Genomic DNA, 72,089 nt, shown 5'->3' with positions numbered 1-72,089 from the left:
TTGGCAGGTAGCAGTTTGTGACGTAATTAATGGAGTGACATGTTTGGGCACTTGAAGGGGAACCTGGCCCATCCTGGTCTGCGGGCCGAAGTAGGGTCAGGTGGTTAGTGTGACTACTCAAGGCCCTCCTCCTTAGAGAATTAGGTCACAGAGGAGACGTGATTAGAGAAATAAGAAAGGGCATATAAGGGAAGTGATCCAGCGCAGATGTGGTCTGCTATCTTGAGTTGATAGTGGTACTTAACATCCACCCAAGTCCCTATCCTAAGACCTCCATTCTTAGAACTCCATAACTTTGGCTGATGAGTAGACTAGTGTGCTAGGCATAAGCTCTCTGAGAGCCTCCTTAGCTACTAATCTTAGTGTGGAGTGTTGTTAGGCTTCCACTTTCAAATGCGAGTCTTTGTAATAGGGCCTCCACTCTGCAAGGCTCCAGAACATGGTTGGCCTTGTTGAGGCTTCTGATTTTAGTAGCTCTGGTCTATAATGTTGCCCGAGTTGTTGAGCCTGCAAATAAGATGCTTTATAGCTCAGGCTCTGGCCTCAGGGATGAATTTCCTCTGAGTATTAACTTAACCAGTTATTAGGCACTCATCCCTCAGCATGGTGGCGTGTGTATTCTGTTCCCCATAGTGGCCCTAGGGGATGCAGCAGTATGTTACCCTTTTTCTAAAAGAAACGTCTAAGGTTATACGTGTAATGGAGGCACACACAAAAAAATAAGTATTTCCAACTTCAAACCAGGATAACTGAATCCACCAATTACAAACAAAAAATGTCAACATAAAGTAAAAGTGTCATGCAAAGGTGTAGTTGTGAAATTGTAATTAATATATTGTTAAATTATAAAAATAACAGTTTAGTATTCACTGTTTTGGACTCTCAGTTTCAGTGATCACAGTATTCAAAATCACTAGTTCAAAATGATAAATTCTTAGTTCTAAAAAAAATAAAACATCCAACAACAAAACTTAGGTGTAAGTATATGTAAATGTATGTTTTTTAGATGTTCGTGTCTCCAGTTTAGTGTGTGTGTGTGTGTGTGTGTGTGTGTGTGTGTGTGTGTGTGTGTGTGTAAACGCTGCCAGACTGCTGTGTAGGAACACTTGTGGGAATTTGAAGAGGAGGATGTGAGTTTAGATAGTACCTGAGTCATCGTCGCTTTAGGAATTAGCATGTGAAGAGAGGAGAGGTGAAACTGCAGCATATATTCCATCTTTGTCCAGTGAACGAGGAACACACTTTGGGTTCGGAAACCAGCATGAGATCCTGTAACACATTGCAGGTGGCATCGGCATCTGAGACGCGAGTCAGACCAAACCTGGCAAACAATCCATTCGTTTGTACCAGGGACAGACAATGCTCCATTCAACGACCATGTCCACGCCACGCTCTGCAGTCTGTATCAGAAAGAATCCATAGTGTGCAAGCAATTCCTTTCTTTGGCATTATTAAACCTTTCATACATCTGATTCAACAATGTGACTCACTCGGTGGCGGCGACGGTGACAGCAGCGATGTTAAGGTAGATAGCATGCACCATCGCGCCACATAAAAACTCACTCTTTTTACCACCTCTTTACCCCATTTACATTTCCTCTTTTATTCACAGATCTCCAACTACAATTCCACAATTTGTCACATTTCCTGCTCCCAGGGGAAAAACAACCACTTGGTTGTGAGTGCTGTATACAGTTTTCTCATCTTTTTCTTAAAAACCCAGGAATTCCTTCTCTTCATTCGAGGTTTCATTGAAAATTTCATGGAGTTTGTTCTTTACCGAGAACTTTTTAAGTCAGCATCTGCTGGGAAACAAGATTTTAGATTACATATATGGTGTGGGGAAATTGTGAGTTCGAGTCTCGGGCCTGCGGGAATTGTTGGTGGGGGTAATTAATGTACAGCGCAGTCTCCACCCTCTGTACCACGACTGAGATGCCCTTGAGCAAGCCACCGAACCCCCAACTGCTCCTTGGGCGCCGCACCATAAATGGCTGCCCACTGCTCTGGTGTGTGTGCTCTTTGCTGTGGTTAAATACAGAGCTCAAATTCTGAGTATGGTTCACCATACTTTACAGTATATCACGTCACATGAGCCATGCTGACATTTTCACCTGTGATTTCCAAGGCTATTTGATAATTAAGTGGTCCCAAACTGCTTGATTAACCGATACTGTCTTTTCTATTTTGGAGCCAGTTTTGCACTGAAACTATTTGTTGCACTGTATTGTTTCTCAACCACACACTGCCCAGTTCCTCATATGATTTATTGTAATTCCTCAGTTACTGTGTTTTTGCTTTTGTATAATAACCTTTTGCTTTCTTCTTCAGGTGAGTCAGATGGGTGATCACATCATAAATTGGATTCAGTGGTGAAACTTAGGTTTCCTGAAACTTGAACACTTTGTGCATTGGACCATTGGGGCTTCCTGCCAAGTTGGAGTTCCACGGGGGTCATTTCAATACTTTCTTGGATGGCAGAATTAACAGCGAAACAGAACTCAGGTAAGTCCTGATCCCATTTTTTATCTGATTTTCCTCAACATATGATGCGATCAAACATTTTAAAGTATGATTTATCCTCTGACATGTTTGTCTATGTTTCAAGTTTCAAGTTTCATTTATTTCAGGAATATATGGCCTCTCGGCCCATAGTTCCACAAATGTCATGACATGGCAGATAGTCTCTGTAATGAGGTTCTGTTCAATTTTAATAAGGAAGGAAGAAGACAGGGGTCGGCTTGCGCTGGGACTGTCGTTTATTCACAGGTTTTTAGAAGATAAACAAAAAGGTGTGCACGAGGCGCGTTCACGGTGCATATGCACAGACAACAAACACTAACTCAGAATACTCTCCGATCTCAGCAGCACACAGCGAAGTCCCAGCTCATCTCTCTCTTTCTCTCTCTGTCGCGCCCCGGCTTATATCCGGTCTCTCCACGCCAATTACTGTAATCAGACACATGTGTTTATCATTTGCACTTGACCTACTTACGCGCCGCTCTGCTCAGTCCTCTCTCTCCCGCTACCAACTCCGCAAAACCACGCCCCCTCACCACAGTCTCTTTTTCGTTCCTTGATATATATATACAGTGCTAATCGCCATGCATTCTCAGAATCATTAATACTTGAAACATCTTTGCAGACATCTCCTACATGGACAAGTTTACTAAAATATTTCTTGCGTAAATCTCTATACAAAGGACAAACATACAAAAAGTGCATCTCATCTTCGATCACAGAAATATTTGTTAAATTACAATAATGAAAGATTCTTTCTGCAACTGGTGTATTACTCCATCTACCCGTTTCTATAGCTAACTGATGGCTTGAACATCTTAACAAGAATAATGATCATACCAGTTGCCTATTATACACAGACGTAATGTAGCTCTCTATTATTAAGAAAGACTTGCATTGTGAGCATGTTTTAGTTTGTTACTTTCTAAAACTGATGCATACCATGCCTCATGTGCTTTTTCTTTCAATCTTTGATTTAGAACAGCTTTAAATGTTCTTATATCACCTACACTTTGAGCCTCCCAAGTAGCTGAAAAGCCATAAAAAATCAATAATACTCTAATATTCGTAACCCAAGGTTTTCTACCTACTTTATCTAATTCTAAAAGCATATTGTAGCATTTTCTTGGATAGCGATGATCAGGCATTGACACTAATTTTATCCAATACATAATACATCTTTTCATATAGCATGTCGACAATGCAAATCTTCCCAGGTCACCCAAAACCGCTACATGCACTTGTGCTGACACACAAACGTTTTTTTTACAAAAAGACACTTGAACATTCTCAATACATTCAACTGGTTCGAAGCCCCATATTTCACAACCATAATACAGTATAGGTGCAACCATGCGATCAAACAAAAACAGAGCTTGCGTGTAGCTATTTTTTTGCACCGTCTCCAGCTGTATTCATGTTGCGTCATGTTGATTGTTTCATGTGGGTGTTGCCGCTGATCGTCTGATCAGCGGCAGGTGCTTCTCATTCCAACTGCCTATTTAACGCCCTGTCTTTCGTCTCTTGTTTGTCAGATCATTGTTTGAGGTCCTCCGTGTTAGATGTCTGATTCTCGTGTTCCTGCCTTGCTTTGTCTCCTGTTTTGGTTCGCTCTGGAATGTTCCCTTCGCACGGATTATCGTCACCTCACTCAGATCTACCACCACCGTCATCTTTACCAGCGCACTCAACTCACCTACTCACCAGTCTTTGCTGCCATCGAGGTTCCTGCGTCACTCTCCAACCTTCCATCATCACATCATTTACAATAAACTCTTGCTTTTAAAAATTGCTTTTGCCTCCTGTCTCACTTACCTAGCATTACAGAACGATCTGACCATTATGGAGGCAGCAAGTAGTCAACATTCCACCCTCGAAGAGTTTCTCAGCGCCAGTGTTCGGAGGATGGACTCCCAGGAGAGGAGTCTTAACGGCACTGGTCGCGCAGTTCAAGCCTTGGTGACGCAGGTGTCTGAGCTCACTCAACAGTTCCAGCTACTACGAGCTCCCACTGCGCCCGCCCACACCACCTGTTCTCCCAGTACCATCGGAGACCCCCTCCCAGCTGGAACCACGTCTCCCGATCCCGGAGACTTACTCGGGTGAGCCCAACTTCTGTAGAGCATTTCTAACCCGCTGTGACATGCACTTTTCCCTACAGCCCAGAACCAAGGTGGCCTTCTGGTTGACGCTACTCTCTGGGAGGGTGGCATTATGGGGGACAGCGGTGTGGGAGAACCAGGATCCATGCTGCGCCTCGTTTCAAGCACTCTCCACCGAGATGAGACAGGTCTTTGATCGGGCCGTCACAGGACGAGAGGCGGCCAGGAGGCTGGCGGAGTTACGCCAGCACGAGAGATCCGTCTCGGACTATTCAATCAAGTTCTGGACCCTGGCGGTGAAGTGTCATTGGAATGAGTAGGCGCAGTGGGACATGTTCCTGCATGGGCTAGCTGACCGCGTCCAGAAGGAGATCTAAGCCCTGGATCTCCCCACGTCCCTCAACGGACTTATCGAGCTGGCCTTGCGGGTCGATGCACGTCTGACACTGATGGAGAGGAGGAGCTTACCCAGCACCATATCCAGGGGACCGGCAGACGTGCGATTCAGCGGCGGGGACGCGGCCAGCCCCTCCTACGATCACGAGCCCATGTAGGTAGGGCGAGCTCGGCTTTCCTGGGAGGAGAAGGAGAGGCGGAGGTCCTTTGGCCTGTGCCTCTACTGCTGGGGAGCCGGACATCAAGCCCACACCTGTCCGGTAAAAGGGCTACTATCGGGTGGAATCTCCGCCGAGAAGACCTCATCACCATCATCATCATCCTCTACGCTCCTCCCGGTAAGACTGAGGTGGTCAACACAGACCCACCACTGTCAAGCACTACTGGACTCAGGGGCAGAGGGTAATTTCATGGACAGCACATTGGCACACAAGCTCCACATTCCCTCTCAGACCCCTTCCGCACCACATCACTGTTCACGCCCTCAATGGACAGCAACTCCCTACCATCTCACACATCACTGAAGACATCACACTCATCACATCTGGCAATCACTCTGAGACTATTTCCTTTCACATCCTTGACTCTCCCCTGGCACCCATTGTCCTTGGGCACCCTTGGCTCCTCCTACATAACCCCAAAATAGACTGGTCCTCTAATTCCATGCTGTCCTGGTCTAAAAAGTGTCATGAGTCTTGTTAAGTGTCTGCCTGTCCGTCTGTGTCTATGTCTGTGTTACAGGAGGAGGCGGTGGATTTGTCTAACGTGCCCGCAGAGTACCTCCATCTGAAGGAAGTGTTCAGTAAGTCTCGTGCTGCTTCTCTTCCTCCGCATCGTCCCTACGACTGTGCCATAGACTGTCAGGTAAGTCTCTGCCTAAAGGCAAATTTTATTCACTGTTCTGGAAAGGGAGGCTATGGAGAAATATATTTCTTATCCTCTAGCTTCGAAGTTCATCCGCCCTTCCTCTTCTCCTGCGGGGACGGGACTTACGCAATAATTATCATTTGGTTCGTATCAGGGAGGGGGATGAATGGAAGACCGCTTTTAATACCCCCAGAGGGCACTTTGAATATTTGGTTATGCCCTTCTGGCTTTCCAACTCCCCAGGGGTGTTCCAGGCACTCGTCAACGACGTGCTGCGAGATATGATTGATCAGTTCATTTATGTCTACCTGGACGAAATATTGATTTTTTTCTTCTTCTTCACTCCAGGAACATGTGCAGCACGTCCGACGAATGCTTCAGAGGTTTCTAGAGAATGGGCTTTTTGTCAAGGCAGAGAAATGCAAGTTTCATGCACAGTCAATTCCATTTCTGGGGTATATCGTATCGTGTTTTATTTGCAACTTTAGCCAACTAGCCGCACCTCTGACCGCCTTGACCTCCGCCAAGACTGCATTCAGGTGGTCAGTCACAGCTGAGGCTGTGTTTGCCAAACTGAAGAGCCATTTCATTTCAGACCCTATTCTGATTACCCCTGACCCTACATGACAGTTTGTGGTGGAGGTAGATGGGTCGGAGGTGGGGGTAAGAGCAGTGTTATCAAAACGTTCTCCCTTAGACGACAAGGTCCATCCTTGCGCGTATTTTTCATATCGTTTATCTCCTGCCGAACAAAATTACGATATTGGTAACCGAGAATTGTTGGCAGTTAAGATGGCATTGGAGAAATGGCGACACTGGTTAGAAGGATCGGGGGTTGCTTTTATAGTATGGACTGACCACAAGAATTTAGAGTACATTAGCACCGCCAAAAGGTTGAACTACAGGCAGGCTCGATGGGCACTTTTTTTCAGACGTTTTGACTTTACTATCTCGTACCGCCTGGGTTCCAAAAATATCAAACCCGATTCTTTGTCACATATTTTTGACCATTCCGAACGCGCGTCCACTCCCGAGTGTATTTTACCTGAGACATTAGTGGTCCCTACTCTCACATGGGAGATCTAATCGAAGTTCAGAACGGCCTTAGAAGGGGTAATGCCTCCGCCCGGGTGCCCACCGAACCACTTATTTGTGCCGGAGGGATTAAGGTCCAACATTATCCAGTGGGGACATTGCTCTAATGTAGCTTGCCACCCAGGGCAACATGGTAGTTTTAACCGTGGTGGACTGGTTCTCCCGGCAGCCCACTTTATTCCCTTGCCCAAATTACCCTCAGCCAAGGAGACAGCGTTGACCATCGTAGACCACGTCTTTTGTTTACATGGCCTCCCGATAGACGTTGTTTCCGACAGGGGACCCCAATTTGTGTCAAAATTTTGGTGAGAATTCTGTAGACTACTGGGAGTGACTGTAAGTCTATCCTCAGGGTTTCACTCCCAGATCAATGGTCAAACCGAGAGATCCAACCAAGATTTGGAAAGGGTGTTGCGATGTCACCGCACTTGGACTAGAGCCCGCGAGACTCTACTCCAAGTGGGGGCGCGCACCAAGGCCAAAGCCAATCGCCACTGGTCTAGGCCTCCCGTATACGTCGTGGGTCAAAGAGTGTGGCTTTCTACCAAAAATATTCCTCTCCGTTGCGTATCTAATAAGTTGGCTCCCAAATGTATTGGCCCGTTTACTGTCACCAAGATCATTAGTCCGGTGGCAGTCCGGCTCAAACTCCCTCCTGCGTACAGGAGAATTCATCCTGCCATTCACGTATCCAAAATAAAGCCTGTATGTCATTCACCCATTAATCCTCCTACCCCAGGCCCCCCCCCATGATTGTTTCATGTGGGGGCTATTCATTCCAACTGCCTATTTAACGCCCTGTCTTTCGTCTCTTGTTTGTCAGATCATTGTTTGAGGTCCTCCGTGTTAGATGTCTGATTCTCGTGTTCCTGCCTTGCTTTGTCTCCTGTTTCGGTTCACTCTGGATTGTTCCCTTCGCACACGGATTATCGTCACCTCACTCAGATCTACCACCATCGTCATCTTTACCAGCGCACTCAACTCACCTACTCACCAGTCTTTGCTGCCATCAAGGTTCCTGCATCACTCTCTAACCTTCCATCATCACATCGTTTACAATAAACTCTGTTTACTTGCTTTTGCCTCCTGTCTCACTTACCTAGCGTTACATTTCTTGCCTTGGCTTGCTAAATGCTGACAAGTTTTCCACCATGACAATTTTGGCGTAAAGCACTTACCAAGATACTTGTAACAATTAACTACTTCGATCTGTTCTTCAGAAAAATACAATTTTTCCTTTTTGTTCAAATGTCCCCCCTTCTAAAGACCATAATTTTAGTTTTACTCAAGTTCACTCATACCATAAAACTTACAGAATTTTACCAACTGTTCAATCTGTCTCTGTAACCCTCCAATTGTATCTGCTACAGTGGCCATATCATCGGCATACAACAATGTTTGCACTTCTGTCATCATTTCAATCTGAATAACTTAATTTTTCTTTAGTGAGCCCTTCTGATGCAGACATTGTGTTCCATGTGCGCGCTCTGAGTACAGTTTATATCCCCGCCACTAGTAGCGCCACCGATGAGTGCTTGGAGAAACTACAAGCAATAGCGAGTGCCAATGGTGAAACCCTACAAGATGTTCTCTAACGAGCATTGATGAAGGTTAGTGGAGCGAAAACTCAAGCTGATGCGTCGCCTAGAATAGGACCTGGGCAAAAGCAAGGTCCCCCAGAGACAAGCCCCCTGACAAGTGCGACTAGCACTCCTTTGCGGTTGGAAGGATTCAAGCTACCCTCTGAACTAAGAATAGAGCCTGAAAACCCAGTCAAGGTGAACGTAGGCGCAGCGTCGCCTCACTTTTTAAATGATGCAGATGACAACTCTGCTGAGACAATATCAGTGAAGCTTCCCATGTCTGCTATGAACCCTTCAGGCATGCAGAGAATAGTGATGGAACACATTATGAGGACAAGTGATCCCGTGTCCCCACATAGTGCTTCATTCTGCCTGAAAACTTTCTCTGGGAGGAGCCTTCGTCCGAACAATGAGCCTGACTTCGACACATGGAGGGCAAGTGTTGACTACTTACTGAATGATCCATCCCTTCTTGAGTCGCACAAGACACGGAAAATTCTGGACTGCCTGTAACCACCTGCTTCAGACTTAATCAAGCATGTGAACCCGAATGCTCCATCGTCAGAGTGTCTTAGACTGCTGGAGTCCGTCTATGGGTCGGTGGAGGATGGAGACGAATTATTAGCCAAGTTTATAAGTACCCTGTAGAATCCTGGAGAAAGGGCGTCCGCTTACCTCCACAGATTGCATGTAATTCTGAGTGCTGCCATCAGACGGAGCGGAGTTGCAGAGAGTGAACGAGACCGTTGTCTGTTGAGGCAGTTCTGTCATGGCTGCTGGGACAATGCCCTAATAGCTGATCTGCAGCTTGAAAAGAGAAAAGCAGATCCACCTCCTTTTGCTGAATTAGCCATACTCATTCGTACAGCGGAAGTTAAGCAAACATCAAAAGAGGAGAGAATGAGGAAGCATCTGGGTATGAGTAAGCACCCATCAGTTCCCCTTAAACTGCGTACAGCAGCACACCAACAGTCTGCTTATTGCAGCACATCGGAAGAAGACACTGATTCCCCAGCTCTTGCTGCTCCCAAGCGGAAAGCCTCTAAGCAGAAGAGTAAAGTGCAACTCCCTGAAATGGCTGAAGTAGGCCTTCTGAAGAAAGAGATTGCAGCTCTCCAAAGCCAAGTTGCAGCCATTAAAACAGCTACTCATCAGGAAGTTAGAGAGTAAGCAGGGATGAGTGATCTTCAGGAACTAAAAGAACAGATAGCAGTGCTTAAAGTCCAAGTTGCTGCTTCTGGAGCGCAGAGATACCAGTCTAAAAGATCCCTCAGTCAGAGAGAGAACCTGAGTATACCTGGTGCCGGGGAAAAGCAGCAAAGACAAACATGCAAGACCAAAGCACACTGAGATTAGGACCAATCGGCCTCGACCACGGTATTGTTTCCGTTGTGGGGAAGACGGCCACCTAGCCATCAACTGTGAAAGCCCCCCAAATCCACCTAGAGTAGAAGAAAAGAGAAGGAAGCTGAGAGAAAGGCAGGCTGAGTGGGATCTCCAACAAGGACTTGCCACAGAGTCTTTAAATTAAAGTCAGTGTCTGTCACAGGGCTGACGGGACTGAGAAAAACGAACAATGCCCTAAGCATCGACGAGTGTTTGACAAACAGGCCGACACTAGAAGCTCCTTCAAGTTACCAGCTGGACTGGTAGGAACGAAATGCACTGCACAAATTAAAGTTGAAGGGAAGAAAGTGAGCTGTTTGTTGGACACAGGATCTCAGGTAACGACAATTCCCCTGTCTTTCTACGACAGGCACTTGTCGCAGCACCCCATGCAACCGTTGAACTACCTGTTAGAGGTCGAAGGTGCAAATGGACAGGCCGTTCCTTATGTAGGATATGTTGAATTGACTCTGAAATTTCCTCAGGAGTTCCTAGGGATTGAAGCTGAAGTTCCAACACTAGCCCTAGTGGTTCCAGATCTGACATATGCACCCCAAATCCTCATTGGCACCAACACATTGGACGTCCTTTAATGCTGTTCATGCAAAAGCGACCATGCCCCAAGTTAAGTCATATTACCATGGATATCGAGCTGTGATAATAGTCCTCAAAGCAAGATGACGAAAAGCTAGTGCAAGTGTCTTGGGCCAAGTAAAAGTGAAGGGAGCTACACCCGAAGTTGTAACAGCTGGAAGTACAATAGTTCTTAACGGCCATGTCAAAATCATTGGGCCACTGTCATTAGCACCGCCAAAAGGTTGAACTACAGGCAGGCTCGATGGGCACTTTTTTTCAGACGTTTTGACTTTACTATCTCGTACCGCCTGGGTTCCAAAAATATCAAACCCGATTCTTTGTCACATATTTTTGACCATTCCGAACGCGCGTCCACTCCCGAGTGTATTTTTCCTGAGACATTAGTGGTCCCTACTCTCACATGGGAGATCTAATCGAAGTTCAGAACGGCTTTAGAAGGGGTAATGCCTCCGCCCGGGTGCCCACCGAACCACTTATTTGTGCCGGAGGGATTAAGGTCGAACGTTATCCAGTGGGGACATTGCTCTAATGTAGCTTGCCACCCAGGGCAACATGGTAGTTTTAACCGTGGTGGACTGGTTCTCCCGGCAGCCCACTTTATTCCCTTGCCCAAATTACCCTCAGCCAAGGAGACAGCGTTGACCGTCGTAGACCACGTCTTTTGTTTACATGGCCTCCCGATAGACGTTGTTTCCGACAGGGGACCCCAATTTGTGTCAAAATTTTGGTGAGAATTCTGTAGACTACTGGGAGTGACTGTAAGTCTATCCTCAGGGTTTCACCCCCAGATCAATGGTCAAACCGAGAGAGCCAACCAAGATTTGGAAAGGGTGTTGCGATGTCACCGCACTTGGACTAGAGCCCGCGAGACTCTACTCCAAGTGGGGGCGCGCACCAAGGCCAAAGCCAATCGCCACTGGTCTAGGACTCCCATATACGTCGTGGGTCAAAGAGTGTGGCTTCCGTGTTAGATGTCTGATTCTCGTGTTCCTGCCTTGCTTTGTCTCCTCCCAGCCGGCATTTCAACGTTGATTCAACGTTGAAACAACGTCAGGTACCATGGTTGAATCAACTTTGAAAAACCTTTCGATTTTGCAAATTGGATCAACGTTGAATGGTTGAAAAACATCCAGCACATGACCAACTTTCAATGTTGAAATATGGTTGAAATAAGGTTTGACGTTGATGTACGGTTGAAATCACAACGCTGATTCACTGTTGAAATCCCGACGTTGAATAACCTTTCGATTTTGCAAATTGGATCAACGTTGAAATCACGGCGTGGATTCACCGTTGAAATCGCGACGCTGTTTCACCGTCTTACCTGCATTATGGGTAAATTAGGGTCGTGCTGCAGCCCTGGGATGAAAGCTGAATGAGGTGTTGATTTTGAAAAGTTAATCAGCGTTGATAACACGACGTTGTTTCCCCGTCGTACCTTGCACCGTTGTAAATACACCTAGATCCTAGTTGGCATTTAGATCAACAATGTACATGCAAGGCTAAAAATCTAATGACTGGCAGCAATGGCTTTACAAACAACTTCAATAAACGACCACATGCTCAAAATTGTCAAACAGCAGTTAAATTTTGGAAACATACTGAATAAAACAGATGAAAATAATCCCACACTTTATTATGCAGAGTATGCATGGAGGTAATGCTAAAAACATGTAGTAGAACAATCCAAATACAATAATATTTAAAGGTTTTTGTAAAATAATTCGGCACAAAAATGCATATTTTTTTCAGCACTGACAAGACAAACCCTTGTACCTTTATGACTGAAACCAGTGGATCTTTTATTTTGGTGGAAAACTACAGTTTCTGTCAAAAACATGTTTTAGTAATGGGTCTCATTTCAAGTTGTGCACATTTGTGCAGTGAAAATGTGTTGCACAGTACGAGCAGGGAACCTTCAACCAGTTGATTTCTAATGGGAACCCCCCCGGACTGTGTCTTCTTTACCGTGGGGAATGCAGAATGAGATTTCTACCGCAGGGCACTCTAAAATGTTAGAACCAGCAGCCTTAGTGTATACAGTGTGGTTGTGCTTCGGGTGATCCTTGAAAGTGTCCCAGCGCTAGGTCCTTTCTGACGCCGTCCCCTCCACTCTCTCCCACTTGTGCACTTTCTGTACCGTCCTGTATAAACATTTACATTTAATCATTTAACAGACGCTTTTATCCAAAGCCACTTACAAATGAGAATAACAGAAGCAGTCAGGTGTACAAGCGAACAACAACAGTATACAAGTGCCATGACAAGTCTCAGTTAGTCTAGTACAGAACGCATAGCCAGTTTTTTTTTTTTTTTTTTTTTTTTTATATGAAAGACAAGAAAAGAAGGAAAAGTGCTAGCATTAGTTGGTTAAGTTCCGGTGAAAAAGATGAGTCTTAAAATGTTTCTTGAAAATGAGTAAAGACTCAGCAGTTCGGATTGAGATTGGGAGGTGATTCCACCAGCTGGACACAGTCCAGGAAAAGGACCGTGAGAGTGATTTTGAACCTCTTTGGGATGGCACCACAAGGCGTCGTTCACTTGCAGAGGGCAAACTTCTGGAGGGAACATAAGATTTAACCAGTTTGTTTAGGTATGTCCACAATGTTTCACAATAACTTTGATATTGTGAAATATATTTAACTGAAAACTGAATGCAAAATAAATCACACAATATTTTCACTTTACAGTTCAGTAATAGTGAGGTTGGAAACTAAGTGGACAACACTATTCATTAAACACTTATTTAATGTATTCAGATGAAAATTTACAATATTAACAAATTATTCACAAGCAGTGTTTTCAGAACCCCCAGTTACACTGTTTTAATCAAAACACTAGTAATATAGTGTAGTAAAACAAATAAAATCTAATTCAGTAAATTTTTAATAAACTAAGTACAATCAAAACCTATCACAAAAGGTCAAAGCATCTCTAGCAGAAGTGACAGTGCAATGTAGCAGATGAACAATTTCTTACCAATGTTTCAAGAACAAGCTGGATCCTTGATGACTCTACAAGGGGAAAGAAGAAATGGTTTACTGAAAAGTTCTTAAAAAGCAGGATTTCATATTATACCATTTCTTTTCAAACTTTTTATACCAAGTACCACTTCAGAAAATATTTGTTATTAAATATTAAGTTGCACCATAATGACCAACATTACATTTCAGCAGCGTAGTAGACCAAACTATTCAGCTACAGCTCTACAGTTAAAAAATGAGGCAGTTTTATTCTAATAAGAATATTTATTGTTGTCAGACACTTTACCATGTTTGAACATTAACACTACAACTGTGCTTACATACACAGGTAAATAAAAAAAAGTTTAAATTAAAATGTAATTTTAAATGTAATTATGTAACAAAAGTTACAAAACTGTACTGTACCTTAACTCTAACATACTTAAATGTGCAAAAAAAAAAAAAAAACTTACTCAAAGATTAAGTTAAAATGTATTAACATTAATTAGTTTAATTTAGTGATTCACCTGCATAACAACTAGAGGGGGCCTGACACTTTGAGAACCATGGCTTTAAACAATCCTTTTATTTATTTATTCATTTTCATTAATTCATTAAAATTATATTATTTAAATACAGACATTTGCACTTATATGTTTCAGAAAACACTTTGAAACTATTATAAGCATACAAACATATATAACACACCTAATGCATGGGATTCATATCAGGAAAATATGGGAAAATCTCTAAACCATCTCTAAATCTCTCTTACCAGCAACACATTAGGTGAGCACCTAACTTGATCATCTGTGATAAAGCAATGCAAAAATAGACACACGGGTATTTATTCATCTGCAGATTACATGTCCTTTAAACTACCCATTTGTAAACTCTGGTAATACTTTACTATTTTCAAAAGATAATAAAGATAACATTAGCGATTTTCTTACCTCATTTTGCCAGGATGTTTTCAGGACCTCGCAGAACACCTGACCCTTCTTGTGTTCACAGTTTTTGTTCTCCATTGACATGTCACGACTCAAATTCGCAAATTAGCCGCCTCACTCACAGAAAGACGACAATAACGGTCATATTTTTAAATGTAGAAAGGCGCTAACCGATTCATTGTCCAGTTTCCTGAATGACAGCCAGATTAACCAATCATGATAGAAGTAATAAAATACAACTACCAATGGGAGTTGTTTCAGTGTGATAAAGCAGCGAAAAGTATATAGTTTTATTGTTGTTAATGATGATAATATTTAACATATACCTTTAGATTTTAGAATAGGTATCATGACTAAAATATTTTAAAATGCTATTAAAATAATTAATTAATTTAAATAATTTAATATAAATAATTTAAAAGCTTGTTAACCTTTAACTACCATTTAGCATTAAACATTTTTAACGTTGTTTCATTAAAACAACTGACCTTATTTCAGCCATATTTCAATGTTGAAAGTTGGTCATGTGCTGGAAGTTTTTCAACAGTTCATCTTTAAACGTTGAATCAACGTTGTTTCAACGTTGAAACCACAACTGACCTTATTTCAACCATATTTCAACATTGAAAGTTGGTCATGTGCTGGATGTTTTTCAACCATTCAGCTTTAAACGTTAAATCAACGTTGTTTCAACGTTGAAACCACAACTGACCTTATTTCAACCATATTTCAACATTGAAAGTTGGTCATGTGCTAGATGTTTTTCAACCATTCAGCTTTAAACGTTGAATCAACGTTGTTTCAACGTTGAAACCACAACTGACCTTATTTCAACCATATTTCAACGTTGAAGGTCGGTCATGTGCCGGCTGGGCTGTTTCGGTTCACTCTGGATTGTTCCCTTCGCAAACGGATTATCGTCACCTCACTCAGATCTACCACCATCGTCATCTTTACCAGCGCACTCAACTCACCTACTCACCAGTCTGTGCTGCCATCGAGGTTCCTGCATCACTCTCTAACCTTCCATCATCACATCGTTTACAATAAACTCTGTTTACTTGCTTTTGCCTCCTGTCTCACTTACCTAGCGTTACATTTCTTGCCTTGGCTTGCTAAATGCTGACGAGTTTTCCACCATGACAATTTTGGCATAAAGCACTTACCAAGATACTTGTAACAATTAACTACTTAGATCTGTTCTTCAGAAAAATACAATTTTTCCTTTTTGTTCAAATGTCCCCCCTTCTAAAGACCATAATTTTAGTTTTACTCAAGTTCACTCATACCATAAAACTTACAGAATTTTACCAACTGTTCAATCTGTCTCTGTAACCCTCCAATTGTATCTGCTACAGTGGCCATATCATCGGCAAACAACAATGTTTGCACTTCTGTCATCATTTCAATCTGAATAACTTAATTTTTCTTTAGCATTGTTAAGTATTCATTTAGAAAAAGGCTCACCGTGCAACCCTGTCTCACCCCAATGGTACAATAAAATATTCTGTTAAACCTTCATTTCCTTTCACACATGACTTAAGTTTGGAATACATACATTTTAATACATTAAATACTTTCCCACCAATACCATTCTTAATGAGAATAAAATTCAAAAGAGTATGTTGAACACTATTGAAAGTTTTAGAGAAATCAATAAATATACAATACATCTTTCCTTTTTGCTTTGTAATATATTTCTGAACCATTGACTGTAAAATAAAAATATTATCTATTGTGGAATAACCAGACCTGTACCCTGCTTGTTCTTTAAAGAGTATATTATTCATTTCTGCATAGTGCACTAACCTCGTATTCAGGATCTTTGTAAAAGAGTTAAGCAGTGAGATTCCTCTATAGTTCTCCACATCATTTTTATCACCATTCTTATATAGAGGACAAATCACAGCTTCACACCAGGACTCTGTGAAATCTCCTGTTCCTAATATTTTGTTATATAAAGAAAGCATTATGGGACATAGCGTATGTAGAGCTACTTTTATCATTTCAATTATAATACCATCAGGTCCAAGGGCTTTTCCATTACTCATTGACATAATAGCTTTAAAAACCTCATTATACATAATATTACTGTCCAAAATTTCATCTCGATTAAAAACTTCAGAAGAGAGAGTGTTTCGTCCTATCATTGATCGCGCTGCATTGATTGACACTCCAATGAGCCAATGGTAGCAGCACACCGAGATGGCACAGGTGACACTGCCACTCTAACCCCTCATGTACACTGAACACGTGTGCGGCGCATTACGGCTGCGACAAGGTTTTATTCCGTCCTCCACGCGGTGCCAACTCACACCGGGAGCATATCAGAAGCGGAGCGACTGGATGCGTGAGACCACGTGATTTGCCTGTCCGACGTGGTTTTCAAGATGCATAACTCCTGGTTATACAAATAACCAGATATATAAATAATGGTTATATAGGCTACTTTTCAAAATAATGTAGTAGGAATATAATTAGGAGGTTATTGTATTCACCTTCCACTCCTAAAACTTGTGCAATCAAACTCCTTGCCTTGTCCTTTTTGGAATTGTCCTTGTAAAAAGAATTTGTGGTGTCATATAACACTGTGTTATTCAACTTCCAGAATGAATCTCTCGTCGTCCATTTCTTGTCTCCTACCAAGGATATATTGCCAATATACATGCAATACGTTTGGGAGTCTGCACAGGGTGTTTTTATTTTGAAATTGACAGGGATTTTTGACTTTTATTTTGTATTTCCGGTGCGACTTGGACGCGCGTCCGTCAAAAATAGACTAGGCGCCCTTATTTAGCGAAGCGGCACGGAGAGCGGCCGGTGTAAACACAAGCATTGACTAGAATGGGCGCGATCAGCTCCGGTAGCCGTGACGCAGCCGAAATGCGCCGCACACGTGTTCAGTGTAAATGAGGGGTTAGGCCGGCGACACACTGGATGCGTGGCGCAAGCATCTCAGCCGCGTGGCGTGTCGGTTTTTAATTCGGCTCCCATGTTAACAGGTTAGAGCATACAGACCGCCTGCGTGAGATGCGCGGAAAATGCGTGCATGCTAGAAATAGAACAGACGCCTATTTTTGTACACAAATACATATGAATTCATGATATTTCGATATTTGAAAGTCTGTAGGTTGACATAAATTCAGATATAAATGTAATTTAAAAAATAAATAAATTATCGATTTTCAAATATTGCACCTGTCAAACATAATCTATTTCGGCGTCAATACTTTTGACGGTGTCCTTTATCAGTAGGCGTAGGTGTAGGTGTGTAAAAATTTTTTTATATTTTTGTCATGAAGACAAGAGCCTGGTCTGTCAACGGTCTCCCTCTACAGCAGCAGCACGCCAGCGCCGTGTCAGGCACGCTTCTGGTGTGTAAAGACACAGAATCCGCCACGCTTCTGGGACGCTTCTGGGACACTTCAGACACGCGGCGCTCACGCCACACAGCCAGTGTGTCACCGGCCTAAGAGACATCGAGAGAGAGCGCGAGTGAGTCAGACGAAGCATGTGCACCGAGTGATTCCCAGATACTCTGCATAAAAGATCGTTATTGATAGAGAAAATTTGCATGCAATCAAAAGATTACATCTCTGAGCGAGCTTTAAAGAGCTGACACCGAAGTGAGAAAAGAGTGAGGCCGCTAATAAAGGCCAAATGGCGAGCCACCCACGGAGACAATTTGCTTGTTGAACTTGATCTAGAATTCATCTGAACTGGTATGAGAATTATTTTCCTTTTAGTTTTTGGACAAACAGGACTGAGATTTAGTTTTTGCACTTTTTTTTCCCTTGAACATTGAATGGAGAGACATTTCGAACGATTCTAAAGAGTCAACAAGCCTTTTGATTGGAGTCATTCGATTCTGAACTGAACGATTCTAAAGAGTCAATAAGTCTTTTGATTTGAGTCATCTGATTGTGAACTGACATCAACTGAATCATATCCAGTGTATCTTAACTATTTGATCCCCTTGACTGAAAATACTGTTACATTCTGAAGGGAAAGAGTAAATCTGAATTATTGAGTAGTAATATTTTTTTTATTTTATTTTATTTTATTGGGTTATAAACAAACAGACTCTGTGGAGTTTTCCAATAAGTTTATTTTATTTCATTTTCACACAAAGTATATGTATAATTGTTCTCAATTGGGTTGATCTGTTTGAGTCAATGATCCAACTTCCTAAATTTAAAACAAAGGAGAATTGATTATATGTATTGTCATACATTGAATGTTGTGAAATTACAATATTGAGACTTATATACCAGTAAACAAAACTCTTGGTTTTCACCTACCTGCTGTGTTGCTCTCCTCTCTCCAGTAGCCGCACCTTACCTTCTGATCAGTTGGCCCATATCTAACCATACTGGACCCTATGCTAGTGTGACACATCAGACTTTACACGTGTTACACGCTACATTTTGGCAAGCCAGCCAGGAGTGAGGACGCTGCATCGACTGAGGTGAATAACAATCAATATAAGTAAGTACAGTGAATCCGACAGAAATGGATGTTGTGGAAGGCGTGAAGGCGTTAATGTGCGAAATGCAGTAATCGTTAGTGGCATAACACTGACTGAATCAGATCAAACGCTAGAATCGTGCCTCTTAAAATATGGCTCCATACGGCGTAATCTACTGATTGATGATCCACAATCTGAGTTTCATCGTAATGCAGTAGTGGAGTTCACGCACAGTTCAGCCATGTGTGATCTTGAGCCACAGCTGCCACTGACCTTAGTGAGCCCTTCTGATGCAGACATTGTGTTCCATGTGCGCGCTCTGAGTACAGTTTATACCCCCGCCACTAGTAGCGCCACCGATGAGTGCTTGGAGAAACTACAAGCAATAGCGAGTGCCAATGGTGAAACCCTACAAGATGTTCTCTAACGAGCATTGATGAAGGTTAGTGGAGCGAAAACTCAAGCTGATGCGTTGCCTAGAGTAGGACCTGGGCAAAAGCAAGGTCCCCCAGAGACAAGCCCCCTGACAAGTGCGACTAGCACTCCTTTGCGGTTGGAAGGATTCAAGCTACCCTCTGAACTAAGAATAGAGCCTGAAAACCCAGTCAAGGTGAACGTAGGCGCAGCGTCGCCTCACTTTTTAAATGATGCAGATGACAACTCTGCTGAGACAATATCAGTGAAGCTTCCCATGTCTGCTATGAACCCTTCAGGCATGCAGAGAATAGTGATGGAACACATTATGAGGACAAGTGATCCCGTGTCCCCACATAGTGCTTCATTCTGCCTGAAAACTTTCTCTGGGAGGAGCCTTCGTCCGAACAATGAGCCTGACTTCGACACATGGAGGGCAAGTGTTGACTACTTACTGAATGATCCATCCCTTTCTTGAGTCGCACAAGACACGGAAAATTCTGGACTGCCTGTAACCGCCTGCTTCAGACTTAATCAAGCATGTGAACCCGAATGCTCCATCGTCAGAGTGTCTTAGACTGCTGGAGTCCGTCTATGGGTCGGTGGAGGATGGAGACGAATTATTAGCCAAGTTTATAAGTACCCTGTAGAATCCTGGAGAAAGGGCGTCCGCTTACCTCCACAGATTGCATGTAATTCTGAGTGCTGCCATCAGACGGAGCGGAGTTGCAGAGAGTGAACGAGACCGTTGTCTGTTGAGGCAGTTCTGTCATGGCTGCTGGGACAATGCCCTAATAGCTGATCTGCAGCTTGAAAAGAGAAAAGCAGATCCACCTCCTTTTGCTGAATTAGCCATACTCATTCGTACAGCGGAAGATAAGCAAACATCAAAAGAGGAGAGAATGAGGAAGCATCTGGGTATGAGTAAGCACCCATCAGTTCCCCTTAAACTGCGTACAGCAGCACACCAACAGTCTGCTTATTGCAGCACATCGGAAGAAGACACTGATTCCCCAGCTCTTGCTGCTCCCAAGCGGAAAGCCTCTAAGCAGAAGAGTAAAGTGCAACTCCCTGAAATGGCTGAAGTAGGCCTTCTGAAGAAAGAGATTGCAGCTCTCCAAAGCCAAGTTGCAGCCATTAAAACAGCTACTCATCAGGAAGTTAGAGAGTAAGCAGGGATGAGTGATCTTCAGGAACTAAAAGAACAGATAGCAGTGCTTAAAGTCCAAGTTGCTGCTTCTGGAGCGCAGAGATACCAGTCTAAAAGATCCCTCAGTCAGAGAGAGAACCTGAGTATACCTGGTGCCGGGGAAAAGCAGCAAAGACAAACATGCAAGACCAAAGCACACTGAGATTAGGACCAATCGGCCTCGACCACGGTATTGTTTCCGTTGTGGGGAAGACGGCCACCTAGCCATCAACTGTGAAAGCCCCCCAAATCCACCTAGAGTAGAAGAAAAGAGAAGGAAGCTGAGAGAAAGGCAGGCTGAGTGGGATCTCCAACAAGGACTTGCCACAGAGTCTTTAAATTAAAGTCAGTGTCTGTCACAGGGCTGACGGGACTGAGAAAAACGAACAATGCCCTAAGCATCGACAAGTGTTTGACAAGCAGGCCGACACTAGAAGCTCCTTCGAGTTACCAGCTGGACTGGTAGGAACGAAATGCACTGCACAAATTAAAGTTGAAGGGAAGAAAGTGAGCTGTTTGTTGGACACAGGATCTCAGGTAACAACAATTGCCCTGTCTTTCTACGACAGGCACTTGTCGCAGCACCCCATGCAACCGTTGAACTACCTGTTAGAGGTCGAAGGTGCAAATGGACAGTCCGTTCCTTATGTAGGATATGTTGAATTGACTCTGAAATTTCCTCAGGAGTTCCTAGGGATTGAAGCTGAAGTTCCAACATTAGCCCTAGTGGTTCCAGATCTGACATATGCACCCCAAATCCTCATTGGCACCAACACATTGGACGTCCTTTAATGCTGTTCATGCAAAAGCGACCATGCCCCAAGTTAAGTCATATTACCATGGATATCGAGCTGTGATAATAGTCCTCAAAGTAAGATGACGAAAAGCTAGTGCAAGTGTCTTGGGCCAAGTAAAAGTGAAGGGAGCTACACCCGAAGTTGTAACAGCTGGAAGTACAACGGCAAGTTCTCAACGGCCATGTCAAAATCATTGGGCCACTGTCGGAGACTTGGGTGGCAGTGGAACCATCAGCATCAACTTTCTTGCCTGGCGGACTGCTAGTGGCTAATAGCCTGCACTCCTTACCTCCGAAGCGCAATGTCCAGATACCAGTAGTGCTGAAGAACGAGAGACAGACTGCTTTAATAATCCCTCCAAGAGCAGTACTGGCCGAAGTACATGCTGTCCAGCATGTGACCGAAGGTAGACACCACATGAGTATCCCTGGTTGCAACGCTGCAAATCTTTCACAAGATAAAGTTGTTACCGACTTCGGTGACTCTCCCTTATTGTTGGTTACTTTTAAGTGTAGATTTTTTTATCAAAAATTTGCCTGCCTCATGTAGACAATCTGTCAGGATTTTAGTTGCTATATTAGTTTTTTCTTCCACTGGTTTCACAAACTCAAATATAAAAGTATTATTAAATAGATAAGATAACCTTTGTACAAACTCCCTTTCACTATCTATTCCCCATTTAAATCTTATCCAGGGTTTTACATTACCATCTGTCTTCGTTTTTATTCTTGATTCAACGCTATTTATCCTCATAGTATACAGTAAAGGGAAGTGATCAGAAATATCCATGTTCAAGATCTCAAAATCTTTAACATGTGTAAAGAGTTCACTAGAGATAATAAAATAACCGATCACACTGCATCCTGCAGCTGATATAAATGTGAATTCTCCATCAATATCTTTACCAACTTTTCCGTTAACTAAATTAATATTTAAATTGCGGCATGTTTGTCTATGGGTGGTATGGTGTTGTCAACTTTTGACAGAATGTTCCATTCTGAACACAGTTCCTTGAAATGTGAAGACACAAACTGAGTTCCACAATCAGACAAAATTAAATCTGGCACATCCCAACGGGTAAGAATTTCCTTTTGCAGAGTCAGAGCAATGGTTTGTGCATTTGCATTTTGCATCGGGAACATTTCAACCCACTTTGTAAAATACTGTACACCGACTAGAAGATACTCATTGTGGTGTGGGCTGCTACTTGGGAATGGTCCTATGATGTCTACTCTTAATATTTCATTCAACCAGGTGGTAGTAATAGGTTGTAGTTTGGATCCCGGTTTTCTATTGTCATGCTTGTAAGTTCTACACTTCTTTCAACATTTCACATAATGTTCTACACCTGTCCAAATCTTGGGTCAGAAAACCACACTCTGCAGTAGTTGGTAAGTTTTAAAATTACCTCCATGTCCACTCAGAGGATAGGCATGGTAATGCCGGAGGGCTGTTGAAATAAGGCTTTTCGGCAAGTACATCCTGTACTGAATGTTATCCAGTTGGGTCTAAAGGTACAATTTGTCCTGAACAACCACATATTGTTATGTGGTATCTTGCTTATCTTCTGCATTTACTTTGAATATTTTTTCAATTTCAAGATCCTTATGTTGTTCTTCACACAGATCCACAGCAGTAATAAGTAAGTCAACTTAATTTTTCTGGCTTGTGAGCATGTTGCTTGCAGGTAAATTGGCCATTCTGGACAGGGCATCTGGGACTGCATTTAGTTTTCCTTTCCTGTATTCAATAATAAAATCACATTTTTGTAATTTCAACAAAAATTGAAGTTACTCGGGCATACCGGTGTTATGGTTACTTACCTCACACATTGCTTTCAAACTACCACATTCCAATTCACCATCATTCTTGTACCATGTGAAGCCAGCATTAGTGAAAAAGGGCAGAGACAGTGGAAGCTTTAGCAACATTCATCTTACAGCCAAGAGCCAAGATGATCTTTTGGAAAACAAAATATGAGACATTATGCTTACATTTACAAAAAAAAACCTTGCTTCCGGCTTTGCTACTGTTCGGACGTTCTAGCTTACTGCTCTGCGCTTTGCTTCTTATTTCTGTACTTTTCTCTAATTTTCATAAGATTTTTACTTCAACAGATCAGCACAGTGCTCAAACAACAGATTTTTGGTGCAAACGCTAAAACTAAAAACATTGTGACTGGAATAATACTACAAAAAGAAGACTTTGTCTCCCACTGTTAACAACTTACATTCCTGTGACGGGATAACAACTGCCTACATTCAAACAGAAGAGAGAGAAAATGCCTCCTGTTGGATCTACTTGTTGCATGAACTGCTGCAAACTTCTACAAAGGATTGTGATTCTTGAAACAAAGTTACTTTCTGGTCTTCCAAAACAGACTGAACACTCAGCAGACCGTAGTCATGGACTCATGGTGTCGCTCCTGCCTGTTGGTGTCGCTGTTGGACAGTGTTTTCTCTACTTCCTGTTGGCCTTCTGTAGCTAATCATAGCTCCGTGTAGCTGTTTTTATTTTATATTTTTTCTCTATAATCTTTCTTACTATCACTGTCTGTTTGTTTGTTTGTTTTTTAAGTTGTAAAATATAACTTAATTCACACCATATTTCTGATATTATCGATCAATCTTATCAGATTAACTTTGATCGTTCACTCTTCCGTGACTGCAGTACACCTGCAAAGCGTTAGCACTCGTTAGCTTGTCATTAGCATTTTCTTTTCTCCTCTCCTCTCTCACGCTGCAGTTTTTCACAAGTTCATCAAACAACCGCAGTAAGAATATTTCATCAAGCACGGTGAGTAATGGCTTCTCCTACTATCGTTATTTGCACATCTTGCCACATGTACTGTTTATCTATCTCTGTCGCTGATGAGGGATTTACATGTGATAAATGCAGGGAAATAGTTAGGCTGACAGAGAAGATTTCATAATTAGAGACACGCATCCAAACTTTAATTGAGGACAGTAAGAATGTTAGGGCTCTAGATACGGCTTTGGATGCGTCTAGCTCAGGGATTCCTGTACATTGTCCGGTTCCAGCAACAGAGCCCCTGCAGCAGGGCAACTGGGTGATGGTGAGGCAGCGTAGTCGTGGGTCAAAACACCGCTCTTCTGTTCCGATCAAAACATTAAACAGGTTCTCCCCACTCAGTGATGCACCCACTGAGAAACCTGATGAAAGTGCTCTAGTTATTGGTGATTCTATTGTACGGAACGTGAATATAGAGACACCAGCCACCATAGTCAAATGTTTACCGGGAGCCAGAGCGCCTGACATCTTGGCAAATTTAAAAGTGCTGGCTAATGCTTAACGTAAATACAGTAAGATTGTTATTCATGCCGGCGCTAATGATGTTCGACTTCGCCAGTCGGAGATCACTAAAAATAACTTTAAAGAGGTGTGTGAACTTGCAAGCACGATGTCAGACACTGTAATATGCTCTGGTCCCCTCCCTGCTTACCGTGGTGACGAGATGCATAGCAGATTGTCATCAATCAATGGCTGGATGTCTAAGTGGTGCCCACAGAATAACATATGTTTCATAGACAATTGGACGAGCTTTTGGGGCAGACCTGACCTGTTTAAAAGAGATGGTCTTCATCCCTCCTGGGGTGGCGCCACTCTTCTGTCTAGAAATATGGCACATAGTCTTAGTGTTTATACTTGACTAACTGGGGCCCAGGTCAGGAAGCAGACAGACTGGCTAAACCGACCGTCTGCTAGCTGCCTCCCGTCACAGAGGTCAGTTAATTCTCAGCACATAGAGACTCTTTCACCTAGATATCACACTATAGAGACGGTGTCTGTTCCCCGAACTAGAAAATACAAAAAACGTCCAAACCAAGTTAAGGTTAACAATTTAATTGAGGTTCAACAAATAAAAAACAAATGCAATATGGATAAACAAATGATAAAGATTGGCTTATTGAATATCAGATCCATTTCTACGAAAACACTCTTTGTAAATAATATGATAACTGATCATAATATAGATGTGCTCTGTTTGACAGAAACTTGGCTAAAACCGGATGATTACATTATTTTAAATGAGTCCACCCCCCAAGATTACTGTTATAAACATGAGCCGCATCTAAAAGGCAAAGGGGGAGGAGTTGCTTAAATTTATAACAACGTTTTCAGGATTTCCCAGAGGGCAGGCTTCAAGTATAACTCGTTTGAAGTAATGGTGCTTCATATAACATTATCCAGAGAAACCAATGTTAATGATAAATCCCCTGTTATGTTTGTACTGGCTACTGTATACAGGCCACCAGGGCACCATACAGACTTTATTAAAGAGTTTGGTGATTTTACATCCGAGTTAGTTCTGGCTGCAGATAAAGTTTTAATAGTTGGTGATTTTAATATCCATGTTGATAATGAAAAAGATGCATTGGGATCAGCATTTATAGACATTCTGAACTCTATTGGTGTTAGACAACATGTTTCAGGACCTACTCACTGCCGAAATCATACTCTAGATTTAATACTGTCACATGGAATTGATGTTGATAGTGTTGAAATTATTCAGCCAAGTGATGATATCTCAGATCATTATTTAGTTCTGTGTAAACTTCATATAGCCAAAATTGTAAATTCTACTTCTTGTTACAAGTATCAAAGAACCATCACTTCTACCACAAAAAAATGCTTTTTAAGTTATCTTCCTGATGTATCCAAATTCCTTAGCATATCCAAAACCTCAGAACAACTTGATGATGTAACAGAAACTATGGACTCTCTCTTTTCTAGTACTTTAAATACAGTTGCTCCTTTACGTTTAAGGAAGGTTAAGGAAAACAGTTTGACACCATGGTATAATGAGCATACTCGCACCCTAAAGAGAGCAGCCCGAAAAATGGAGCGCAGCTGGAGGAAAACAAAACTAGAGGTATTTCGTATTGCTTGGCGGGAAAGTAGCAGATCCTATAGAAAAGCATTAAAAACTGCTAGATCTGATTACTTTTCTTCTCTTTTAGAATAAAACAAAAATAACCCCAGGTATTTATTCAATACAGTGGCTAAATTAACGAAAAATAAAGCCTCAACAAGTGTTGACATTTCCCAACACCACAACAGTAATGACTTTATGAACTACTTTACTTCTAAAATCGATACTATTAGAGATCAAATTGCAACCATTCAGCCGTCAGCTACAGTATCACATCAGACAGTGCACTATAGACCCCCTGAGGAACAGTTCCACTCATTCTCTACTATAAGAGAGGAAGATTTGTATAAACTTGTTAAATCATCTAAACCAACAACATGTATGTTAGACCCTATACCATCTAAGCTCCTAAAAGAGGTGCTTCCAGAAGTCATAGGTCCTCTTCTGACTATTATTAATTCCTCATTGTCATTAGGATATGTCCCCAAAACCTTCAAACTGGCTGTTATTAAGCCTCTCATCAAAAAACCACAACTTGACCCCAGGGAACTTGTTAATCATAGACCAATCTCGAATCTCCCTTTTCTGTCCAAGATACTAGAAAAGGCGGTTTCCTCACAATTATATTCCTTCTTAGAGATAAATGGTATATGTGAGGATTTCCAGTCAGGATTTAGACCGTATCATAGTACTGAGACTGCTCTCCTTAGAGTTACAAATGATCTGCTCTTATCATCTGATCGTGGGTGTATCTCTCTATTAGTTTTATTGGATCTTAGTGCTGCGTTTGACACAATTCTCCACAACATTCTTTTGCATAGACTTGAACACTTTGTTGGCATCCGTGGAAGTGCATTAGCATGGTTTAAATCGTACTTATATGACCGCCATCAGTTCGTAGCAGTGAATGAAGATGTATCATATCGATCACAAGTGCAGTATGGAGTACCTCAAGGCTCAGTACTAGGGCCGCTACTCTTCACGCTTTATATGTTACCCTTGGGAGATATCATCAGGAAACATGGAGTTAGCTTTCACTGTTATGCTGATGATACTCAGCTCTATATTTCCTCGCAGCCCGGTGAAACACACCAATTTGGAAAACTAATGGAATGCATAGTCGATATAAAAAATTGGATGACAAGTAATTTCTTACTGCTAAATTCAGAAAAAAACAGAGGTGTTAATCATAGGGCCTAAAAACTCTGCTTGTAATAACCTTGAACACTGTCTAAGACTTGATGGTTGCTCTGTCAATTCTTCGTCATCAGTTAGGAACCTAGGTGTGCTACTTGATCGCAATCTTTCCTTAGAAAGCCATGTTTCTAGCATTTGTAAAACTGCATTTTTCCATCCGAAAAATATATCTAAATTACGGCCTATGCTCTCAATGTCAAATGCAGAAATGTTAATCCATGCATTTATGACTTCAAGGTTAGACTATTGTAATGCTTTATTGGGAGGTTGTTCTGCACGCTTGGTAAACAAACTACACCTAGTCCAAAATGCAGCAGCAAGAGTTCTTACTAGAACCAGGAAGTATGATCATATTAGCCCGGTCCTGTCCACACTGCACTGGCTCCCTATCAAACATCGTATAGATTTTAAAATATTGCTTATTACTTATAAAGCCCTGAATGGTTTAGCACCTCAGTATTTGAATGAGCTCCTTTTACATTATACTCCTCTACATCCGCTACGTTCTCAAAACTCAGGCAATTTGATAATACCTAGAATATCAAAATCAACTGCGGGCGGCAGATCCTTTTCCTATTTGGCACCTAAACTCTGGAATAACCTACCTAACATTGTTCGGGAGGCAGACACACTCTTGCAGTTTAAATCTAGATTAAAGACCCATCTCTTTAACCTGGCATACACATAACATACTAATATGCTTTTAATATCCAAATCCACAGACAGTGGCATTCAGCTCAGAGCGCAGCCGAGCCAAGGACTCTGATAGTGGGTGACTCTGTTATCAGAAACATCCGTAGCAGGTTTACAACAACATGCTGCCTTCCTCAAGCAATGGTCTCTGATGTGAACAAGGAACTTAAGAACATTCTGATGAAGCACAAGACTGCAAATTGAATCATCATCCATGTGGGGAAGAATGATATTTGAAAAGAGCAGTCAGAACTCCTTAAGAAGGACTTCAGTGAACTCTTTGAAACACTTCGAAAACTCAAAGTTCAGTCGTTTATCAGTGGACCACTCCCAGCAAGGGGAACAAAAATGTTTTCACGGATGCTTGGACTGAACACATGGCTACAAAGATCTTGCAGTATAAAAGGAGTGAATTTCATCTACAACTTCAATCTTTTCTGGGGCCATAGACAACTGTTTAAACCGGATGGCCCCCACCCAAACAAACTTGGTGCTAGAGTGCTTAAGGAAAATATCTACTTCTCCCTCCGTCATCCTTTAGCAGAGTGTGTCAATCCATTCAGCACACACACACCAGGTCCGAGACATTATGTGGTTGACATATCCCACAAGGACACTGATAACGCCTTACAGCCAAAACAAGCACAGCTCATGGACAGCTCTGGATTTTATATTTCTAAATTAAACATGGCTAGAAGACAGCTGCAGTACAACAGTCCTCAATGAAGCAGCCTCTCCTAACTTCACTTACATGAGTGTCTGCAGGACTGTTGGGAGAGGTTGTGGTGTAGCTGCTCTATTTAAAGATCTCTATCAATGCAAGCAAGTGTCATTTAGTCAGTACTTGTCTTTTGAATATCTAGGGATTGTGCTAAAAGGTGCTCCACGCATTCTGTTTATTATTATTTATAGGCCTCCAAAATACTCTTCAGCATTCGTTGAAGAGGTCACAGAAATGTTATCAATGATTTCCTCAGAGTTTGACTGTTTTGCAATTGCATGGATAATGCAGAAAACAAAACTACAAAAGAAATGATAAAGGTTCTAAACACTTTTGACTTGACTCAGCATGTGCATGGACCCAAACACAAAGGTGGACACACTCTAGACTTAATCATCAGTAGCGGTCTAAACATTTCATCCATTGTTACTTAGGACGTAGCACTATCTGATCACTTCTGTATTTTCTTTGATATCTAGATCTGTCTCTCTCAGAAGGAGATGCATAAATGAGAACACAAATGTACTATTTACGGAGGCTATATCTTTAACACCAAGCATTTCTGCAGACTCTGTTGATATTCTCCTTGATTCCTTCAACTCAAAAGTTAAGAATGTTATTGATGATATTGCTCCAATTAATAGAAAACAAACAGACAGAAATCAGTTTGGAGAAGATCAAAAGCAGTTCAGACCATGAAAAGACAATGCAGAAAAGCAGAGCGGATGTGGCGGAAGACAAAACTTGAAATTCATTATACTGTAGCAACTATAAAGACAGCCTTCATGCTTTTAATGTGAAACTAGCCACAGATAGACAGAATTTCTTCTCAAACCTTATAAACAGTAACTTAAATAACACTCGTGCTATTTTTGCCACTGTTGAGAGACTGACAAACCCCCCAAGTCAGATTCCTAGTGAAATGCTCTCAGACAGCAAATGCAATGAGTTTGCTTCCTTTTTTTCTGAGAAGATCATCAATATCAGGAAGGTGATTAGCACATCCTCAAGTAATGCAGAGGTCAGACAGATTCGGCCACAATATCAAAAAGATACTATGTCTATTTTTGAAACAATTGATAGCAAAATTCTGAAAGACATAGTGCAGCACCTAAAATCATCAACCTGCTGTCTTGACACACTTCCTACATCTTTTTTTCAAAAGTGTGCTTAACTGCTTAGAAACAGATCTTTTAGAAGTGGTGAACGCCTCACTTCTTTCTGGAACATTTCCAAACTCTCTAAAAACTGCAGTTGTTAAGCCCCTCCTGAAAAAGACCAATCTTGATAACACAATTTTGAGCAATTTCAGACCAATATCTAATCTTCCTTTTATAGGCAAAATCATAGAAAAAGTAGTTTTTAATCAGATGAACAAATACTTAAACTCAAATGGATACCTGGACAATTTTCAATCTGGTTTTTGACCGCATCACAGCACAGAGACAGCACTCATTAAGATAATAAATGATATTCGCTTAAATTGTGACTCTGGCAAAATATCAGTGCTTGTATTGCTAGATCTCAGTGCTGCGTTTGACACTGTCGATCATAACATACTACTAGAGAGACTGGGAAACTGGGTAGGGCTTTCTGGGATGGTACTTAAATGGTTCAGGTCATACTTAGAAGGGAGAGGCTATTATGTGAGTCCAGCAGAGCATAAGTCTAAGTGGACGTCCATGACATGTGGAGTCCCACAAGGCTCAATTCTTGCACCGCTCTTGTTTAGCCTGTATATGCTTCCACTGAGTCAAATAATGAGAAAGAACCAAATTGCCAGCCAAATCACAGCTATGCTGATGATACCCAGATTTATCTAGCCTTATCTCCAAATGACTACAGCCCCATTAACTCCCTCTGCCAATTTATTGATGAAATTAATAGTTGGATGTGCCAGAACTTTCTCCAGTTAAACAAGGAAAAAACTGAAGTCATTGCATTTGGAAACAAAGATGAAGTTCTCAAGGTGAATGCAAACCTTGACTCTAGGGGTCAAACAACTAAAAATCAAGTCAGGAATCTTGGTGTGATTCTGGAGAACAGACCTTTATTTCAGTAGCCTTGTCAAAGTAGTAACTAAATCAGCATACTATCATTTAAAAATCATTGCAAGAATTACATGTTTTGTTTCTAGCCATGACTTGGAGAAACTATTTCATGCCTTTATCACCAGCAGGGTGGACTATTGTAATGGGCTCCTCACTGGCCTTCCCAAAAAGACCATTAGACAGCTGCAGCTCATCCAGAACGCTGATTCCAGGATACTGACTAGAACCAGAAAATCTGAGCATATCACACCAGTCCTCAGGTCCTTACACTGGCTTCCAGTTACATTTAGGATTGATTTTAAAATACTTTTACTCGTATATAAGTCACTAAATGACCTAGGACTGAAATATATTGCAGATATGTTCACTGAATATAAACCTAACAGACCACTCAGATCACTAGGATCGAGTCAGTTAGAAATACCAAGGGTTCACACAAAACAAGGGGAGTCCGCCTTTAGTTACTATGCTGCCCGCAGTTGGAATCAGCTTCCAGAAGACATCAGATGTGCTAAAACACTAGTCACATTTCAATCTAGACTCAAAACCCATCTGTTTAGTTTATATATGTATACAGTGGGGCTCGAAAGTTTGGGCACCCCTTGCAGAATCTGTGAAAATATGAGTAATTTTCAAAAAATAAGAGAGATCATACTAAATGCATGTTATATTTTATTTAGTACTGTCCTGAGTAAGATATTGTGCATAAAAGATATTAACATTTAGTCCACAAGACAAAAAAAATGCTGAAATTATTATATAACCCTACTCAAAAGTTTGGGAACCCTTGGTTCTTAGTACTGTGTTCTGTTACCTGATGATCCACGACTGTCTTTCTGTTTTGTGATGGTTGTGCATGAGTCCCTTGTTTGTTCTGAACAGTTATCTTACTCAGGACAGTACTAAATAAAAAATAACATGCATTTAGTATGATCTCTCTTATTTTTTGAAAATCACTCATATTTTCACAGATTCTGCAAGGGGTACCCAAACTTTCGATCCCCACTGTGTATATATATATATATATATATTTCAAAGACATTTCCTTTGAAATTTAAATGTAACCACCGTGTCCTCAACACTTTTAATGCCTCTTTGGCACTGACATTGTATCTCCAGCAGCTACAGCAAGAGAACAGTAATGGCGGACCCCTGCTTATCACCCAGGGCTGTGTATTTGCTAATAAGGCAGAAAGCATCACATATGGGCGGGACTTTTACAGACTATGACGTCATAGTCTGGAATTGCTTGTGTGGAGAGATTTTTTAAAATTATAAAATGAGTGAGTAGATTTTTATCATTATAAACTGGTTGTTTTCACACACTGCATCCAAACAACTGTGTTCAAACACCTTATAAAAGTGTTTTTTGCATTCTATGGCACCTTAAATGGGTGGTACCATCAAACACATGGACTGAGGCGGAGATATCACACTCAGTAATGACAAACTTTTAAGCTATTTTTCAGGTTACTTTTGTTAGTTGGTTCCATTGTTTTGTGTTTGTGGGCTACTTGTAGGAACAGTGGCATTTCCACGTTGAAACAAATGTTGTTTTTCCTGGATTCGACTTGAAAGAACATTGTCCAACATTGATTTGCATTCAACTAAAAATAACATCCAAACCCAAAATTACTGAAAAGGCCAGTGCTTTGGAAGAAAGGAGAGCAATAGGTAGGTAAATTAATGATTATGGAGACAAATTCTTTGTTGTATCCGTCCAACATGAACTTCTGCTCCTTTCCTTTAGTCGATGTTGCTATAGTCGACATTTATTATCAAAAGTTATGTGGGCATTGTTCACAATTTTCTCAATCAAAGTTTTACGTCCATTGGGTCATAAGGTGACAACAGGTTCATAGACTGAGGCAAAGGTATCGCACTCAGTAAAGACAACTTCTTTGCTTGCTTGCTGCTTTTTTGCAGGATTCTTTTGTTGGTTGTTTCCTTTTTGTGTTTGTGGTCTACGTTTTGTAGGAACAGTGACATTTCCAAACAAAACAAATGTTGTTTTCCTGGATTGGATTTGAAAGAATATCGTCCATCAATGATGCTTATTTGCATGCCACTAAAAAATAAAATCCAAACCCAAAACTACTATTTAGGCCAGGGCTAAACATAGAAATTAAACATAGTCCGGTTGTTCCGTCTCTGTGATCAGATCAGCGAGTTTCTGTAAAGCCAGACTCACGTGTTCTTGCGGAGGAATTCAGATAGAATGAGAGAAACTCCCGCAGCGAATAGAATGGTTTAAGGTTTATGAAGAGAGCTTCTAGTTTGGAACACCACGCATCTTTAAAGGGGGGGTGAAATGCTCGTTTTCACTCAATATCCTGTTAATCTTGAGTACATATAGAGTAGTACTGCATCCTTCATAAATCCAAAAAGTCTTTAGTTTTATTATATTCATAAGAGAAAGATAGTCTGTACAAATTTTTCCTGGAAAAACACGACCGCCTGGAGGCGTGACGTGTGGGCGGAGCTAAAGAATCACGAGCGCGAATAGGCTTTTGCGTTGAGAGCATGTGGAAGCTGTGACATTACCGTGAGGAAAAACCCATCATCCAAAACAAACCATGGCTTACAGTCAGATTCAGCCGTTTATTTATGATCCAGAATAAGATCCCGAGGCTGAAACTGAACGAAAGCATCAGCAGCAACGACTCGCTCCGAGCGGGGCTCGAACCCGGGTCTCTGGCATGGGAGGGGACGCACTAACAAGGAGGCAGAGATATTTGAAGCAGTTTTACTCACCGCCTGCGGTTCCAACACACGATCGTGACCCTTTTTCCTTGGGATTGCATCATCCTTAAGAAATAAACGATACGCAAATCCGTCGTCAAACTGGGCCTTGTGAACAAGCATCTTCGAAATGCAGGGAACAAACAAAAACACTTGCACAACTCCGTTGATGCTCTGTAAAGATAAACTCCATCCACTGGTCCCTTAATGCTGTTTTTTTTTTGGTAATCTGTGCAGGGTTGTCTTGCCCTGGCAACCAAAAACACACTTCTTTTGCAGGGTCTAATTTTGGACATGATTCCTATAACAAGAATATGATAAATTTGACAAATAACTGATGGTCAGGACTATTTCAAGCAATCCGGCTTGATTACATAGATACTAGACATGAATATGTATCCTTAAGCTATCCCATAGTTATTAAAAGACATACACAATAAGTGATTATAACATGATAGTCAAATGTGTGGGTTACATATAAATGAATATGTGGTTAAGTGATGGACTGATATTCATTTAGAAGTCATTTTGGAGTTCATTTTGGATCTATGTATATGTACAAACGTCAGTTTCTTTGTCATTATCTGACAAAGATTTCTGTGGAGACCAGAGTTTCAAATGCCCCTTCCCCCCTTAGGAATTTCAGTCTGGTTCTAGGTGGGGGGAAGTCAATGGATCTTGTGTAGTACTCCCATGGGTTTACACGTGATGTCCGGCGTTGCCTATCAAATACGAACAACAAATTTGACAATCTCTTGTCCGAATTGAAATTGTCAATAATTGTTCTAGTGGTGTTAATGTTGAAAGCTGTTCTGTGAAAAAGTTGGTTGGTCATCTTGCTTGGGACTTCCTGAGGAATTCGGCTCGTGTTTTAAACACAGCCCTGATCGACTATTACATTTGTCTGGTTTGAGTCATTTCTGCTACAAAATGTATACCAACACTGAAGTGATGTTCTGGTATTTCAAGGTTTACCAAGCCACAAAGGCTAATAATGGCTCAATAAAAACAAAATAACGATAAAACAATAATGCAGATTATCTCTTGTAAGTTTTGTAAGAACAACTGAATCATGAATGGGGCAGTTTGCCGAGCCAAAGATAGATATATACTGTGAGATAATAGCACACAGGAGAGCTTACAGGGGTCATAAATCAGATTTTTTTTTTTTTTTTTTTTTTTAATTCACAGTTTTAGAAATTATATTATGAAATTTCAAATGAAGCATTAGTAGACTTGTGGCTTTAGCTTCATTATGTTTCTAAAATCGTATCCTATGTAAAAAATAATAATAATAATATATACATTTAAAAACATGTTATTGATATTTATATTTCTGTTTTCATGTTTGAGCTTATATATCTTAATTAACATAACAGTCTGAGTAATTCGGATTCTTGAACAGTAAACTTTGAAGTGTCAGTTTTGTGAACATATGCTGATTATGCGTATAGTCAGAAAGACTAATGAGCAGCAAACTTTTTATATTGGGGTATTCCATTTGTGTTTCCATGCTGAAAATGTGGGGGGTAACTCCCGAACACATAGTTTCCACGACTCTTGCTTTTGATAACTGTGCATGTCGTTTTGCCTGACTGAGCAGCGCTCAGCACCTGCCACCACTAAATTACATTATAGTTGTCCTATATTGTCTTTAATATACATAATGACTACAACTTAGACCACTAAATAAATAGACTGTTATTGTTATGTAAGTATGATGGTTTATATTATTTAGTGTACAGGTGGAAAAATGTCGTCACACCATCTCCTGACTACATTATTATTTGTAAAAAAGGGGCTTTATGGAGTGTGTGTATACATGGTTATGAAAGTTTATATTTAATTAATTTAGAGAAATTAACAAGTGTCTTAGCCCTCAATGGACTATTTGGCCAAACAGCTTATTCCAGCTTGAAATTGCTAAATATTATTGATAATGTAAAATACATCAACTTTGAAGCATATGCTGATTGCTGGACTAGCATTACTCAACATTACTTAATACCTTTAAGCAACACTTCATCAATGAAAGTAAAAACAACAACAACAACAACAACAAAAAAAAAACTTATAGTTAATATACTCATAGTCAGTGTTGGGCAAGCTACTTGGAAAATGTAGTGAGCTAAGCTACCAGTAAATGAAGCTTCACTACACTGAAGCTAGCCCCCTGGGAAATGTAGCAAGTTAAGCTACATTAACGGTAGCTTGCTACATCTAAGCTACTTTTAAAATTACATTTTTATGTTGAACACGTTTTATTAGTGAAGTCAATGCTATCTCAGTGCTTAAAACTGTCAGTCAAACAGATAGGCAGGTGTAATTGTTTAGTTTAATAAATTTTTTTTTGTGTTCCTTATCAATTTGGCAACAAAAACAATCAAAATACATGTAATTAACAATGTGCGCACAAGTAAGTGTATGCACTTGTTGCATGGGCATGCTTAATATACTGTAGGCCTTTGCAGAACAAAATGCAAGACATCCAAACAGTACAAAAAAAAAATGGCCAGGCTGGCCCTTATGAAACAAAAATATATTGCAGTATATTGGAAAATATCATGTAATATATTAGGCATATATATTTATATATATTTATTTTTTCCAATATATTGCAATATATTGAAAGCGGCAATCATTTGTATATTTTGCAATATATCATATAATATATGTGTCATCAATATATTATTAAATGTATTCAAATATATAAAATATTAGAAATAAAAAGGGAAAATAATATATTACAATATATCACAATATATTCATAAATATATTCTTCTTTTGTAAGGGGGACCCTGATAATTTTTACAAGCAGCATCTGAAATCATATTTTCTCTCTGTTATCTCAGTCAGTGTTGTGTACTTGTCGAGGTACGGCCACAGCGATTCACTCCTCGGGATTAACTGTTCTCCGACCTCATCCTATGCCATCATTTCATCAAATAACTTTTTGCGTGACTGGCCAAGGAGTGGTACCATCCGGAGCAGAAGGTGGCGGTAATGCATCATAAAGATGGTTGGTTGCTTTCCACCGGAAACAGGAAGAAGATGAAGTAGCGCTGTCGCGTCACTACTGATCCAGGATCAGCGATCTTAGCAGTTGTATTTCCCGATTTGAGCTTGAGCTTCAGAAATGCTTGCGAAAATTGAGTTTGTGTGGAAGCTACCGCACTACTTGGTAAAAAATGAGCTTCGCTACTGAAAAGCTATTTGATTCAGAAAGCAGCGAAGCTACGACCAAGCTACTTAAATGTAGTTAAACTAGTAGGAGGTCGTTCAGTGGACCTTTCTAACTAAACCGGGATTTACAGCTGTGGATGTGTTTATGACCCGTTATTACGACGGATCTGGTATGTACTGCATTTCCATTGTTAATGTTTTGATGTGTACTGCTTACACAGATGTAACAAATACAGTCTTTATAAGCTTTCCATTGAAAACAGGGATCTATCGTCGATGCTTGAGTCTTAGATCTTTGTAATGATATATAGTTTGTCAAGATTAAATTTGTCCCATTTCATTTAATCTATTCGTAAACACTGACACGTGCGAAATGAGGGGCATTGAGGACACCCGCGTTCTGGTGCATGTTTAATGATTATTTTTTTTAAAAACTTTTACAGAAATGTATTTTGATTTTATATTCTTCAAATTTATTTTGTCCTAACTCTTCCTTCTCAGTCACATACCTGACAGAATGGCTCATTATGCAGCTCATTATGCAGGCCTTTGTCTTCTCAGCTGTGAATTACAGCATTATGCATGATAGTTAACGCCTTCTCGCATAGACCCTATCTACTCAAACAGTGTCTTGGAAAATTATAATCAATATAATGTTTTCTGTAGGCGGCATAGGCATATTCATTCCCAAAGTGTCCTCCGATGCAGCTCGAGTTCCTGAAGAGGAACGTCTCAGGTTACGCATGTAACCATGGTTCCATACTTCCGGCATCCCTCCTGGTCGCAATGTCACCCCGCCCTTGATGTCTCACCCATTCATTGGACTGATTACACATGTGGTTCAGATTCGGTCATGCTGAAGGGTGTTCCCAAAGCATCCTCCGATGCAGTGTCTCATAACCTTATGGAATTATGTTTACATGCAAGACGATTTTCACTAACCATGCATAAACATTGCTTTCTTAAAACACAATAATTTACATACATGCTGCTCACATATTATGGTAGCCCAGTTTGTGCTGATTACACTAGCCGCATTTCCACTGTCAGACCAGTGCGAGCCAGGGTTTTAAAACGGACCGGGCGGGGCTAATAGAATAGCGCAGCATTTCCACAGTCAGGGCCTGATGCACCGCTGCGCTTCACTAAAACACGCCCTTTACACGCCTCTCAGAAACAACGTCATGCAACCCCATCATTTCACCAACAAAGATAAGTTATCAGAAAACTAATAAATAAGTCACTGGAACTAGAGTGATCACAAAACGAACAAGATAAAAGTGGCCGTTTGTTAGCATGCTTTGTTAAATATTTAAATTCAAAAGCATTGATGATTTACTATAGAATAAATCAAGTCACCTTTATTTATATAGGACTTTAAACAAAATACATTGCGTCAAAGCAACTGAACAACATTCATTAGGAAAACAGTGTGTCAATAATGCAAAATGATAGTTAAAGGCAGTTCATCATTGAGTTCAGTGATGTCATCTCTGTTCAGTTAAACAGTGTCTGTGCATTTATTTGCAATCAAGTGTAGATGAAGTGACCCCAACTAAGCAAGCCAGAGGCGACAGCGGCAAGAAACCGAAACTCCATCGTTGACAGAATGGAGAAAAAAAACCTTGGGAGAAACCAGGCTCAGTTGGGGGGCCAGTTCTCCTCTGACCAGACGAAACCAGTAGTTCAATTCCAGGCTGCAGCAAAGTCAGATTGTGCAGAAGACTCATCAGTTTCATGTTGTCTTGTCCTGGTGTTCCTCTGAGACAAGGTCTTTACAGGGGATCTGTATCTGGGGCTCTAGTTGTCCTGGTCTCCGCTGTCTTTCAGGGATGTAGAGGTCCTTTCTAGGTGCTGATCCACCATCTGGTCTGGATACTGGTACTGGATCCGGGTGACTGCAGTGACCCTCTGATCTGGAAACAGACTGGATCTGGTGGCTACGGTGACCTCGGAATAAGAGAGAAACCGACTAATAGTAGCATAGATGCCATTCTTCTAATGATGTAGCAAGTACATAGGGTGTTATTGGAAGTGTTCCCGGTTCCGGTTTACCTAATTAATACAGCATAAAAATCCTTTAACGGATTTGGATATTAACCCCTTACTAGTAACCCCCCTTTTTTGGCATGGAGACAGAAATGACATACCCAAAATAAAAAGGTTTCTGCTCATGATTCTTTCTGACTAGATACATATTCAACATATGTTCACAAAGCTGACACTTTAAAGTTTACTGTTCAGGAATCAGAATCACTCAGACTGTTATGATAATAGAGATATATAAGCTCAAACATAAAAACAAAAATAAAAATATAAAAAACATATGTTTTAAATGTATTTAAAAAAATGTTGATGTAGGAAATGAGTTTGAAAACACAGTGTAGCTAAGGCCACAAGTCTTCCAAGACTTCATAAAAAATTTCATAATCGAATCTGTAAAACTGTGAATTTTATGAAATATTTTCTAAGGCCATGTCATGTGTGTTTTTAGAGAAGGCTAATCAGATTGATTTATGGCCCTTGTCATCTCTGTAAGATCTCACATGTAAACTTTCCTGTGCTCTTTGTGTATGTTTCACTGTTGAAAACTGCCCGAATCATGATTGTATTGTTCTCACCAAACGGTTCTTTCACACCTCCGCCAAGTATGACACATTATCCGCATTATTCTTTTATCATTATTCTTTTGTTTTTATTCCACCTTTATTAGCCTTGATTGTGGTTTTTCAGGCTTTACAAAGCAACAAAGCAGCGATCTCACTTCAGTCTCTCTTTGCATTTAGCCCTTATTTATCAAAAGTCTTACTATAAAAATACAACAAAACATTTTCTTACGACCTTACGTGAATTATTGAGACAAAAATGCATTATGAAGAAGAAAAGCACCTGCTATTAGTAGCATTGGTGCTAACGTTAGCATCAAGCTACATCTGACAATTTATGAAATTATTAGTACACTTTTACTCAAAACTCACTTTAAACCCAGATCGAGTGTTTATAATAACTTCCTTTAGCGATCAGGGGTGGAATTTGGTCGTTTACTGTTGTAAAAATATGTTATTAGTAGCCTTTTTCATCGCTGCACAAGTTAGCATTTCCGATGTACATTTTCGATTTTTTTTATAAAAACGCCCCAGATCTCAAGAAATTCTCATACCAAGCTTTACTATCGTAATCGCGGGTTTATTATTCGGATATTTTGTGTGTACAGAGGTGTTTCAGTGTTGTTTTGGCCAGATAACTACCAGGAAGTGTGCAGGAAGCATGTGACACGATGTGGCGGTGTCCATATATGACACTGTAAGATTGACACTTGCAAGGCCCAATCAGAGTCTGAGTCACACACCGCACGAGCTGTGACTACTGCACGCACACAGAGATCGCTGGGAGAGGCTGTTTATCATCTGATCGCGTAAATCCGTGGAAAATGAATAGAAATGACGATTCTGTCTGAAGAAATATGAAGTAAACATCAGTAAATATATCCATATATCTCCGCAGATATGCATCTTTCTAAAAATCCTTATTGACGCTGTTCAGTGAGTCTATGTGAACACAAATAAACCGCTTTTGACATGATTGAATATGAGTGAGTTGTGAATTTCTATTCAAAATGTGGCATAATACGGATTTATTATTTTGCACTCCTGACATAAATCACTAAATATCTGTCACTGCAACAATGTTTTATCAAAATATTGGTCAAATATCGAAGCTAGAGTCTTTAAACTTTCCATTGATGCACAGTTTGTCCAGATGAAGTAAGACAGTGATGTTTAATGTGCTGTGAAAGTGAAACAATAATAAACTGGGGCCGTCAGCGATGTTTGCACGCAAAGGGGTTAAAAGCATATTAGTATGTTATGTGTAAGCCAAGTTAAAGAGATGGGTCTTTAATCTAAATTTAAACTGCAAGAGTGTGTCTGCCTCCCGAACAATGTTAGGTAGGTTATTCCAGGGTTTTGGCACAAAATAGTAAAAGGATCTGCCGCCCGCAGTTGATTTTGATATTCTAGGTATTATCAAATTGCCTGAGTTTTGAGAACGTAGCGGACGTAGAGGATTATAATGTAAAAGAAGCTCATTCAAATACTGAGGTGCTAAAACATTCAGGGCTTTATAAGTAATAAGCAATATTTTAAAATCTATACGATGTTTGATAGGGAGCCAGTTTTCATTTCTGAATTTGACATTGAGAGCATAGGTCGTAATTTAGATGCAGTTTTACAAATTCTAGAAATGTGGCTTTCTAAGAAAAGATTGTGATCAAATAGCACACCTAGGTTCCTAACTTATAACGAAGAATTGACAGAGCAACCATCAAGTCTTAGACAGTGTTCAAGGTTATTACAAGCAGAGATTTTAGGTCCTATAATTAACACCTCTGTTTTTTTTCAGAATTTAGCAGTAAGGAATTACTCATCATCCAGTTTTTTATATCGACTATGCATTCCCTTAGTTTTTCAAATTGGTGTGTTTCACCGGGCCGCGAAGAAATATAAAGCTGAGTATCATCAGCATAACAGTGAAAGGTAACACCATGTTTCCTGATGATATCTCCCAAGGGTAATATATAAAGCGCGAAGAGTAGCGGCCCTAGTAATGAGCCTTGAGGTACTCCATACTGCACTTGTGATCTTCATTCACTGCTAAAAACTGATGGCAGTCATATAAGTACGATTTAAACCATGCTAATGCACTTCCATTAATGCCAACAAAGTGTTCAAGTCTATGCAAAAGAATGTTGTGGTCAATTGTGTCAAACGCAGCACTAAGATCCAATAAAACTAATAGAGAGATACACCCACGATCAAATGATAAGAGCAGATAATTTGTAACTCTAAGGAGATCAGACTCAGTACTATGATACGGTCTAAATCTTGACTGGAAATCCTCACATATACCATTTTTCTCTAAGAAGGAATATAATTGTTTGGATATCACCTTTTCTAGTATCTTGGACAGAAAACAGAAATTCAAGATTGGTCTATAATTAACTAGTTCTTTGGGGTCAAGTTTTGGTTTTTTGATGAGAGGCTTAATAACAGCCAGTTTGAAGGCTTTGGTGACATGTCCTAATGACAATGAGGAATTAATAATAGTCAGAAGAGGATCTATGAATTGTGGAATCACCTCTTTTAGAAGTTTAGATGGTATAGGGTCTAACATACATGTTGTTGGTTTAGATGACTTAACAAGTTTATACAATTCTTCCTCTCCTATAGTAGAGAATGAGTTGAACTGTTCCTCAGGGGGTCTATAGTGCACTGTCTGATGCGATACTGTAGCTGACGGCTGAATGATTGCAATTTTATCTCTAATAGTATCGATTTTAGAAGTAAAGTAGTTCATAAAGTCATTACTGCTGTGGTGTTGGGAAATGTCAACACTTTTTAAGGCTTTATTTTTCGTTAATTTAGCCACTGTATTGAATAAATACCTGGGGTTATGTTTGTTTTATTCTAAAAGAGAAGAAAAGTAATCGGATCTAGCAGTTTTTAATGCTTTTCTGTAGGATAGCTTACTTTCCCGCCAAGCAAAACTAAATACCTCTAGTTTTGTTTTCCTCCAGCTGCGCTCCATTTTTCGGGCTGCTCTCTTTAGGATGCGAGTATGCTCATTATACCATGGTGTCAAACTGTTTTCCTTAACCTTCCTTAAGCGTAAAGGAGCAATTGTAAAAGTGCTAGAAAAGAGAGAGTCCATAGTTTCTGTTACATAATCAAGTTGTTCTGAGGTTTTGGATATGCTAAGTAATTTGGATACATCAGGAAGATAACTTAAAAAGCAGTCTTTTGTGGTAGAAGTGATGGTTCTTCCATACTTGTAACAAGAAGTACAATTTACAATTTTGGCTATATGAAGTTTGCACAAAACTAAATAATTATTTGAGATATCATCACTTGATACATTGATCATAATGAATTAATTTAATGAACTGGTAGAGCAACGCACCAACAAGCAAGCAAGCGCAAGGTTGGGGGTTCGATTCCCCGGGAACACATGATATGTAAAAATTGATAGCTTGAATGCACTGTAAGCCGCTTTGGATAAAAGCGCCTGCTAAATACATGAATTTAATTATGTATTTAGTACATGTATCTAGTGGGCTCACTTCCCCTTAGGCACCTCACAGTAGGCACTATTCAGGCACTAATTCGGGATGTAATATACAAAATGACAATGCAATATGTAAAATGGCAATGCATTTCTGTATTTAAATTTACATTTGCCAATACATTTGTGCAACATTTGGTGCAAAATGAAAATGAAAATTAAATTACAGAATTTTCATTTGCCATTTCCTACACCAGTTTTAATATGTAAAATTCATATTAATTTTAACGCTTTATAAGTTGCAAAATTAAAATGAAAATGTATTTCAGAAATGATTAGATATGTCTAACATGTTCAAGTAAAAACTGGGGCAAAATGATAATTCAGATGCTATTTTTCTTAAATGCATTAACACTCACAGTCAAGACACTTAGGATTGCATTTTCATTCAGTGTCCCGCAATGAATATAGCAAAATTCAAAGTGCACATTGAAAATGCATTCCGAGCCGATTACGTGTCCCCGCCCTCGCGCCACGTCAATCACGGCGTGAACAAGGCGTGAGTCTCTTGACCTTGCTTTCATCTGATTGGCCGAATCGCTCCACCTTCAGCTCAGTCTTTTAATTCTTTCAGGCAGAATAAGAGTCAGTGCGTGTGAAGCACTGTAATGTCTGAAACCACTGTTAATTAGCATAATATTTGAATCAGATATAGCTGGGCACATAATTCGTGCTGCTGAGACCTGCAAATTATTTCTAGGTTGTAGTATTGTATGAATATTGTCCCACGGATAAATACAGTGCAAATAGTTCTCTCTCTTTGGATAAAAGTGAAGTGGAAATAAAAATCAATAATAGACTGAACAGTTCCATGTCTGTAACATTTACCACTCTCATCTTTTAAGTCATAAGGCACTAGGTATGTGTGTGACATTAATAAATAATTGTAAAAAATAATATAGTTACATTTCTGAAATAAAAATAGTAAAATTAGCTCTGTGCTGCTCAGTGCTCCTGTAGCCTACCCCAGAGCGCCCTCTCGCGGCTGTAGACGGTAATGTTTTCTCTTGGTTCTGAATAAATGCGACTTATAGTCCAGTGCGATTTATACATGTTTTTTCCTCGTCATGACGTATTTTTGGACTGATGCAACTTATACCGAAAAATATAGGAAACATTATTATTATTATTTATTATGAGTGTAATTGACACAGACTAGAACTTTAATGTTTCACCAAATTCAGCTCAGATCTTCAGACTCGTCTGACTTGTGTTGCTGTATAACTGGCCAGACTTACCTTCCCAAAAAATCCTATTTAATTTTATTTCATAAATTTAACTATATTTATTTCCACTCCACTGTTGTCCAAAGAGACAGTGGGACAATATTCATACAATACTACAACCTAGAAATAATTTGCAGGTCTCAGCAGCACAAATTATGTGCCCAGCTATATCTGATTCAAATATTATGCTAATTAACAGTGGTTTCAGACATTACAGTGCTTCACTCGCATTGACTCTTATTCTGCCTGAAAGAATTAAAAGACTGAGCTGAAGGTGGAGCGATTCAGCCAATCAGATGAAAGCAGCGTTTCAGCTCCACCCACAAGTGCGAATGAAATATTGAAGCCATAAACCGAAATCATCAAAACATACACAGACCAACTGTCTTGTCTATGTTCTCTCACTTGAATCCTCTTCTTGAGATTTGAGTCTCTTGACCTTCTGCAAGACCCACCTTGTTCACGCCGTGATTGACGTGGCGCGAGCACGGGGACACGTGATCTGTTCGGAATGCATTTTCAATGTGCACATTGAATTTTGCTACATTCATTGCGGGACACTGAATGAAAATTCAATCTAAGTGTCTTGACTGTGAATGTTAATGCATTTAAGAAAAATAGCATTTAAATGATCATTTTGCCACAGTTTTTGCTTGAACATGTTAGACATATCTAATCATTTCTGTAATACATTTTCATTTTAATTTTGCAACTTATAAAGCGTTAAAATTAGTATTCATTTTAAATATTAAAACTGGTGTATGAAATGGCAAATGAAACTTATGTAATTTAATTTTCATTTTCATTTTGCACCAAACATTGCACAAATGTATTGGAAAATGTACATTTAAATACAGAAATGCATTGCCATTTTACATGTTGCATTGTCAGTTTGCATATTACATCCCAAATTGAATAATGCTACCCATATGCTTCCATAGACATTTGATTTTTCAAGCGGTCATATTTACCATGTTTACTCTGGTAATGCTAATGTTTAGCATGGACAGTCTTTTGCATAATTTATACATATTTCTGCCTTGTATGGTGATTATAATTCACATCAGATCAAGTTATTGCAAAGACTCCTGCTGACTGAAAATGAGCTCAACTTATTTAAAAAAAGGTGTTTATTGCTGGTGTTATAGCTGTTAGCTTTCTGAAATGATCCGCAACGCAGACTCTCTATTTTTATAAAAGCTCCCGAACAAAAATCATTAGGCTATTATATTTTGATAATAGGCTACGGTACGTGGAGCTAAACTCTCAGACAAGACGACAGATACAATAATAAATACCCAATTGTGATAGTAAGAAGCTGACATCTGATTTCTTCAAGTGGTCATATTTACCATGTTTACTATGGTAACCTTAATGTTTAGCGGGCATAGTCTTTTGCATCGCTTATAAATATTTCTGCCTCGTTTAGTGATTATAATCCACATCGGATCACATTATTTCAAACACTTGCTGCTGACTAACTGTGAGTTTTGAGCTCAATTTATTTTAAAAAGTCTTTAATACTGGTGTTAAAGCTGTTATCTTTCTGAAATGATCTGCAGTACAGACGCTCTCCAGACGCAGAAAAACTCTGCCTTTGTTCATAACCACTCCTCTAGCCCCAGCTAAAAACCCAAGGTTTTTTTGCCAAAAAACACTGGCCGTTGGCCCCAAGGAAGCCTCAGCGAGGCACGATCAAGCCCCGGAAGTGACAGTGGAAACGCGACTGGCCCTGGCACACACTAGCACGCCCGGCTTAACTTCGACAGTGGAAACATGGCTAGTGTTATTAGACTTAAGCCATTTACATGTTTCTAAGCTACTGAAAAAATAGACTTTTCCCATAGTGTCTTCGCAATGCAGAACTCTCTGGGAACCATGTATTTTTTTCTTTGCTTTCGAGTCAGCAACTGGAACATTTTCACAAATGCCTTGCTGTAAATAGTCTTACAGCACTGTATTTCTGTGTAAAATGTTGCATTATCTTAAGAAATTTTATGCATTTTCAAACATTTTCTTAGCCACCCTGAAGTTGTTTGGTAGTTCTGATTTATTTGGTGTCCAGGGTAACTCAACCTGATAACGTTCATTCTTAAAAGTTACTGTCTGGTTAGAATGTTTTACAGTTTCTATTTCTTCTGGACTTTCAGCTGTCTTGTTCAGAATGCCCAAAGACTCTACTTCCCAAAAGGCACTCAACTTTTTTGCATGCATGTTGTGTCTGTTACACTAGACATGGGAATTGGTCCTTGTTCAGCCTATCCAAAAAATACTTTCATATAGTCTCTCAACTCTTTCTGATACATCGTGTCAGTATTAGTCTTTTCCTATTAACACCAAAAGCCCATAATCATTAGTGTTCTCAGAGAACAAAATCTTCTAATTGCAGACCCTTAGCTTCAATGTTCTCTCAGAAGTAGTTACAGGACACTCAGCTCGGAAAGTGTGACAATTCAGCTTCTCTCTACATAACACTGATAATTCTAGTGTTTTCCCTATTTTCTTGCACAAAGCTTCATTGACTGCTTCCATCCAACAAGCAAAATAATAATTTTCCACCTACCTTACTTATGCAACTTTCTGAAGCAGTGCAGTTTGCCCATCAGACCTTGGTTTCACATTGGTGGACACCGATGTCACTACAGCTTCAGAGCTGGTGTTACCATCTTCCAACACTGTCTTTCTTAACATTAGATTTGTTCACAGATGGAAAATTATTCTTACATCCACACATAGCACAGGAAATTCCTTTTACCCTATAGAACTTTGGTATATGTTTAGGTCCTAAACAAGCAAAACATATTCCCAATATTTTCAGATTGTCTTTTCGAGCAGACACTGAATATTCAGAGCAACCACAATTTTCCCTGACAAGCAAGCCCGGGGGGGGAGAGCCCACTGTTCATACTTCACACATCCACAGGTGGGGTGGGTCAGGGTCCTTTGCAGAGGATCACTGCAGACACACACCATGTGGACCCACAGACCCCAGCAAACTGGCCAGAGACATTACAACTGCCGACCTAAATACTGCAAAAGTCCACAATGCTTGCCTACTTGCAAAACAGGGACTTTTATGCATGAACTCTGCCAATGTGACCACACAAAACAGACTATCTGCTCATGATCTTCTCCAGCCTTGAGGCACACAACATCCTGTACCAACAGACTGAAACTGTCAAAGCGGATTACAAAAACTACAACTACGAGTCTACTACAACAATGAGTCTACGGCAGATGACAGAACAGGCAACAAGGGAGGAAGGTCTCAACTCCAGTACCTTCCCTCCACCCAAAGTCCACAGTACATTGGCCTACAGAGAACACATTGCTGCCTCCATAGAGACTGGTAAAATCCTGCCTATCTCTGCACTGTACCAGAACTGTCTCTTGAGAGTACATGAGCCAGCATGAAAAGATCATAAGGATATTAAAGGAACTGATTCTTAGAGTGGCCTCACCAGCAGGACAAACAGGATCAGACCAGCAGACTCCTTTTAACACTCTGGAGTCGATCCCTGCAAATACGCATTATGAGGCATATTCTCATGATAACCCCGAAAATAACTTAAATTACACTTTCAGTTTTGATCGTACACAGAAGAGCAATACATCCATCAAATCTTTAAAGGGTCTGCTTTTATTTGTTTCCACACATAACAAAAAAAAATAAATAAAGAAAATAAAGAAAACAAACAAGGTGCACTGTCTGCAGCCTCGGTGTGCTGTGATTGTTATTTTACTGTTTGCTTCGCTCTGAGAGGAATAAGACATAATTCACCCCAAGAAGATGCGCTGAGGATTACCTCAGGATTTCAGAAAAAAGACTGAAGCGCTTTATTCAGCTGGGATCATAAACATGAGTAAGTTTTTTTTTATTTATATACTTGTACTAGTTTTCACATAACGAGTGAACATTTTACTAGTTAGATTTTCTCCAAACTATAATTCCTGACTAAATGTATAATCAAGTGAAATATTATGGACAGAGGTGGGTAGTAACGAGTTACATTTACTTCGTTACATTTACTTGAGTAATTTTTCGGGGTAACTAATACTTTTCGGAGTATATTTAAAGATGGGTACTTTATACTCTTACTTCAGTAAATTTTTTGGGAAAAATCTGTACTTTTACTTCGTTACTGTGGGCGACGCCCCTCTCGTTACTTTATCTTAATGCAATAAATGTTAGAAATGCTTCAGTTTATTCCAAACACGCCGTCTACTTTTCTCTGGACAATGAGCGATGCCCATTCGCGAATGATTCATTCTTCTGAGTCAATTCTGTTCAAAGGCTTGATCAAACCAACTGGCAAACGAGTGAATTGGTGTTTGTGTAGTAACTGCCGCTCCACCTGAACCAGTGTTGCCAAGTCTGCGATTGTTTTTCATGTCAGCGGTTTGAAGCAACCCCAATACCAATAACGTGATATTTAGCCCCTAAAATTTGAATTTTACCAGGGGCAACCTTCCAAAAAAATTATATTTTATCCCAGAGAAGCAATTTTTATCGGGGAACCTCCCGGATAAAGTGAGGCGGACAGAAATGTTATATTTGTATACACACACACACACACACACACATAACAATATAATATAAAACATTACAATAGAACATTTCTGTAATCTATAGCCTACCAGTTAACAGTTTTTGAACAGTAAGATTTTTAATGTTTTTAAAGAAGTCTCTTCTGTTCACCAAGCCTGCTTTAATTTTTGATCCAAAGTACAGGAAAAGTTTTAAAAGTTTTTACTATTTAAACTTTAAACTATTTTACTTATTTTCTATTTGAATATATTTTAAAATGTAATTTATTCCTGTGATCAAAGGTGAATGTTCAGCTTCATTACTCCAGTCTAGTGTCACATCCTTAAGAAATCAAATCATTCTAATATCCTGATTTGCTGATTATCAATATTTAAAACATGAGTTAAAAAAAATCAGCATTATTTGATGAATAGAAGGATCTAAAGATCAGCATTTATGTGAAATAAAAAGCCTTTGCAACATTATACAGTATTTCATTTAAAAATAATGGAAAATAAATTATAGAAATGAATCCTTTTATTTAGAAGACTTTAAAATCTCAATAAATAACATTTTGAAATATATTCAAATAGAAAACAGTTTTATTTTAAATAGTCTAGTAAAAATATTTCTGTTTACTGTTTTACTGTACTTTGGATCAAATAAATTCAGGCTTGGTGAACAGAAGAGTCTTGACTGGCAGTGGATACTATAGGCAACTTTCATTATTCTCTAATTTCTAGCTTTTAATTTGCTTAGAAATCTATAACTGCTTGACAATAACAAATAATAATGATTTGATTTGATAATGATTTTTTTTAAATATACTACAAACCCTTATTTATCACATAATAAGGCAGAATATTTTCTATACTGTAATACATTTATGTCAATTAGCACTGTTTTGTTGATATACTGCATTTATCACCTGCTGGACACATATATTGTCGCAATCGTATATTAATGTCTTCTTGTTTCCAAAAGTTTCAGTTCTTCTGTCAAAACAACTGTTTTAATACAGCGATAGCTGGATGCTGTTGCCCATATTAGGAGTTCCCTGATATGACTTTCTGTGCCAGAGCGCGCTCCGGCTTCTAGGATGAATGAAACTCACACTGCAGGAGTGTTTAGCGCTTCTGGGTCCGAATAAAATATCAGGCCATGTGCAGACTATCCTGTCTTTTTGAGTTTAAATCTATATTTATTCACACCAGCTCTTGAAAACCTCTATGCGACAATTTTCCATGATATTAAAAGTAGGGGGGACACGTCCCCCACGTAATCTACGCCCCTGAAGCCGCACCAAGTGCTTAGTAAAGCAATGAATCTGGTGGCCACTTATGGCTCGCGACATTTACGATTTTGTCACTTCGAGACCCTGGTCCCACATCTCTCTAGATTTTGTTACCGCTTTCCCGCCCTCTAATGGCATGACGATCGTTTTGACCATAGTCGACCGATTATCGAAGGCAGCCCATTTCTTTCGGCTAGCCTCCCAGTAGACATGGTTTCTGACAGTGGATCCAAATTTGCATCCAAATTTTGAAGGGAGTTTTGTAAATTATTGGAAGCGATGGTTAGTCTGTCCTTGGGTTATCATCCGCAGAGCAACGGTCAGTCTGAGCGGGCCAACCAAGATTTAGAGAGAACTTTGCTATGTTTAGTCTCCAAAAATCCTTCTTCTTGGAGACAACAACTCTCTATTGTAGAGTACGCTCATAACTTGCTACCAGTGTCAGCCACGGGCCTCTCCCCGTTTGAGTGTAGTATAGGTTACCTATTTTTCCTAGTCTGGATTCTGCCCACGCTTTTGTCCAGAGGTGTCAACTCATGTGGACCAGAGCCCGCGAGACTCTACTCCAGGTGAGGGTGTGCACCAAGGCCAAGGCCGATCGCAACCGGTCTAAGCCTCCCATATACGTTGTGGGTCAAAAAGTGTGGCTTTCTACCAACAACATTCCACTCCATTCCGTTTCTAATAAGTAAGCTCACAAATTTATTGACCCATTTCCTTTCACAAAGATTATTAGTCCGGGGAAAGTCCGCCTCAAACTAAACAGGTAACCAGGAAACTACATGTTGGAAAACAAGGTGAGACTTGGAACTCTGGTGACAATGAAGTAAACCCAACTTTTATGTCACCTCTAACTCTTGGATAGAAACCATGATAAAGCTCAGAAACAGAACTTAGCTTTTAAGGCTGCTTTAAGAGCTGCTGGATCACATCGACCCTTTGCTGAACTTGAGACAGCCGAAACCCAATGCTGAAGTTCAAAACCCCTGCCACTTTAGCCAAACAGTTCACCCATACAGACTGTCAGGTCACCAAGTTCACAAGAAAATCTCATAGCCAGCCATAATAATATGGCCTTGAGCCTCACACTCTTCAAAGCCTGCATCAAGTACACACCAGACCTGCCTTCACAAGCAAGTACATGAGCTTCCCTATTAGGTCTTGTTGTCAACCATAGTGACTGCCAAGGAAACCTACATTTTAACCTGAAGTAAAATAACCAAAGCTCAACCTGCTACTTCCTGTTTCTCAAAGACGTCGCAACCCCCAGGAGAAGCCCTGTCAAGTTTGAGAACTTTCAACCAAGAACCTACCGGACATTTACTCTTATGAATATATAAGACTGCAGTCCCAGCACATACAAAAAAGGGTTGCTGTTCAGCTCAACAGACAGTGTGGCCAAACCCTCAACCACACACCTTCAAGGGGTTGGAGGGAACCAAGACACACTTTGAGCAACACACCCTTTTCTGAAGAGACATCTGCTAATGCTAAAGCTGCTCTTCACAAGAGACAATGATGCATAGCTAATGCTAACTACGTGGACTGACTCCGTGCCATGCCTGATTTACCCTCATCCCAAGGAGTTTTATCTGACAGCTGGATTTACCAACTTCTACCTTAGTGCTGGTCTACACCAACAATATGGCCAGAACTAAAGGGAGTGGCCACTTCAACAGAACACTGCTCCCACCAGAGCAAACTACTACTCAGATGACCTAAAGCGTCTGATCTGCACTTGTGATGTGCCTCCAAACTATAATGGCCTTAAACAGCCGACGCATCCGTACAAAGGACCAATGCCCCAAAGGCACATGGTCAATAGCCCTTTAAGGACGCAACATTGAGGCACGGTGTGCTCAGAGCAGGTGTTTTGTTGGTTAACAGCAAACCTCTCCCACAGCAAAACTGCAACCTGGACTTCCAGTCATCAAAGTCAAGTCAAGTCAAGTCACCCTTATTTATATAGTGCTTTAAACAAAATACTTTTTTTGCGTCAAAGCAACTGAACAACATTCATTAGGAAAACAGTGTATCAATAATACAAAATGATAGTTAAAGGCAGTTCATCATTGAATTCAGTGGTCATCTCTTTTCAGTTTAAATAGTGTCTGTGCATTTATTTGCAATCAAGTCAACGATATCGCTGTAGATGAAGTGACCCCAACTAAGCAAGCCAGAGGCGACAGCGGCAAGGAACCAAAAATCCATCGGTGACAGAATGGAAAAAAAAACCTTGGGAGAAGCCAGGCTCAGTTGGGGGGCCAGTTCTCCTTTGACCAGACAAAACCAGTAGTTCAATTCCAGGCTGCAGCAAAGTCAGATTGTGCAGAAGAATCATCTGTTTCCTGTGGTCTTGTCCTGGTGGTCCTCTGAGACAAGGTCTTTACAGGGGATCTGTATCTGGGGCTCTAGTTGTCCTGGTCTCCGCTGTCTTTCAGGGCTGTAGAGGTCCTTTCTAGGTGCTGATCCACCATCTGGTCTGGATACGTACTGGATCCAGGTGACTGCAGCGACCCTCTGATCTGGATACAGACTGGATCTGGAGGCTACGGTGACCTCAGAATAACAGATAAACAGACTAATACTAGTGTAGATGCCATTCTTCTACTAATGTAGCAACTACATTGGGTGATGTTGGAAGTGTTCCTGGATTTAGTTTACCTAAGTAATGCATCCTAAAAATCCTTTAACAGATTTGGATATTAGAAGCATATTAGTGTGTTATGTGTAAGCCAGGTTAAAGAGATGGGTCTTTAATCTAGATGTAAACTGCAAGAGTGTGTCTGCCTCTCGAACAATGTTAGGTAGGTTATTCCAGCATTTAGGTGCAAAATAAGAAAAGGATCTGCAACCTCAGTTGATTTTGATATTCTAGGTATCATCAAATTGCCCTGAGTTTTGAGAACGCAGTGGACGTGGAAGAATATAATATAATAAGAGCTCATTCAAATACTGAGGTTTATATGTATTAAGCAAGATTTTAAAATCTATTCTATGTATGATAAGTAGCCAGTGCAGTATTGACAGAACCGGGCTAATATGTTAATATTTCCTAGTTCTAGTAAGAACTCTATCTGCTGCATTTTGGACTAACTGGAGTTTGTTTATATTAAGCGTGCAGAACAACCACCTAATAAAGCATTACAATAATCTTACCTTGATTTCATAAACACATGGTTTAATATTTCTGCATTTGACATTGAGTCCATAGGCCATAATTCAGATATATTTTTGAGATGGAAAAATTTAGTTTTACAAATGCTAGAAACATGGCTTTCTAAGGAAAGATTGCTATCAAATAGCATACCTAGGTTCCTAAATAATGACAAAGAATTGACAGAGCAGCTATCAAGTCTTAGACAGCATTCTAGGTTATTACATGAGTTTTTAGGTCCTATAATTAACACCTCTGTTTCATTCAGAATTTAGCAGTAAGAAATTACTAGTCATCCAGTTATTTTATATTGACTATGCATTCCATTAGTTTTACAAATTGGTATGTTTTGCCAGGCTGCAAAGAAATATAGAGCTGAGTATCAGCATAACAGTAAAAGCCCTAGTACTGAGCCTTGAGGTACACCAAACTGTCTCAGTACTATGATAGGGTCTAAATCCTTACTGGAAATTCTCACAGATACCATTTTAACTAAGAAGGAATATAATTGTGAGGATACTACCTTTACTAGTATCTTGGAAAGAAAGGGAGATTCAAGATCTGTCTATAATTAAATAGTTCTTTTGGGGTCAAGTTGTGTTTTTTTGATGAGAGGTTTACAGTAATAACAGCCAGTTTGAAGGTTTTGGGGACATATCCTAATGACAATGAGTATATGAGGACACCTCTTTTATGAGCTTAGATTGAATAAGGTCTAACATACATGTTGATTTAGATGATTTAACAAGATTATACAGTTTTTCCTCAACTATAGTTGAGAATGAGTGGAACTGTTCCTCATGGGATCTATAGTGCACTGTAGTCTGATGTGATTTTGTAGCTGATGGCTGCATGGTTACAATTTTATCTCTAATAGTAGCGATCTTAGAAGTAAAGTAGTTCATAAAGTTATTACTGCTGTGATGTTGGGAGTTGTTGATGCTTCGTTTTCCGTTAATTTAGTCACTGTATTGAATAAATACCTGGGGTTATGTTTGTTTTCTTCTAAAAGAGACAAAAATAATCAGATATAGCAGTTTTTAATGCTTTTCTGTAGGATGCTACTTTCCCACCAAGCAATACGAAATACCTCTAGTCTTGTTTTCCTTCATCTGTGCTCCATTTTCCGGGCTGCTCTCTTTAGGGTGTGAGTGTGCTCATTATACCATGGTGTCAGATTGTTTTCCTTAACCTTCCTTAAAGGAGCAACTGTATTTAAAATGCTAGAAAAGAGAGAGTCCATGGTTTCTATTTTATTATCAAGTTGTTCTGAGGTTTTGAATATGCTAAGGAATTGGGGATACACCAGGAATATTACTTACAAAACATTATTTTGTGGTAGAAGTGATGGTTCTACAATACTTGTAACAAGTAGAATTTACAGTTTTAGCTATATGAAGTTTCCACAAAACTAAATAATGACCTGAAATATCATCGCTTGGTTGCATATTTGTAACACCATCAACATAAATTCCATGTGACAGTATTAAATCTAGAGTATGAATTTCGACAATGAGTAGGTCCTGAGACCTGTTTTCTAACCCCAATAGAGTTCAGAATGTCTATAAATGCTGATCCCAATGCATCTTTTTTCATTATCAACATGTATATTTAAATCACCAACAATTAAAACTTTATTTGCAGCCAGCACTAACTCAGATGGAAAATTAGCAAACTCTTTAATAAAGTCTGTATGGTGCCCTGGTGGCCTGTATACAGTAGCCAGTACAAATATCACAGGGGATTTATCATTAACATTTTTTCTAATGTTATATGAAGCACCATTACTTCAAACGAGTTATACTTGAAGCCTGCCCTCTGTGAAATCCTGAAAACATTGTTATAAATTGAATCAACACCCCCCCCCCCCCCTCCCTACCTTTTGGATGTGGCTAATGTTTATAACAGTAATCTTTGGGGGGTAGACTTATTTAAAATAATGTAGTCATCAGGTTTAAGCCAAGTTTCTGTCAAACAGAACACATCTAGATCATGATCAGTGAGCATATTATTCACAAAAATAGCTTTCGTAGAAAGGGACCTGATACTCAGTAAGACAAGCTTTATCATTTGTTTATCCATATTGCACCTCAATTAAATTGTTACTCTTGAATTGGTTTGGATTTTTTTTTTAGTATTTCTAGTTTGGGGAACAGACACAGTCTCTATAGTGTGATATCTCGGTGAAAGAGTCTCTATGTGCTGGGAATTAACTGACTTCTGTAACATGATGTGGCTAGCAGACAGTCAGTTTAGCCTCTCTGTCTGCTTCCTGACTTGGGCCCCAGCTAGTCATGTACAAACTCTAAGACTTTGTGCAATATTTCTAGAGAGAGGAGCAGCACCACCCCAGGAGGGATGAAGACCATCTCTTTTCAACAGGTCAGGTCTGCCCAAAAGCTTGTCCAATTGTCAGTGAAACCTATGTTATTCTGCTGGCATTACTTCCAGACACTGAGTGATGACAATCTGCTATGCATCTCATCACCACAGTAAGCAGGGAGGGGACTAGAGCATATTACAGTGTCTGACATCGAGCTTGCAAGTTCACACATCTCTTTAATGTTATTTTTAGTGATCTCCAAATGGTGAAGTCGAACATCATTAGCGCAGGTATGAATAGCAATTCAATTCAATTCAATTCAAGTTTATTTGTATAGCGCTTTTTACAATACGAATCGTTACAAAGCAACTTTACAGAAAATTATGTTTCTACAATATTTAGTAGTAGCTTATGGTGGTGACTGTCAGTTTGTGCACGTTTGACAGGATTTTTAGAGAAAAAATAGAATAATACAAGACGTAGTCAGCTAGACAATGAACATTATTAATATTATTAATTAATAATTGTTATATGATGCAGTCACACTTGTAGCAATATTTGCTAGTTCTGTTTGTTGATTCAGGGTTAGCATCATCTGAGGTCCTCTGAGGGTCAGCGTCATCTCTTCTCAGGTGTTCTGGATCCAAACTGGAGCTTGTGTAAATCCTAGTAACCACGGGATGTAAAACATAGAAACAAAATAGAGACATCATTAGCATAGCTGCTGATCCAAAAAACTAAAATTAGCTTAACCCAAGCTAATGAATAAAAATGCACATTTGATCAAATGCTACTACACTCACAATTTAAGAGATACATTATTCAGATGCTTGGCGAAAGAGATGCGTTTTTAATCTACATTTAAACAGAGAGAGTGTGTCTGAACCCCGAACATTATGAGGAAGGCTATTCCAGAGTTTGGGAGCCAAATGTGAAAAAGCTCTACCTCCTTTAGTGGACTTTGCTATCCTAGGAACTACCAAAAGTCCAGCGTTTTGTGACCTTAGGGTGCGTGATGGGTTGTTAATAGGTAGCCAGTGCAGAGTCTGTAAAATTGGGGTAATATGATCATATTTTCTTGACCTGGTAAGGACTCTAGCTGCTGCATTTTGGACTACCTGTAGCTTGTTTATTGACGAAGCAGGACAACCACCTAGAAGTGCATTACAATAGTCCAGTCTAGAGGTCATGAATGCATGAACTAGCTTTTCTGCATCAGAAACAGATAACATGTTTCGTAGCTTGGCAATGTTTTTAAGATGGAAGAATGCAGTTTTTGTAACATTGGAAATATGATTTTCAAAAGACAAATTGCTGTCTAATATGACACTCACATTTCCGACTGTAGAGGAAGTAACATTACATCCGTCTAGTTGCAAATTGTAATCTACAGGATTCTGTGTAGTGCTTTTTGGTCCAATAATTAATATCTCTGTCTTATCCGAATTTAATTGGAGAAAATAATTTGTCATCCAATCTTTTACATTTTTAACACATTCTGTTAGCTTAGATAATTGAGAAGTTTCATGTGGTCTTGTTGAGATATATAGCTGAGTATTATCAGCATAACAGTGAAAGCTAATTCCGTATTTTCTAATAATATTACCAAGGGGCAACATGTATGTTGAAAATAGAAGGGGACCTAGGACGGATCCTTGTGGCACTCCATATTTTACTGATGATAAATTAGATGACACCCCATTTAAGTAAACAAAATGGTAGCGATCGGACAGGTAGAATCTAAACCATCTTAGAGCCTGCCCTTGAATACCTGTATAGTTTTGTAATCTATCTATGAGTATGTCATGATCTATGGTGTCGAACGCAGGACTAAGATCAAGTAAGACTAGAAATGAGATGCAGCCTTGATCTGACGCAAGGAGCAGGTCATTTGTAATTTTAACAAGTGCAGTTTCTGTGCTATGGTGGGGCCTGAAACCTGACTGAAATTCTTCATACAGATCATTTTTATGCAGGAAGGTGCTCAATTGAGCAGACACAACTTTTTCTAAAAATTTTGACATAAATAGAAGATTTGAAATAGGCCTATAATTTGCCAGTACACTAGGATCTAGTTTTGGTTTCTTAATAAGAGGCTTGATAACCGCCAGCTTGAATGGTTTTGGGACGTGACCTAAAGATAACGACGAGTTAATGATCTTGAGAAGCGGTTCTTCGGCTACAGGTAACAACTCTTTCAATAATTTAGTGGGTACAGGATCTAATAAACATGTTGTTGGTTTAAATACAGTGATACGTTTATTTAGCTCTTCCTGTCCTATGGTTGTAAAGCACTGCAGTTTATCTTTGGGTGCGATGGATGAAACTGAAGTGTTAGACGCTGCAGAATCTACATTCGCTATTGTATTTCTAATGTTATCTATTTTATCAGTGAAGAAATTCATAAAGTCATTACTATTTAACGTTGGTGGAATATTTGAATCAGATGGCGTCTGGTAATTTGTTAATTTAGCCACTGTGCTAAATAAAAACCTTGGATTGTTTTGGTTATTTTCTATGAGTTTGTGTATATGCTCTGCCCTAGCAGTTTTTAGAGCCTGTCTATAGCTGGACATACTGTTTTTCCATGCAATTCTAAAAACTTCCAAGTTAGTTTTTCTCCATTTGCGTTCAAGACTACAAGTTTCTTTCTTGAGAGAGTGAGTATTACTGTTATATCATGGCACAGTACGTGTTTCTCTAACCTTTTTCAATTTGATGGGGGCAACAGTTTCTAATGTATTAGAGAAAATAGTGCCCATGTTGTAAGTAATTTCGTCTAATCCGTGTGTATTTTTGGGTACAAATAGCAGTTGAGATAGATCAGGCAAGTTATTTGCAAATCTTTCTCTGGTGGCTGGAACAATAGTTCTGCCCAGACGGAAACGCTGAGACATATACAGTAGTTAATATCAGTTATACGCAGCATGCGCGATACAAGGAAATGGTCTGTAATATCATCACTTTGAGATACAATATCTATAGCAGTAAGATCGATTCCATGAGATATAATTATATCTAGTGTATGATTAAAACAATGAGTGGGCCCGGTGACATTTTGCTTGATTCCAAAAGAGTTTATTAGGTCAGTAAACGCAAGTCCTAATGTATCATTTGTATTATCAACGTGAATATTAAAATCTCCCATGATTAGCGCCTTATCAACTGTTACCAGAAGGTCTGAGAGGAAATCTGCAAATTCTTTTAGGAATTCTGTATATGGCCCTGGTGGTCTATACAAAGTAGCCAGAGCAAGAGATACATTAGATTTATTTTGCATGTCTGACAGTGTAACATTTAGCAGAAGTATTTCAAAAGAGTTAAACCTGTATCCTGTTTTCTGGGTAACATCGAGAATATCACTATATATTGTTGCAACACCTCCGCCACGACCAGTCTGACGGGGCTCATGCTTATAGCAGTAGTTTGGTGGAGTAGACTCATTTAGACCAAAATAATCATTTGGTTTTAGCCAGGTTTCAGTCAAGCAGAGTAAATCAAAACTATTATCTGTGATCATTTCATTTACAATAACTGCTTTGGGTGTGAGTGATCTAATATTTATGAGCCCAAACTTGAAAAATAGTTTTTGTTCACTTACTTTTGTCCCTCTGCTGGCCAGTTACTGACACACTCGCATCCATTCATTCACTTACACTGACGACACTACATTTCCCACAAGCCCCGTCCTTGGACTCTGATCACCTGCACAGGTGATCGTCATCAGACTGTGTATTTAAGCTGGACTTCCACCACAGTTCAAACGCGAAGTCTTGATTTGCTGTGTCTGTCATTTCTGAGCATTATTACCCGTGTTTGATTTCCTGTTACCGATTCTGCCTGTTATCTCTACGTACCTCTGCTGCCTGCCTACTGACCCCTTGCTTGTTACTGGATTACTGATTCTCTGTTCTGCCCACGCTGTTGATATTGCTGGTTCCGACCATTGCCTGTACGACTACGAGCCTTTATAATAAAGCCTGCATTATGGATCCAATGTCGAGTTCTGGTTCATTACAGAAGACTTCGCCACAACGAGATCCAGCGGCTTTTGAAGGTCTTCATACCGCCATGGCGGCCCAAGCCAGTCAGATAGCGGCCAATCAGTTCCAGCTGAATCGTCTAACCACGATCACGGAGGAGCTCGTCAAGGCCGTTCAGAATCTCCATACTGCTCCCACGGTTCCACCAACGCCGGAGGCATCCGCCATTGCCCACGTGTCAGGAATGCCATCTCAGGCCAATCCGCGCCTTGCTTTCTCGGATAAATACAACGGTGACACCAGCAAGTGTAAGGAATTTCTATTGCAATGCTCTCTGTTTGTGGAACAACAACCCTCACTGTACACTACGGATACTGGGAAAATCTCCTTTGTTTGTTCTCTATTGACTGAGAAGGCACTCGAATGGATTACGGCCGTGTGGGGGTCCGATGGATCCACCTCCTTTCAAGATTTCCTGCAGCAATTCCGGGACATATTTGATCATCCTAAGGAGGGAAAGGGAGCTGGAGATCGCTTACTGGAGTTGTCACAAGGCAGGATGACGGCGGCGGATTACGCTCTACGATTTCGCACTCTGGCAGCACAAACTAACTGGGTAATCTCATCATCTTCATCGAGCTGACCATATCCATTGACAACCTGCAACGTGCCCGGTGATCCAATTCCCGTCACACTGTGCACCCAGCATTCTTGCCTGCTCAGGAATCTACTGAACCCATGCAGGTTAACACTTACCATCTATCTACGGAGGAGAGAGATCGACGCATTTCCAATAGATTGTGCATGTATTGTGGACTACCCGGCCATCAACGCCATAACTGTCCTACTCGTACGTCAACCTTCTCTCAGCGCTCGGTGAGTACTCCCCTCACTTCCATGTGTGATACCCAGAGTGTAAGCATTCCTGTTGAGTTTTGGATTAATGATAGACAAGTTGTCACCTCTGCCTTACTCGATTCCGGGGCTGCTGTTAACTTTATCTCTGAAGAATTCACTAAGAGGTATAACGTTCAACTTATCCCATGCTCTACCTCTCTCTCAGTGGAAACAATAGATGGTCGACCACTCTGCTCTGGGTCCATCACTCATCTCACCCACAAGGTTGTTATGGCGGCTGGTTTATTGCACAAGGAGAGGATCCAATTCTACATCCTCCCCATCTCACACACTAGTGATTCTTGGATTACCTTGGCTACGTCTACATAACCCCCAAATCTCATGGAGAGAGGGTCAAGTGGTGAAATGGAGCAATTTCTGTCAACAGAACTGTCTTTCCCTGGTCAAACCTATTCCTGTCTGTTCCGTGTCCCTTACCTCCACTCTGCCAGGGGAATACACAGACCTTCTGGAGGCCTTCAGTAAGAAACAGGCCAACACCTTACCTCCTCACCGCAAGTATGACTGTGCAATCGATCTTCTACCAGGGCATTCTCCTCCAAAGGGTCACATCTTTCCATTGTCTCAACCTGAGTCTGACGCTATGAAGGATTGGATTACATCAAGGAGGAGCTCCAAAAAGGGTTCACCACCATACTCACCATCATAGATCAGGCTCATGTTCACCTGCAACACGCCGTAAGGAGGCAGAAGGAGCAGGCGGACCGCAGAAGGCACCCAGGTCACAATTATCAGCCAGGCCAGTGGGTATGGCTATCCACAAGGGATCTCCATCTCCGGCTCCCATGCCGCAAGTTGAGTCCAAGGTATGTGGGTCCATTCCAAATCACCAGACAAATAACTCCAGTTTAATTCCGCTTGGCACTGCCTAACACATACGGTATCTCTCCTACCTTTCATGTATCCCTACTCAAGCCTGCTGCTGGTCCCAGAGACGAGCCTACAGTATCTGGTCGACTGGGAGGGGTACGGTCCAAAAGAACGCTTGTGGGTGAACTCGGAGGACATCCTAGATCCCAATCTTTTCAATGAGTTTCACCGTCTACATCCTGGTAAACCGGCCCCTCGACCCCGTGGTAGACCCCGACGTTGTGTGCCTCCTCGCGCCAGGAGTCGCTCGCGGGGGGGTGGTTGGGCTCTGTCACAGAGACGAACCCCGTGATTCCCTCTGCTGGCCAGCGGAGGGCACCCTCATCTGAATACTGACACACACGCATCCATTCATTCACTTACACTGACGACACTACATTTCCCACAAGCCCCATCCTTGGACTCTGATCACCTGTACAGGTCATCGTCATCATTGTGTATGTGTATTTAAGCTGGACTTCCACCACAGTTCAAACGCGAAGTCTTGATTTGCTGTGTCTGTCATTTCTGAGCGTTATTACCCCTGTTTGATTTCCTGTTACCGATTCTGCCTGTTATCTCTACGTACCTCTGCTGCCTGCCTACTGACCACTTGCTTGTTACTGGATTACTGATTCTCTGTTCTGCCCACTCTGTTGATATTGCTGGTTCCGACCATTGCCTGTATGACTACGAGCCTTTATAATAAAGCCTGCATTATGGATCTTATGTCGAGTTCTGGTTCATTGCAACATTTTTCTGGTTTAATTGCGATAAGATTTTTTTCTAGATCCTACATTATATTTATATTTTGACCACACTATTCGGGGAACAGACACAGTCTTAATAGTTTTTACAGTGCAAGTACTTTTATCGTTTAAGCAGGTGGAACAAAACTCATCATAATGGTTAATTGAGAATTGACTTACTAGTCACATGGAGCAAAGTGTCCTGGGGATGTTATGCAGGAATCATAGAGATGAATTAACTACCTTTTACTACCTTACTGCAGCCCTTTTTTGGGGGGTGGGGGTATGCAAAGCACCACTTACTACTTTCTATAAGGTATAAGTGTGACACTGTCACACCCATCATACATATTAGGTACATTAATGTTTAATTGTGATCATTAAGTATTGTCATTGTGAATTAAGTTTTTTTTTGTTTGTTTTTTTGGCTATCACTTGTAATATGGTTCTATATGGTTGTTTTTTTTTTTTTTTTTTTTTTGGCTATCACTTGTAATATAGGGGCCACAGCTCATAGCTTCTGGTCTCTCAACCAAGGATGTTGAGACCATACTTCAATCCAGAGCTCCCCCAATGAGGAAACTGCACACCTTGAAGTGGAAACTTTTCACATCTTGGTGTGAAGACCACCAGCTGGACCCAGTTAACTGCCCAGTTGTTACAGTCCTGGAGTTCCTGCAGGCCCAATTCTCCATAGGTTTAACCCACTCTACCCTGAAGGTATACGTGGCAGCTATTACGGCCTACCATGCCCCTCTCTATGGCCATTCAGTGGAAAGACACCCCCTAGTTAGACGTTTCCTCCACAGTGCACTGATGCCGAAGCCTCCAGCCAGAGAAGCTTATGTTAAGTGGTGGATCAGGATACTAGCCCATAGCCTTGAGTCCTCTGATCTCCCCTCTCTTCATTGGGGGTCAAGGCTCACTCCTCCAGAAGTTGGCCTTCAGGACTGTGTGCCTGCCTACTGTAGCTACTCCTGGCTCCCTTTTCTCTCGTCTTAGCTGTGCTCTTCCATGCTTGGCAGGGATTTGCAAGTCTGGTGGCATGGGCATTCTCATTCCCAAAGTGTCTTCAGACGTAGATTGAGTTCTTGAATGGGAATGTCTCCAGGTTACATATGTAACCCTAGTTCCCAGGGCCATACTTCCGGCATCCCTGTGAGCAGTTGCTTCATTCCTAAAAGCTGATGCCAGTTCCACCTCACATGCTTTTATAGATTCCTGGTCACTACGTCACCCACCTATGACGTCTCGCCCTTCCATTTGACTGATTACATATATGATTCAGAGCTTGGTCACACTGGGAGAGTTCCCAAAGTGTCTTCAGACGCAGCGTCTCATTCCCTCTGGGAACTAGGTTTACATACATAATCTGGATGCATAATCTGGAATCTGAAATTTCATTATAACTAGTAAAACCATTATAAATTATTTGATGGTTTCTATTGCTTTTTTTTTTTCAAAAGAGGATTGAAATAAATGTTTTATTGTATAAACAAAAAATTATTTAAATCTACATAAAAAGAGCAGAATGCAAAATGTATAAGACTATGATAAACATAAACCTAGAATCTATAAACCTGAAATAAAATTTCCTCTCTCTCTCTCTCTCTCTCTCTCTCTCTCTCTCCCTTTCTGTGTGTGTGTGTTTGTTGTTTTAATCAGACTAGTTTAATCACCTTATAGGCTACTTTATTTACTCTATTTTCTAACACAATAGCTCTCAATTTAACCCATTGTAAAATCACAGCTGTCTCTTAATGAATTAATGGAATATTTATGCCAGACTTTGTGGATTGATAAATAGTAGTGGATGATCTGACCTGGGATTTTACTGTAGTGCTATAGGCTACATGCTGTGCATAGCGAGAGAAGCGGGAAAAGGTAACCTGATGTATCTGTTTTTGTTGTTGTTGTTGTTTTAGCTTCTCACAACTGCCTTTATCTTCAAGACTTTTGATTGCTATCATGAGCCCATCTACTTTGCATCAGTTTGGGATTTTTATAAGCAAAAATAGGTTGCATTAGTGCCCCTTTTGTCTGCCTTCAATGTCACTTAATCTGACATTTTTCTTTGATTATGAACCAGCCAGGCCAACGGCTGTTCTGGACTTCTCCGGAATGTCCAGATGGCCAGTCCGCCCCTGACTGGGGCCCCCAAGTGTTGTGTGCTCATTCCACTGCTGTTCAATCTGCTGACTCACGACTGTGCAGTCATGCACAGGTCAAACCAAATCATAAAATTTGCAGATGACATGGCTGTTATAGGTCTCATCGGCAAAAGAGATGAGACAGCATACAGAGAGGAGGTGCACCAACTACTACTGAGACTATTGAGAGCATCCTGAGCAGTAGTATCACTGTCTGGTTTGGTAACTGCACCACTGCAGTTTGCAAGACCCTGCAAATAGTGAGGACATCTGAGAAGATCATCGGAGTGCCTCTTCCCTCTAGCTCAGACATTTACACATCACACACTGTATTCTTAAAGCCATCAGCATTGCAGGTAATCCGACACACCCATTTCATAAACTTTTGAACTTTTTTCCCTCCTGCCATCTGCCAATGACTTGGATCTATTTATATGAAGAAAGAATATATTTGTGTGTGTGTGTGTGAATATCATCATCATAAATAAACCAGGCCAATAAATATTGCCAGAGGAATCTTCTGAAATCCACTCATATGTCTGGCTGGCCTTACTGTACATCTGATCAAACAGCGCATTGCTGACACCTTTTTATACAGTCTATGGCTGACACCCAATGGAAGAGGATTTCATTGCAACTGGTGTATATGTACCTTGTGCATCAATCCACTAGTTTTTGTTTGATTTAATTCATGTAATAGAGTCAGTTTGTTGTTGTTGTTGTTCAGGTGCAATAATGTGGTTTGCTTCTGTCTGTAGGAGGTGGTAGCTCATTCGATAGCTGAGTGTCGAATTACCATTTGACAGTCATGCTTGTTAACACTACATGCTGCTCACACATTGGACATACAGGGCAATAAGACTTCAAGAAAACAGGTAAGATATTATTTTATTGCTTATTTTTCTTTTATATGATTAACATTTTGTGAATGGCAAGTGTAACCCCCTCCACAGGTTTGTTCTCTCGACCCTCCCGGAAAGGACCACACAGAGACAAAGGCTGAGCTCATCAATCGCACATTTACTGAGATGTCGAGAATATCTGAGAATATGTGAAGTGACACCAAACAGACATTAAGTACAGCTCATCCGGTCACGTAACATTCTCCTCAACAGCTTCATAAAACTGATTTATCAATTCAACAGACAATAGATCAAGTATCTTTGTAATTAAGAGCTATTTTTTTCTTTTTTTCCCAGAACACAGAACACATAGCATCATACAAACATTAATACATCATACCTGAGAATATGTGAAATGACACCAAACAGACATTAAGTACAGCTCATCCGGTCACGTAACTTTCAAAAATAAATATAAGTGTAAAAATAATAAGCATTGAAATTCGCCAGGCCACCATGGACATGCCCTTAAACGATATCTAAAGGCCATTATTCAGTTATAATCATAGCACCACCTGTTGGCAATCGGAAACATTATGCAGGAAGATTGGCAGACATAAATGACTTTGACATATTCCAATTATATTTAAAACTTAAAATGCATATTTCTCGCTGTTCACTTTTTTTTACTAAAGCCGGGTGTGAGGGCCCGTTCATCTCTGCTTGCAGCTTTAATTAGGTATTGTATTGTATCTGCTCTGTTTATTATTATTATTCTTATTCCGCTTCTTTTTCTCCAAAATGAATCGCATTTTTAGGGCTTAAACATGCTCAAAAAGTAAATTTACAATAGGGTCCTCACACCATCTGTGCTCGGGGACCTAATAAACGGAGCAATTACAAGAGGGTCCTCGCACCATCGGTGCTCACCACCAGCGAGTTGCTTTAGTAAAAAAGGTGAAATATGCATTTAAAGTCATAAATATAAGTGGAATATGTCAAAGTCATTTATATGTGCCAATCTTCCTGCAGCCAGCAGGTGGCATTATCATTATAATGTAATATTGGCCTTCAGATGTATTCAGGCCAGGACTCTTATCAAACATGTGAAGTTTTGGGAAGATCAAACTTTTTATGCCTGAGTTACAACAACTTCTCTTGCTGTTGTGACACTTAAAATGTTGTCATGGCGCCATGGACACGCCTTTTAACAAAAACTCAAGATCTCCACAATTTAACATTGCAAAGACCTTTAGATTAGACTGACCAAAATAAAATGATGATGTCATTAAATTTGACATTTGACAATTTGTTTCAGTGTAAAGCATGACACTTCCTGTTGCCAGCAGGTGGTGCTATGACTATGACTGAATATGGGCATGCAGTTCTGTTCAGGGCAGAAGTCTTTTCTAACATTTGAAGTTTGGGGCAGATTGGACATTGTATGTCTAAATGACAGCAACTTACTTTCTCATGGCGAAACATCGAAATTTGTCAGGCCGCCATGGACACGCCCTTTAATGAAACCTCAAGATCTTCGCAATTTAACATTGCAAAGGCCTTTAGATGTAAAAGTACACCCCCTGAAAATGCCAAAATTACCACACATTTTTCAGTGGAAATTCAAAATAACCGACTTCCTGTTGGGATTCTAATTTCATACCAAGATACTTTTTTGTAGGTATTGGTGTGTTACGTGTGTGTACCAATTTTTGTACATGTAAATGAAACATAGCTCGAGGTGCACTCCATTGAAAGTGTATAGGTGGCGCTATAGAGCCATTTTGCCACACCCAATGGAACATTGTCCTTCAGATGTGTTCAGGCCAGGACTCTTATTACACATGTGAAGTTTGGGCAAGATCACACATTTTATGCCTGAGTTACAACAACTTTTATTCCCATGGAGAGACTTTGAACTTTGTCATGGCGCCATGGACACGCCCCTTAACAAAAACTCAAGATCTTCACAATTTAACATTGCACAGGCCTTTAGATTAGACTGACCACAAAAAAGACATTGATGTCAAAAAATTTCTAGGAGTAGTCTGTCAAAGTGTAGAATATGTAACTTCCTGTTGCCTATAGGTGGCGCTATGACTACTGAATATGGGAATGGAAATATGTTCAGGTTAGGAGTCTTATTAAACGTGAAGTTTTGGGCAGATTGTATGTCTGAGTTATAGCAACTTAATTTTTCATGGCGAATCATCGAAATTCACCAATACGCCACGTACACGCCCCTTTTAAGTTGCTAAAACTCAAGATCTTCGCAATTTAACATCGCAAAGGCCTTTAGATCAGGCATACCAAATTTGGTGTTGATCTGAATAAGTCTCTAGGAGGAGTTCGTTAAAATACAGCGCATGGAAATGGCAAAAATGACACAAAATTTGCTCATAATATTAAATATAACTGACTTCCTGTTGGGTTTAGAATTTTGCTCCAAGAGTCTTTTTTGTAGGTATTGGTGTGTTACATGTGTGTACCCATTTCCATACATGTACGTAAAACGTAGCTCGAGGCGCACACCGCTGAATGTGTATAGGTGGCGCTGTCAAGCCATTTTGCCACGCCCATTTCTCAAACCCATATCAGACGTAAATTTTCACCAGTTCGTAGGTGTGTGCAAAGTTTCATGACTTTTTGAGTATATTTAGGCCTTCAAAAAGGCGATTCATTCGGTACCGAATAATAATAATAATTAAAGCTGCAAGCAGCGATGAACGGGCCCTCGCACCCGGGCTCACCGACAGCGAGTGGCTTTAGTTAATAGGTGAACGGTGAGAAATATGCGTTTAAACTCATAAATATAAGTAGAATATATCAATGTTTATTCCATATATGTGCCAATCTTCCTGTTGCCAGCAGGTGGCGCTATCATTATAATGGAATATTGGCCTTCAGATGTGTTCAGGGCAGGACTTTTATCGAACATGTGAGGTTTGGGGAGGATTGGACATTTTATGCCTGAGTTACAACAACATCCTACTTCATGGCGAAACATCGAAATTTGTCAGGCCGCCATGGACACGCCCTTTAACGAAACCTCAAGATCTTCGCAATTTAAGATCGCAAAAGGCTTTAGATTACACTGACCAAGTTTGGTGTTGATCTGAATAAATATCTAGGAGGAGTTCGTTAAAGTACAACCCCTGAAAATGGCCAAAACAACACTAATTTTGCAGAGAAAATTCGAAATAACTGACTTCCTGTTGGGATTCGGATTTCGTACCAAGAGACTTTTTCGTAGATATTGGTGTGTTACATGTGTGTACCGATTTTTGTACATGTACGTGAAACATAGCTTGAGGCGTACTCCGTTTAAAGTGTATACGCACTCCGTTGAAAGTGTATAGGTGGCGCTATCGAACCATTTTGCCACACTCGATGGAATATTGGCCTTCAGATCTGTTCAGGCCAGGACCCTTATCACACAAGTGAAGTTTGGGCAAGATCGGACATTTTATGCCTGAGTTATGACATCTTTTATTCCCATGGCGAGACATCGAACTTCATCACGGCGCCATGGACACACCTTTTAACAAAAACTCAAGATCTTCACAACTAAACATCACACAGGTATTTAGATTAGACTGACCACAAAAAAGACATTGATGTCATAAAATTTCTAGGAGTAGTTTGTCGCAGTGTAAAATATGTAACTTCCTGTTGCCAATAGGTGGCGCTATGACTATAACTGAATATTGGCATGTAGATCTGTTCAGGTCAAGAGTCTTATCCAACATGTGAAGTTTGGGGCAGATTGGACATTGTATGTCTGAGTTACAGCAACTTCCTTTTTCATGGCGAAACATCGAAATTTGTCAGGCCGCCATGGACCCGCCCTTTAACGAAACCTCAAGTCCTTCGCAATTTATTATCGCAAAGGGCTTTAGATTACACTGACCAAGTTTGGTGTTGATCTGAATAAATCTCTAGGAGGAGTTCGTTAAAGTACAACCCCTGAAAATGGCAAAAACAACACCAATTTTGAAGGGAAAATTCAAAATAACCGACTTCCTGTTGGGATCCGGATTTCGTACCAAGAGACTTTTTTGTAGGTATTGGAGTGTTACATGTGTATACCAATTTTTGTACATGTACGTGAAACATAGCTCGAGGCGCACTCCGTTGAAAGTGTACAGGTGGCGCTATAGAGCTGTTCTGCCACACCCGGTGGAATATTGGCCTGCAGATCTGTTCAGGCCAGGACTCTTATCACACATGTGAAGTTTGGGGAAGATCGGACATTTTATATCTGAGTTATAACATCTTTTATTCCCATGGCGAGACATCGAACTTCGTCGCGGCGCCATGAACAAGCCTTTTAACGAAAACTCAAGATCTTCACAACTGAACATCGTACAGGCCTTTAGATTAGACTGACCACAAAAAAGACATTGATGTCATAACATTTCTAGGAGTAGTTCGTCGCAGTGTAAAATATGTCACTTCCTGTTGCCAATAGGTGGCGCTATGACTATAACTGAATATGGGCATGTCAATCTGTTCAGGTCCGGAGTCTCATCAAACATGTGAAGTTTGGGGCAGATTGGTCATTGTATGTGTGAGTTATAGGAACTTCATTTTTCATGGCGAATCATCGAAATTCGCCAGGCCGCCACGGACACGCCCTTCAACGAAAAGTCAGGATCTTCGCAATTTAACATCGCAAAGGCCTTTAGATTAGGCATACCAAATTTGGTGTTGATTTGAAGAACTCTCTAGGAGGAGTTCGTTAAAATACAACACATGGAAATGACAAAAATTACACAAAATATGCTCATAATATTAAAAATAACCGACTTCCTGTTGGGTTTAGAATTTCGCTCCAAGAGTCTTTTTTGTAGGTATTGGTGTGTTACATATGTGTGCCAATTTTCGTGCATGTACGTGAAACATAGCTGGAAGGCTGTTGATTTTCTTGGTATAGGTGGCGCTGTCGAGCCATTTTGCCACACCCTCTTCTGAATCCTATATCAGACGAAAATTTTCACCAGGTTTGACGAGTGTGCAAAGTTTCATGACTTTTTGAGCATGTTAAAGCCCTCAAAAATGCGATTCATTCGGGAGAAGAAGAAGAAGAAGAAGAAGAAGAATAAATATAGCTGCAAGCAGCGATGTCGGGCTCAAGCCATCAGTGCAACGCCACCCTGGTGGCATCGGGAAAACTGTGCCCAGCGGGCATAAGCATTTACAGTAACCCTCTGACAATCAAGTTTTAAGGGATGTGGCAGTTAAAGGGTTAATCCGACCAATCTAGACTTTGAAATCACATACACAGAACAATATATATAACTTTAGTAACACTTTATTTTAAAATGTATAAAAAATGTATAAGGTGTGCATTGTAGCTGACACCTATATGAACACATTACAATTGTTTTGTGACTACAAGTCTTTCTTCTCAAATGCTATTGAGTGGTCGCGAACGCGGATGGCAGAATGGCGCATATTTGTTTTGTTTTTTTTGAGCAACTGGTGCCCCCTCTGGGAGTTGGTGCTCTACGAAGACTGCATACTCTGCATATAGGGAGCGGCGGTACTATCTGGAAGATATATTCCTCAAACCATCGTACAAGTGAAGGTGATGCTAGTCCTTCAAGAATCGCTCAAAACCTTTTCAAGTGTACAGTTTCCTTTTATTTCATCTTGAAATAAATATTTCTGAATTCTGAATCAAACTGGGTTGTGTTTATTGATTTATTTTATAAGACAACTGAAACTTTAATCTCCTTTGTAATATATGTGCTTTTAAACCAAGAACAATGTAATTAGAGATGTATTCCTGCTTAATAATGACTATTATTAAGGGAAAAGGCTTTATAATCATGAACTATTTACTAATGCTTAGCTAATGAGTGCAGTTATTATAAAGTGTTACCAATGCTTTTACTAATGTTAACAAATTAGACATTATTATACAGTGTTACCAAACCCTTTAATAATTTATTAGTGTTTTGTAATGATTTTAATGACCTATAAGCATTTGTGAAATAGTTTTGCTTGCATTGCAGCTTAATCTGTCAGTTGAAGAGTTTTACTGTTACATCCATGAGATTAATAAATGTCATGTCATGTCACAGGTTGTCATAGGTCAGTATCAAATGAGTTTGAAATTATAATTTGCAGCACAAATAAGGCTTCTTAGGATGTTTTTAAATCCCAAAAACTGTCAGAAAAGGATAAGGCCTAAGAGATTTCTTAACCTGTAATGAAAGTAAAAAAACACCACCATTAGCAACAACAAAAACAATAACAATTTAAAATATAGATTTTTTTTCCTGATTATTAAAGGAATGATTAGGTCTCTCTCTCTCTCTCTCTCTCTCTCTCTCTCTCTCTGCCAGACAGCCCCTCCCTACAATCCACACACACTGTCAGTCACCAAAGATTCACAGTCACCAACCCCCTCACACTCACACTCCCCCTCCCTCTCCCCCTCCCTTTCCTCACACAGACGGAGTGGCCAGAGTGAGATCATGTCAGTTGAGAAGTCTGACAGTTTTTTCTTTTCTTTTATCCATACAGTGTTGTAAAGTCATGAAACTATGCATATTTCCTCATAATGATTTGATCTCTGTATGAAACATGCCTTGAAGTGTTTGGAAGCTGCAATTTAGACATACAATACAATTAATGTTTCCCTTCTTACTGTCATTTCAAAAAATCACCACGTCAAAACCGTTCAAGCTAACCAAAATCCGTTCGCAATTTAAGTTCCTCGATTTTGTTTCTTCATGTAGTCAAAGTTTGGTGTGTATAGTGTACTTCCCATGTGAGGAGTATGCATTAATTCACAACTGTAAAATCTCAAAAATACACATTCAAATCAAATAGCTGACTTCCTGTTGATCGTAGCTTATGACTGTGAATAGAAAGTTGTCCGTATTGATAAGAACAATTTAAGTACCGAGTTTGGTGTCTGTAGCTAAAACTAAATAAAATGCATTATTATTATTATTAGCTGTACACTTGCTAAACATTTTTAAATATAAACTTATGCAATTGTGTGTGTATATATATATATATATATATATATATATATATATATATATATATATATATATATATATATATATATATATATATATATATATATATATAAATTCAAGTGTAAAGTTTTCTTTATTGCATCT

General features: G+C 40.1%; 1 long non-coding RNA gene across 1 annotated transcript; it reads left to right on the top strand.

Annotated features, from left to right (window-relative positions):
- The first annotated feature begins 36,928 nt into the window (after positions 1-36,928).
- Positions 36,929-62,027, top strand: LOC113066059 (uncharacterized). The gene is made up of 3 exons (XR_003279115.1): positions 36,929-36,978; positions 59,477-61,163; positions 61,273-62,027. It is a non-coding gene; the product is annotated as an uncharacterized LOC113066059 (long non-coding RNA).
- The last annotated feature ends 10,062 nt before the right edge of the window (positions 62,028-72,089 follow it).

The sequence above is a fragment of the Carassius auratus genome, chromosome 49, assembly GCF_003368295.1.
Source record: "Carassius auratus strain Wakin chromosome 49, ASM336829v1, whole genome shotgun sequence".
Taxonomy (NCBI): domain Eukaryota; kingdom Metazoa; phylum Chordata; class Actinopteri; order Cypriniformes; family Cyprinidae; genus Carassius; species Carassius auratus.
The sequence above is the reverse complement of the archived record's forward strand: the minus strand, read 5'-3'. Positions and strand labels throughout refer to the sequence as shown.